Raw genomic sequence first — 60,948 nt, forward strand, 5'->3', positions numbered from 1 at the left:
TGAGCATCAGAATTGGAGCATGATGCAATGGAAGAAGGTTGCCTGACTTGTTGAATCACTTTTTTTTTTATATCATTTGGATGGCCTTGTGCATGTGCATATTTTACCTGGGGAAGAGATGGAAGCAGGTTGCACTATGGGAAGAAGGCAGGCCAGCGGAGGCATTGTTATGCACTGAGCATTGTTTTGCTGGGAAGCCTTAGGTCCTGGCATTTATGTGAATGTTACTTTGATACGTACCTACCTAGAAATTGTTGCAGACCATGTACACCACTGTATGGCAATGGTGTTCCCTGATGGCAGTGGCCTCTTTCAGCAGGATAATGCACCCTGTAACACTGCAAAAACTGATCAGGAATGATTTAGGAACATGACAAAAAGTTCAAGGTCTTTCCTTGGCCTCCTAATTCCCCAGATCGCAATCCAATTGAGCATCTGCAGGATGTGCTGGAACAGCAAATCCTATCCATGGAGGTCACACCTAACAACTTGCAAAACTTAAAGGGACACTATGGTCACCAAAACAACTACAGCTTATTGAATTTGTTCTGGTGAGTAGAATCATTCCCTTCATGCTTTTTGTAGTAAACACTGTCTTTTTAGAGAAAATGCAGTGTTTACATTACAGCCTAGGGATTAATCCACTGGCCACTCCTCATATGGCTGCTAAAGGTGCTTCCTGGGGCAGTGTTGCGCAGTGTGCATCACTGCCATTCAGTGTCTCCACCCTCTGCATGGAGACACCGAACTTTCCTTATAGAGATGCATTGATTCAATGAATCTCTATGAAGAGATGCTGATTGGCTTATGATGGCTCTGCCCCTGATCTGCCTCCTTGACAGTCTCATCCAATCCTTTGGGAAAGTATTGTGATTGGCTCAGAGACTCACTTCTGATGATGTCAGCCAAGCAGGTAGATCAGGGACATAGGCAGCAGCCGCAGACTTGAATAAAAGTAAGATTTTACTATGTTAAGGGGGGTAAGCGGAGGCAGGGGGCTAGATGGTGTTTTTAACACTATTGGGTCAGGAATATATATTTGTGTTCCAGACCCTGTAATGTTTCTTTAAAGTATTGGCTGCTGGTTTGATGCCAGATACAATAGGACATGTTCAGAGGTCTTGTGAGGTCCATCCTCGATGCATCAGATCTGTTTTGGCAGCTCAAGGTGGACATACATTATATTAGGCAGTTGGTTTTAATGTTGTGGCTGATCAATGTATTGTGGATATATTTACAGTTAAAATGACCAAAACTCCTAGCCTTCTGAGTAAAACTCTAAATTTTAACTCTAAAAACTGTTTATCCAAACCCGCATAAGCAAAATAAAAGGAAGAATTCAAAGGATGTTTAAAATATGTGTCAGTCATGTATGATTTACATGGAAGAGAAGTTGGAATTTAAATGCCAAGTAGAGCTACCTTCTACATCTAAAAACTCCAAATTGTTATATATGATAACACATTTATCATATATATCATATACATGGTCTGTAGTAATATCAAAATTGATCCCACTTCTCTTTTGTCTGCAGAAACGTGTATACATCATTTACAGATATTATACATTTATTATAGTTTTTGTTTGCGCATTTTGTCACAGGTTTTCTATGTTCACGATTCCGAGCTTTTGCACACTGGTAGCTACAAAGATGAATCATTGCATTACATTTTTAGGATTCCAGATAAACTCTTCTCTTGTAACGGCTTCTTTTTCACTTATTTATCTGAAGGTCAGGTTTATTGCGGACAGGAGACAAGGCTTTAAAAATTCAGGAGTTATAAATGCCGCAAAACTCTATTGATGTAGAATTATTTCCCAGTCTTGAAAATGGTTTAAGGCAATTCATTTCACCACTATACTCCTGGTATCTGATATGTATAATTGTATTATATTGGATACTGTTCTATTTGTGGATTGTTAGCACTGCAATTTTTGTAAAGATTTGTATTCTGTATTTGAAGAAAAGTAGATTATTTAGTTGGTTTGATGATGTATTCAACTAGAGGAGGACTGGGGACTTATAGAGGGGTGACTCCCCAAGCTAACTGATGGGTGGTGGTGAAGTGACCAGGTTCATTAAGTGGGTGGAGGTTTCCCTGGGGACAGGACGGTGTGTACTCAAGTAGATCCCGAGGTCCTTACCTACTGAGACCTCGTTGATTCAAGAGGTGACACTGATGATTACTATACTAGCTGATGTATTTCTTTGTGGGACATATCCTGAATGTGTTTAAAATGCAAACCATAGTGTATCTAAACGGGCTGGAGTAGCTATTTTATTTGTCTAGTCTCTTCCGTTTCATTGTATAGCTACACACACACAAATCCAATGGGTAGATACCTCTGCATTAAGGGCACTATAGCTGACCACGCATGCACTTTAGCTAGCATCTAATCGAAAACAACACATTTTCTTAGCTAAAACATTGTCCCTTCTGGAGGAGTTCTGGGAAGCCCTCCTAATAGTGACTGTTGACCTTAATTTGCCCCTTGATCCCAGTCAGGACTCCTCCAGAGGGGTCAGCACACTACTGTTCCACTGCATTCGCAAAGCTCAGCTGTCCTTGAGGAGACTTGCTGGAGGGTGGCACACCCCAATGATAAAGATTATTAAGCAATATTGCCATTTTGATTACATATTTATTGCTGTTATCTGTTACTCCTGCAGTTCTCCGAAATAAGGGTAAAGGGCGGATCCAACCACTTTCCAATTTCAGTTCACCTGAAATCTCAATTGTTTAAACCAAAAGACCACCAATGGAAATTAAATGAAAACATGTTATTTCGGTTAGATTATGTTGCATTGAGACCAATGACTCCCCAGATTTGCCCCCTCTAACATTATAGGAAGCGCATAAATGCGTAATAAGAGGCCATTATATTAAATTTTGCGAAAAAGAGACCAGGCTAGACACATGACTACATAAGTCCAACACATCGTTGACTTAGAGATCACACACAAACAAACATTAGCTGACGATATCTATTTACAATTGACTATAGCGAGAAAAAAGCTTAGGGACCTCCTTTCCCAAGGTCTACTCCAAACCCTTCGAAAGTCCTCCAGATTTTTCTACAATATTCTAATCGATGCAGGAGACTTTTGACACGGTTGCTGAAGGAGAAACGGAGACAGCATCACATCCACAAGATTAGGCTGCGGGGACAGGGTGAAACAAGGCTACCAGATGACATTTTACAGGCGTTTCAAACTTTTTACCTCCTACAACTTAGCTCAGTCACGACAGAGGGTAGCTTCTCAGCAGCATTGGCATAGAATATCTGAGTTCCTCAGCCAGAATGTAGCCCGGAAGCTGACAACAGCAGTAGCAGAGGATTTGGAACAACTTCTAACACTGAAGGAAATAGGCGAAGCCTTGAAACTATCCAAGTTTGTTCGAGCCCCTGAGCCCGACGGCCTACCATTAGTTTACTTACACACTTTACGTGAAATTCTGCTCCCAAAAAGGCTGAATGTCTCGCATGTTTTATCTCCTGCTCTGTTAATAGCTTGCTAGCCCTCTTAGGAGCCTCCTGTGTGTAACTAACGTTAAATTTACAGAGCAGGAGATAAAAACTTTCAAAGTCAGCTACATCTGATTGAAAGTGAAACCATTTTTTTGAGCAGGCTGTGTTAGGCATAGGCAGAGGAGGTATGGCCAGGGCTGCATGAACAAAACCAAAGGTGATTTAATTACAATGCTTTCCTATGGGGAAGTCATAATGCAAGTGTGGCGACCGCCACGCATGCACATTAGGGCCCCCCGCCTGCTGATGTCGGCGGAGGAGCAGAGGCGGAGACTGAACCAGCACAGAGGAACATAACTGGAATAGAGTAGGTGACAGAAGGGTTTTTTAACTCCTTCTGCACCACAGGGGAGGTGAGCACTATAGGGAGCCATAGTGCTAGGAAAACGACTTTATAGGGAGCTATAGTGCTAGGAAAACACAATATATTCCCTTTACCAGGGATACTAGCCTGAAATTTTGGCATGATGTAGGGGACTTTCCCGTCTTTAATAAAGTACCTACATGTGCAATTAATAATTCTGAAGGAAAGCTTGGACATAAAATATAGTTTAAACCCTTAAGCAGGGACGTATTAGCCGCGAGGCAAACAAGACATTTGCCCTGGGCTTTTGGGCGCGGCTTTTTTTGATGCCCCCAAAAGCCCAGAGCAAATGTCTTGTTAGCCTTGCGGCTAACTAAAAATCCGGGTGGGTTAATGGGCGGGCGGGCGGGCTTGTTGGCTGCTGGGCGAGCTAATGGGCGGGCGGCGCTGGCGAGGGAGCACTTTCCCCTGAGCTGTCTGCTCAGCTCCCTCGCACCAGCGATCGTGGTATGGGGACTTACCTGGGAGCCCCCCTCCATCCTCTTCAGCCCCCCTGGGCCATGTGATCCTTATTTAAAAAAATAATAAAGGTTTAAAACAGTGTAAAATTAAATAATATATACTTAGATCATATATATACTTATTATATATATGATCTGAGTATATATATACAAATACATACACATACACATAAATACACATACACTGTCTAAGTGTATTTTAATATTAATATATATTAATATCAAAATACATGTTTAATGATATTGATTAAATATATATATATAATTTTCATTATATATATTTATATATAATATACAATAAATAAATATGTAAATAAGTTAAAAAATAAAATTAAAAAATAATAATAAATAAATAAAATATATATATGTGTAAATTCGTTCTAACTGTATTTTAAAATTAATATATATATATATATATTAATATCAAAATACATGTAGAATGAAATAATATATATATCTCTATACACATAAAGGGACTCTCCAGTGCCAGGAAAAAAAAAAATTCCTGGCACTGCAGGTCCCCTCTCCCTCCCAAGTTGCTGAAGGGGTTAAAATCGCCATGCGAGACCTATTGCGCATGCGAGGCTGGTGGCGGGGGAGACCTAATGTGCATGTGCGGCAATGCCGCACACGCGCATTAGACCTCCCCATAGGAAAGCATTGAAAAATGCTTTCAATGCTTTCCTATGGGGATTTCATAGTGTGAGGACGTCCAACAACGCTATAGCACACGAAATGTGTGCTATAAACCCGGAAGAGCCCTCTAGTGCCTGTCTAGTAGACAGCCACTAGAGGACTAGTTAACCCTGCAATGTAATTATTGCAGTTTATGAAAACTGCAATATTAACAGTTGCAGGGTTAAGGGTAGTGGGAGTTGGCACCCAGACCACTCCAATGGGCAGAAGTGGTCTGGGTGCCTGGAGTGTCCCTTAAGTATATACGTATATATCACTATATATATACCTATATATAAATAAAAATAATTTTAAAAATGTATATATATATATATATATATATATATAGAAGGCTTGGCCTGTAATTGTGGGAGGCACTTAATTTCCCTATTTAAACCCAGTAAGCCCCTGCTTACCTGTCTTCGACGATCTCGGAAGTGCCCCTCCCACCGCACCCTCAATTTTATCATTTTCCTAGGTGTGCCCTCTTTTACAGGCCTAACCTTACGTCAGTTTCGGCACACCTCAACTGACTTGCTATTAAGGAACTACTTATTTTAAACCCTGTTTTCCTTACGTCCTCGGAATGTGCCGTACACAAATATATATACACATATACACACACACACATATACATATATATATATATATTATAATTCTACGTATATATTTATGTAATAATTTTACATAATTAGGCCATTTTATTAATTACAATTAGCGGGACCTGCCTGACAACCCAGGCCAAAAGTCCAGGGAATTTAATTTGCTAGCACTATATTTAACCCTGTAACTTTCCAAGACACCATGAAACCTGTACATGGTGGGGTACTGTTTTACTCGGAAGACTTCGCTGAACACAAATTTTAGTGTTTTAAAACAGGAAAATTTATTAGAACAACGATATTGTCAGTGAAAGTGACTTTTTTATAATTTTTTACACACAAATGGCACTTACACTGACGATATAATTGTTGTGATACGTTTTACTGTTTTGAAACAATAATATTTGTGTTCAGCAAAGTCTCCCGAGTATAACAGTACCCCTCATGTACAGGTTTTATGGTGTTTTCAAATGGGCTATGTTCAGTCTTTTTTAATAGCCACTTAGTCACAAACACTGGCCAAAATTGGCATTCAAATGAGTTTTTTGCTTTTTTCACACACAAACAAATATTAACACTAGCTTTGGCCAGTGTTTGTGACTAAGTGGCTACTAAAAAGACTGGATATACCCCATTTGCAATTCCTTGGGTTGTCTAATTTTGCAAATGATATGCCATCATGGGGGGAATTCTTATTCCTGGGCTACAGTACGGTCTTAAAGGCAACGTAACCAATCTGGCAAATTTCAATGTGAAAAAAATTAAACATTTTACATGCTATATTTGACCCTGTAACTTCCCTAAACACCATAAAACCTGTACATGGGGGGAAGGGGGTACTGTTTTACTTGTAAGACATTGCTGAATACAAATATGTGTATTTTATTGCAGTAAAAGCAAACAGTATTATGACACACAGTTAAAATGTCACTTTTTTTTCTAAATTCTTATTTTTTCCCATTTTTTATATTTTATTTATATTAAATTATGTTTCATACCTAAATAGTTGATGATAAATGAAAGTCATGTTTCCCCTGAATAAAATGATATATAATACGTGTGTGTGCACATAAAATGAAAGAGGCGAATTACGCAAATTCAAGTTTTTACGTTTTGTTTTGATCTCTTATAGTATGCATAGGAGAAACAACCTGAGTTCGGGACTTTATTATGGGGAAGGGAATGTTTAAGTTTAGTTAATTCCTCCATCATTAACAGTCTAGCTAAGTATTGTTTTTGTTAATTGGATATGGTAAGCAATCAAATTAAATGGCGTTCAAATATTTATAAATACCCCCCTCTGAAGGTTGGGATATGCCAGAGTCTTCCCACAGGTAATATAATTTAGCATAGCATTGGGTAAATTTGTTTCCATTGTTTCATGGCATTATCACTACACATAGGCAAAAGATTTGGTTAATTTACGTTTTGTTTCGGTAATCCCAAATTTTTTTTGGCAAAATGCGGTACTTATCATTTTAGAATAAAACGAAAATCGGACACACATTTTTTTGAAATTTGGATGTCCATTATTTCCTGATGTAGGATTGCCCTGCTAAGGATACAATCCCATATAAGGGTACCAAATTAGGGCACTACCTACTAAACAGCTGAAAGAGATATAAAAAAATTTATCTTAAATTTGCTCTTTCAGTTGCTTAGTAGATAACTCCTTAATATGGTACCCTTCATTATGGCAATCCCACGTAAGCATAGAATACCAAATCAGAGAACTAGCTACTAGACTTGAGTGGCATCAACATTTTTGCTTCATCCAAAAGAAATTTAGTTTCATCCAAACTGAATTCCGTCTATTTGTTCATTTATTTTCGGATTAAATTCATGCATTGTTTTCATCTCAGAATTTCATTTAGACAATGAAATTACAATCAATGCCGGGGCTGCAGTTTGCAGCTATTTAGTAGATAACTCCCTAAATTGGTGGGATTGCAATATTTCAGGGTACCAATTTAGGGAGCTGTTTAGTAGACAGCTCATTTTTTGGTCTCCTTTTGGTAATCCGCAAGGATTAGGGAGCTATCTACTAAGAAGCTGAAAGTTCAAAATTATGAAAAGCCCTTCCTTTTCTCATTATTGGTCTTACAGACAATAGTAAGTAAAGAATACTTAGTATTAGTAAATAAGGGAGGTTGAATCCTATTCCTACCCTCTGTGCTACGATTAGGGGCATGTCTACTAATCAGCAAGAAGACACTAGGCCCCCCTGTTAAAATTTCGTCCAACAAACAATTTGTTCTTTGTATCACTCGTAATTAGTATTCGTTCAAGATTTTTGGGGGCGAATAGTCAAAATTCAGACAAAAATGTGTTAGTTCGAAAACTAATGCCCAAGTCTACTATCTACGACACATCTGAAAAAGTAAAAACAAGAAAAGCTTTTTTTTCTTATATTTGCTTAATAGATAAATTCCTAGCTTAAAGGAACACTATAGACACAAGAATAACTTTAGCTTAATGAGACAGTTTTTGTGTAAAGACCATGCTCCTGCTGTCTCAGTGCTCAATTCTCTGCCATTTAGGAGTTCAATTATTTTTTTTTCTGTTTATGCAGCCCTAGGTACACCTCCCCCTGACTGACTCACATAGCTTGCATGGAAAAAATGGTTTTATTTTTAATAAGATGTTAACTTTCTTTAGCAGTTTTTATCTTCTGCTCTGTAAGCTGAACTTTAATCACACGCAGGAGGCTCCTGCAAGGTACAGGAGGCTTTTATCAAAGCAGGAGATAAAAAAATTCAAAATGTAAACAGTATGTGCAGTAAAGGAAGTTTAAATTTTGGACCTGTCTTTTCAGGAAGTGTTTAGGAAGGCTGTGCAAGTCACATGTAGGGAGGTGTGAATAGGGCTATTTAAACAATGTGACTTAACTTCTAAACGACAGAGAATTGAGCCGTGAGACGGCACGGGCATAATCTATTCAACAAAACTGCTTCATTAAGCTAAAGTTGTTCTGGTCCCTTTAATCATGACAATCCCATAAGATCTTGGCGAAGTAGTCTGAGTACCATGTCCCTGTAGTTTCGTAAACCCTGCAACTAAAAACACATCTGTTTTGCAGGAACTGCATGGAAAGTCACTATCTTTATTTCCCACCATCTTGGGCCTGGTCCCACCATCTTTCCTTGAAAGGGATGAGGTGTAAAAAAGCTTGTCTAATCATTTGTCTCTGCTGTCTGCCTTTATGGTGAGCCATTAGAGGGATTTCAGGGGATTTAAAATAATCAGACCTGCAATGAGCCGTTTACAAAACTAATGCAGCAGATCTATCCCTTTACATTGCCATTTAGTGCAAGGCCAATCCACGCCTCAGGTAAAAAAATAATAATTAATGGCCCACCTTTAGGGTACAGAGGGTCGACAATGATCTATCGACTCCACGTTCTTTCATTTGAAGCTTTATTTTGTTAGAGTCTCCAAAATCCACATATGAGTGGGGGCTGAGAGAGACATTATGTTCCCCCTGCATTATTTTAATAAGTCCCCACCGTTGGGAGGCTCTATATGCCCCCGCTTACTTTTTTATAATTGTCCATGTAACGGATCACCTGGCACCCTGACTGGATACCACTGTTGATGGATACTCCTAGCGCTACCTGAGGGCTCCAAGCACTCCATTTGACACCATAAGCACCGCAGACCCCACGAACCGCCGCAGTTTGGTTGAAGTCTCGCGGTCTCCTACCCATCCTTGACCTACGACAAGGCTCCAGGTTCCAGTGGGTGAACCTCTCTTTCACCAGAGAGTGAAGCAGGAACAAGCTCTTAAAAGAGCGTAGTGATTATCCAAGGGAGTATGAAGAGCATAGCAATCCCTTGTAGCTGTATCCCCCAATAAGAAACAGGACTCTAAATTGAGGGTGAAGTAGAACTGACTATTTAATGATACAGCTGCTTCTTATATACAGTTTTCCCCACAAGGTTACCACCCACGTGGACCTTGTGGAGCACAGGACACAAAGTCACAACAGCCAATCAACACGGTATTGTACAGTTAGACACTCCCAGCCAATGTACACAACCCCTCCCCTCTACCTGTGATACAATTACCAAACACAATGGACTAACTCAATTACCAAATATCCAGTTTTACCCAAAGTCCAGAAATACCCCAAAACAACAACATATCCCCACAAATTTTACATCCCTGGGTGAACAACATATCCAAAAATCACCCAGATCAGAGCAGGGGTTCAAAAGTTTTATGGAAGTCACATTTGACCGACCGCAAGCATGGCTTTCATGCCCAAAACAGTTCACAGATTTAGGCTGTGCGGCCGGTCTCTCTTCTCCTCTATCCTGGAGATAATTGGCTTAAGTGGCTGTGGTAACCTTATTATCTCCAGTAATAGGAAATCTAAGTCAAAAACTGTTACAAAAACCACATACGAATACATAACTCTTATAATACAATGTTTAACCTATATGTCCAACATATCCACAGCTTGGATCTGAGCACTTAATATGTCCAATGTTAAAAGTGCCCTATAGTACAAGGAAGGGTGAGGTCAGAAAATAGCAAGGGCTGATGGGAGATTGAGGAGGGACAAAGCAGCCAGTGTAAACTGGTCTGGCAGTGTCCCTGGGGCAACGCCCTTCTGGAGACACACTAGGACAGGAAAAAGGGGGAAGGGGAAGAGGCACATTTTCCCATGGATTTAAAGGGGCAGAAAAAGTGTTTTAAAATCCAATAAACCCAAAGTGCTTTTAAAGGGCAATACATCCCAGGGGCCATAGTCACAGGGCAAAAGGCTGGCAAGTAGTCCCCTCCAAAAACTCGTGGCAAATTCAGCTAAAAGGGGGAGTTTGCCACGGTCCACATTCTGGCCAACCCCAATTACCTAGGTTCTCACTGTATTTTAGTAGCATGACTAGACAGCAGTATTAAATACACCGGGTTCTGCACTTTATTCATTTGCCTGCTTACTTTATCTTAAGTTTTTTTTAAATAACGTGCCATGTGAGATTACTTTTTTTTTTTTACACGTTATGATTTGAGTTAGTGTATTTCAATGTGTAAACACTGACAGTTAAAACCAAGGACTTTTAATAACAATTTTTAAAGCAGGGGGTTAACCGTGGTTGATTATCGTGGGGGATTAAGGTGATAAAATCAACATTTCAAACAGTTTCACATTAAAAACAATTGTGAAATTGTCACAAACTTGATGTCCCTGGGTGTCCTACCACACATGCCCGGCCACTGGAAACTGTTTAACAAGACTTTCATCCTTAATTTCTCTCTGTTCCTCCCACCGGCCATGTTGTGGACGATCGTATAGTGTGCCACAGTCCAGCACACCTTGTCAGGTTTGTACAATGGGTCACCAACAAGGACATGAAGACACCAGAAACATCCCCTAGCATTATTTCAGAGAGTTTATCCCCAATATGTGAGCTTGTTTTATTTCTTCTGGGCATCAGTGAGCAGACTCCGTGGCCTCTAATGGACAGATGTAATATTACTTGTTCTCTTTCCACATCACAATGAGTGATGAAGAACTGAATAAATACACATTCCCCCGCACTGCTCCACTTCTCAATGTATCCTCAATTATCTCCTGATGTGTTTATTGTCTCTCCCCGTATTTTTACCCAATCTCCATGTCCTGATTGTTTCTTTCATTATAGCTTCACATTTTCTTTTGACTTCTTTCTCACCATTCTCTGCCTATCATTGCTTTGTCCATTGAAATAAAATCATAGCATCCTTTACATAAATTATGTGGACGTGGATAAACCGCACTCTGTCTCCTTCTCTTGCTCTTCCGCTCACTAAAATTTTCTCCCCCTTTCCTCCGGCACATTTCCTTCACCCTTTAAGCATGCAACTATAATGCCGATTCTGAAAAAGCCCAACCTCGACCCTAACTCCCCATCCAACTACCGCCCTATATCGCTATTGCCATTTGCCTCCAAAATCCTTGTGAGAGTTGTGTATGTGAGATTGACAGTCTTCCTCGGATCCAACTCTCTGCTTGACCCACTTCAGTCTGTATTCCGCACTCGTCACTCTGTTGAAACAGCTGTGACCAAAGTATCCAATGATTTAATCACTGATAAATCTTGCAGCCATTATTCTAACCTAATGCTCCTTGATCTTTCTGCTGCCTTTGACACTGCTGATCATCAACAGCTTCTTCTCATTCGCCATAATCTCAGTCTACGAGATACTGATCTCTCCTGGTGCTCCTCCTGCCTCTCCCAGTGCCTTTTCAGTGTATCTTTCTCTGGCTCTGCCTCTTCTCCCCGACCCATCTCTGCTGGCGTTCCCCAAGGTTCTGTCCTTGGTCCCCTGTTGTTCTTAGTCTGCACTGCCTTCCTTTGTGAACTCAGCTCCTTATATCATCTATATGCAGATGACACACAAATCTACCTGTCCTCTCCTGATCTCTGTCCGCCCATCTTGACTAGTGTCTCTGACTGCCTCTGCTATTTCTAACTGTGTTGCTACTCCTGTGTCTGTCTCCCTCCAAGTCAACGGCGCCACCATCACCTCTTTCTCGCAGGCTCGCTGCCTGGGTGTTTTCTTTGACTTCGACCTCTCCTTCACCCCTCATGTCCAGTCGATCGCCAAACCCTGCCGCTTCCATCTCAAAAACATGGCTCGCATTCGCTCCTATTTAACACCAGATGCAGCTAAGGTGCTGGTTCATGCCATTGTTCTTCTTTGCCTTGACTACTGCATTCCCCTTCTCAGTGGTCTTACATGCTCCCAACTTGCGCCGTTACAGTCTATAATGAATGCGGCAGCGAGGCTCATTTTCCTCTCCGCGTGCACCTCCGACGCCTTCCCCCTCTGTCTGTACCTACATTGGCTTCCAGTTAGATATAGGTGCTGGTTTACAAGTCCCTACATAATGCTGCTACCTAATACACAAGTATGTCCCGTCAAGGCCCCTGCAATCTGCCGAAGACCTACGTTTACCCTCTGTCCGTACTCCTACATCTGATGCTCACTTCCAAGACTTCTCCAGGCCTACACCTTTTCTGTGAAACTTCCTTCCCTTCTCTGTTAGACTTTCACCCAGTCTCCACTCCTTCAAAATATCACCCCCCCACACTTAAACCCTTTGTGTCACTCTAACCCACTCCCTCTAGCATGTAAGCTCATTGAGCAGGGCCCTCAATCCATTTGTCTGGTTACAATTACGTGTCTGTTAGTCCACCCATTGTACAGCGCTACAGAATTTGCTGGTGCTATATAAATAATAAAATAATAATAAACTCGAGCCTCAGCAGTTAGAAACAAATGGATGTAATCATAGTTATTATTATTATTTATATAGTGCCAGCTTATTCCACAGCACTTTACAATAAGAGGGGAATTTACCAAATGAGACAATAACAAAATGTAACAGGAACAATAGGTAGTTGAGGACCTTGCTCAAACCAGCTTACAGTCTAGAGGAGATGGGGTATAAAAACACAATAGGAATGGTATTGAGAGAGACAGCAAATAGACATAGTGGGAAAGTAGCAGAACTGGAGGTGAGAGTGGAGTGTGGCCGCTTAGGAGAGAGCGAGAGGAAGGATTGAGAGATAGAGGTTACTCTTGGAGGTTGTAAGCAATCCTGAAAAGATGGGTTTTGAGGGACTTCTTAAAGGACTAGGAGAGAGTCTGACAGGGGTAGGCAGGCTGTTCCAAAGGAAAGGAGCCGTCCGTGAGAAGTCTTGCAGGCGAGAATGTGCAGTAAGGGTGCAAGCAGCAGACAGAAGAAGGTCAGCAGTAGAGCGGAGAGACAGAGAGGGGGCATACCTATGAATCAGTGAAGAAATGTAAGAGGGGCTAGAGTTGGTTAGAGCTTTATAGGTAAGGGTAAGTATTTTAAATTGACACCTGTAGGGGACAGGAAGTAAGTGTAAGGATCGACAGAGGGGTGAGGTGTGAGAGGAGCGACAGGAGAGAAAGATCAGCCTGGCAGCAGCTTCATCACAGATGGTAGGGGGCAGTACGGCTTCTGGTTATCTCAGAAGGACAACGTTTCGACACACAAAGTGTTTTTCTCGATCCATAAAGAATGTTCATCATACTAAATATTATAAAGGTGGACATGAATGAAACATAAATCAAACAGTCAATCGTAATGTGACAGATTGAATGCATTTAAACAATATGGAGATAACCCAAGCTAACTCATTAGGTGCATAAAATCTCAACTTATCTTCCAGTGAGGGCAAAAATTATAAAAAAAAACCAAAAAAAATACTAATTCCTAAATAACGAACTGTGATAGGTTACATGGAAAGCTAGAGGTCTGAAAGAAACACACAAGGTGTAATATCCTGGAACATAATGTGCTAAGGGCACACCTGTCATCTGTTAGCAATATTAATCACACAAAGTGCAGGTTTTTTTTTCACTAACCTTACAATATCAACCTATTTCTCCTCTTTGTTTGCAATGTTTGCTTTTGCCTTGTCTGTACTGGATATTGATGCCATTTGCCAAAAATTAAATATAAATTTAAACGAAAACAGAGCGTCATAAAAAAACAAGAAAAAAACAAAACAATTAACGATTAAGACAAGTTTTATATGTTTCAATGGTGTAAATTCTAGAGAAGTGACAGTTCCCTTTTAAATATTTAGGCAGAAAGCTATTTTAAGGTATTGGTAAAGTCTGGGGAGGCTGCTTGGTCCTGTAGATTTTGAAACTTCGCCAGTGGTGTCATGTCTGGGTTGTGGACAGATCACTGAACTCCAATAACCAGCAGCTTACAGTATACAGCAATCATTTATTAAACTGGACATCAGCTGAGCTGCGGACTGTATGACCTGCTTTTGATTGCATTATAAACAGTGCAGGTAATATCCCTAAAAATCATGTACATGCAAAATCATTTATATAGTATGCCCAGCATCCCTGTAGGGCTGGTGCAGAGACCTCGGTCCCATCTGCACCATCCATGCCAGGGGGCTTGTCTCTGGATGACAGCCCCAACTGCTGGTGGGTGGGACCGACCGTCTCCACTCCCTGTATCTTTCCCTATAGTTGGGGAGGGGGGCCGACTGTCCCCTCCCAAGGTGTCTCTAGCTGCCGCTGGGGAGAGGGCGATATGCTCCTCTCCCTGTAATGCACACTGCCACTAGGGATTGAGACAGAGCGTCTGGACTCCATATAACTTGCCCTGCCATTGGGGAGAGAGACCGGTTGTCTCCTCCTGTAAGGTAAGCTGCCGCTGGGGAGTCGAACCGACTGTCTCGACTTCCGATAACGCTGCCTGGTGCTGGGTAGTGGGACCTACCGTCTCAACCCCCAGTGCTGCTTGCTTTTGCTGGGATGAGGGATCGACAATCTCCTCTCCCTGTGACACTGCCTGGTGCTCGGTAGTGAGACCGACTATCTCCACTCCCAGGGATGGTTGCTGCTGCTGGGATAAGGGACCGGTTGTCTCCTCTCCCTGCATGGTACACTGCCGCTGGGGAGTAGGACGGACTGTCCCTACTCCCGGTAACTCCGGCTGTAGTTGGGAATCTGGGCCAGCTGCCTGGCATCCCTGTAGGGCCGGTGGAGAGACCTCAGTCCCATCTCCACCTGCCGCCTCGGGGTCTTCCCTGGACCAGTCTATGAGGTACCTCTGGCTGTTGCTGGAGGGTGAGGCCAGCTGCCTCCGCTCCCCAGGACTCTTTCTGCTGCAGGGTAGAGGGACCGACCATCTCCCCCCCGTAACTCCAGCTGCCGCTGGGAAGAGAGACCGGTTGTCTCTTCTCCCTTTAACCCATACTGCCGCTGGGGAGTCAGACTAACTGTCTCGACTCCCAGTAACGCTGCCTGGAGCTGAACTGCTTCTCTTAGGTTCTGGTATTCCTGCTCCAGTTCACGTTCTATAGCGACCAGACGGGTGATATCTGGTCCCAGGTCTGCAGTACTGGGAAGCTCCAGCGCATCCATATGGTATTCACGAATGTCCCAATATCTAGTCTCTTCCGTGCTGCCGAAATCACTGTCCTCCTCCATAGCATCCCATAGTAGACCAGGGCCATCATAGTCATAACCCTCTGGACCATCACTCTCATCCATCATGGGGCACCTCTGCACAGAGTACCATCGTAGCACCGGGTATGCCTCATCCAGCCACAGTTCCTTCCTGATCAGCCACTGGAATTCTATGACCCACTCTTCCCTGGGCAGATCCTTCAGTAAAGGCAACCTCAGCACTGTTTGCCTCAGTCTGCGCAGATCTGAATTGGGAAGGCTCTCTCCCCCTTGAGCTTGAGACTGCTCCAATGCCTTGTGCCAAAGCTCTCGTCGTACATCTTTCCGTACCAGTTCATCCTCGGCTGAAATAGGGCCATACTCCTGGGCCAGTGCGCCTTGTAGTCTCCACTGGAACTCCTCCTCATATGGGGATGCTGCACGGGGGCTAGCTCGCTCCATCTCGCCGAGTTCCTCCGCAACCAGGGGCACTGCACGAATGCTAGCGTTGCCCTTAATTATAAATCCATACAATACCGGTGTCTCCAGGATGCTTCTACACTCCTAGGAAGCCATCCTGCCACTGCCACCAATGTGATGGACCACCTGCCACCCCAGCCAGGTACCTCCGTCAATCGCTGCTTCCTAGTACCATAAGCACTGTACTGGAACACCATAACAATCGCAAACCGACGCAGCTTGGTTGGGGTCTCGCAGTCCTCCACCCATCCTGGACCCAAGACCAGGATCCAGCTGCCAGTGGGTAGACCTCTCCTAGTCCAGAGAGCGGAGCAGGAACAGCTCTTATAAGAGCTAGTGATTATATTCAGGGGAGTATTGTGATATAGCAATCCCCAGAGTGAATATAGCTCTCCAATCCCCCAAACATGAGCCAAGACTTCATGAAGGGGTAAACAAATTTCAGTTTAATGGGAGCCACACTTGGCCTCATATGACAATCCCCATGCAAGGGGTATGCCAACATGGACATGATGGTAGACTGATTTGAAACTTCACATACCAATAACAATGAGGTTACAAGGAATGACACTCCCACACACAGCACACAATCCCTCCCCTCTGTCTGGGAGATAATTGGATCAGTGACTGTACTAATTCTAAACCAATTATCTCCAAGCACAGAAAAAAAAAACTTTTTAAAAACACCCCAAACATACCCTTGAAATACATAAAACCCCACAAATAACCCTGATCTCGGTGACCAACATATCCAAAATGTCACCCAGATCTGTTCAGGGGTTCAGGAATTTCCTGAAAGTCTTATTTTTGACCAACCGTGCACATGGTCCCATGCCCAAAATAGTTCCCGAGAATTAGGGCTAATGGTCGGTCTCTCTGTCTTTAGTACAAAAGTACATACTTCACATGAGCAGAGCCTTTTAAAGTGCGTTGGGCAAGGTATATTGCAGGGCCCATAGTCCTGAGGCAAGATGCTGGCCAGCAGGCCCCTTTAAGAACCCGTGATGAGGTTCAGTTCGTCACAGTTACAATCTAAAGATGGTAAAATACTCTCTAACTTTCCCTACACCCCAAATCGCCTTAACCCTTTGTACCTATAACCCCACTGCACAGAGTACATTGCAGAACTGTGCCATAACCGCACTGGTTAGTACAGTTATATAATCAGGCAAGTCATTATATTTTGCACTGTAAAGATTTTGGGGTCTTCTGTTTTTAGACATTTGCAAGTCAAATTTTTTAGAACGAATTAGTTTTTGCAAGTATAAAGTTATTCTGATGTAACTGGATGACTTGTTTGCTTACTGATAGATAACCCTCGTCCGATCAGGCCTGTGTTTGCAATAAACACTATATTGTGAAACATTCCGTCTGACTGTGAAACGTGCTAAAGTTTGCCAAAATGTTGAAAAGAAAAATTTTGCTGACCTAAGTGGCTGCTAATTATCATATGATTGGATGTTTCTTCAATGACCCCCAACACAGAGATACATATTTAAGTGGTTTTTTTTGTGTGCTCCAAATGCATTAGTAGAAAAACTAAACCTAGGAGTTATTCTCTACCGTAGCTAAAGGCAGCAGCAGACATGCAGGCACCACAGATCAACTGTCTGACCACAGCCATGACAGAGTACTGCAAGGCAACGAGAAGCATGGAGCAAGTGGTCATGTTTCCCAGTCTTCTAAGGGATGTCCCCATGGAGAAGCCCCTTAATCCAGGAAATGAATGCAAAGACCTGTATCATCTTTACATCAAGCTAAAGACTGTAAGGATCAACTTGGAACATGGATTGATACCAGTGGAGGACCAGGAGATAGATGCAGACATAAAGACTATGACTGATATGGACAATGAAGGCATGTTCTATCACCATTTCAAGGGCCTGTTTTGTATCCTCGGCCAGCTGGCACAGGAATCCAATATACTGACCAATAAGTACAAGGATCTCATTGGGATGGTTCATTAGTGAAGACGGACCAAGTAGAGATTTGTACCTGTAAATACAACCACAAAGTCAACTGTGAAAGCTATTCTTCAGTTCTCCTTAATAGCTACTGCCAAAAGATTCACCTTTAAGTGAAGCAAAAAGGACAAGATTTTGTAATATGCGGAGTAAGCAAGTAACTGAAAATTAATGGTTTTTCACCAGATGGCAATAAAAGAGTTTCATTGTCAATTACTTACTATTCTCATTTCTGTGAATAACCCTGATTGCTAATAGATTTTTTTTAGTTTTTTTAGTTAATTGACAAACAGTTGAGAAATGACAAGGGGATTCCCAGTTTAAGGTCTAAATAGTTTAAATTGGCAAAAGAGTTGAGTTTAACAATGTTTTTAATTCTAATTTATTCTAAAATGTGTGATTGTCTAGATAATTCTCAAATAAGTGAAGAAATCATATTGAGCTTAACGCACTGTCTGAAGATAGTCTTTCAGCAGAGGTGATCGGAACAATCCCAATTAAGATAAATACAGTAATATGAACTAACTCAGAAGCTCTGAACTTTAATCAGGTTGTGAGCAGATAAGACAGTCCGTTTTAGCTGGTTACTATTAACTATGTTTAGTGTACCTTTTACACTTACAGAATAATTCTGCACCTGGAAATATTAAAGTATCACTATAGTGTCAGGAAAAAAAAAAGTGGTTTTCCTGACACTATAGTGCCCTGAGGGTGCTGACACCCTCAGGGACCCCTTCCGTGGCGCTGAAGGGGTTAAAACACCTTCAGCAGCTTACCCTAATCCAGCACCGGGCTCCCTCGGCGCTGGTGACCTCTCCTCCCCCGCCGACGTTAGCGGAGCCGAATGCGCATGCGCGGCCACTGGATTAACCCTGCAATGTAAACATAGCCGTTTCTCTGAAACGGCTATGTTTGCATCTGAAGGGTAAAAACCTGAGGGACCTGGCACCCAGACCACTTCATTAAGCTGAAGTCGTCTGGGTGACTATAATGTTCCTTTAACTAGGCAAATGTTGGAAATTGTAATGTTTTAGAAAATGTATTTCCATTTGATATTTTTTAGGGAAATTAAATGGGCAGCCATTCTGATATGTACTGATAACAGCCCATTAAAGGTTATTTATTTATTTCAATAAACTTTTAATAGAGAAGAAATAATAGAGAGGAAACATACACTGGTAGCTGGTCAATTCCCATACGCATACATAAACAAGGAAATAATAGCATAATTATCAGTAACAATAACTGATACAGTGAATTAAAAGTTTGACTTTGGGAAATGTTTGAAAGTCAAACTTGAAGGTGTCAGTGGGAATGATCAATCTGGCTGTGAGTTTAGGGCCAGCGATAATTACCTTGGCTGTTAGCAATAGCGAGTGACAATAGCGGAGTCGAAGGAGTATAGAAAGTAGAATAGTCGGTAAATGCAAAGATCAGAACCAGAATTACAATAGGAGGAAGATAATGCGCTATTGTGATCAAAATTAGAACCACAACCTTTTTATAGCTCTTTAGTTTTATAGCCACGCCCCAAGCAAATGCAAATGTTTTGGCGGGCCATGGCATCATAGGTGTCATGACATTGGCGCACACATGCCATGTCATAAAAGGAGGCGGAGCTACAGCACCTGGCATTGGAACAGGACCATATGAAATGTTTCCCCTCCACTTGCTAGACGTCCCCAGGCTGTGTTAGAGCCTGGGCAACAAAAAGGTACCCTGACAGCCGGTAGGAGAGGGAAAAAAAAAAACCTACAGGACCTGGTAGGTCTTGGATGAGCCCCACTAGTCTATGCATAACCTTCTCCAAGCAATTGTAAGCATAACCTTTTCGCAACAGTGCTTAGCCTTCAAGAGCATGAGATCAGCAGGGAGGAGTCTGCAGGGTTCTTGGATGGGAGACAGCAAGAGATGGTTATCGTTACAATGGCTGAGAGAAGGTTACAGATGGATGAGCCCCGCTAATCTAACACTAACCAGGATCTGTAGGCTTTATTTTCTCTCCTACCAGCAGAGGGCGATCTACTTACTGCAATCTTCCATCCAGCTGAGACTTTCAGCTTTTATTCAAGGGATTGAACAAAAATAGTGTATGAAAGGTTTAGGAATTGCAACCATTTTTATACAGCCTCCTTATTTCAGGGGCTCACATGTAATTAGACAAATGAACACAGTCATAAATAAAATGTTAATTTTTAATACTTGGTCGAGAATCCTTTGCAGGCAATGACTGCTTGAAGCCTGGAATGCATGGACATCACCAAACGCTGGGTTTCCTCCTTTGTGTTGTTTTGTCAGGCCTTTATTGCAGCTGTCTTCAGTTGTTCTTTGATCAAAGTCCAGGGCAGCACTTTTCATGTACTGTTCTCCACCACTTAGAAGAAGAAATTCCCATACAGAAAAGCCTAAAAAGGTTCAAGGGACAATCTAGTCAATGAAGTGGTCTGGGTGCCAGGTCCCTCTAGGGTTAACCCTGCCTGCTGTAAGCTGCTATGTTTACATTTGGGGTTAAGCCAGCCTCTAGTGGCTGTCATATTATGCCTCCATCACACAGAGCGTCCATAGGACACTTTGAATGCGCGCGCGGCACTGCCGCTCATGAGCATTCCGCTCCGCTGACCTCAGACGGGGGAGGAGAGGTAAGGGAGCCCGGCGGTGGAATAAGGTGAGTTACTGAAGGCGTTTTTACCCCTCCAGCCACGGGAGGGAGACCCTGAGGGTGGGGGCACTATAGTGTCAGGAAAACCGCTTTGTTTTCCTGACACTATAGTGATCCTTTAAAATTCAATTAATCTGCTTGGGCCTGAAAATGTCAACACTGAAAGAGGAGTTCCCTCAAACTAAGGACACCACTGGAAAGAGTATGCCCTAAGCCATCTGTTGCCTAAGGGACAAGTATTCCGGTCAGCAGGGGTCAGAGTGCCATGCTCCAAAACTTTATTGGGAACTCTTAATATTACTGGCAGAGTTTTGTGCTTTCCACCAATACTGCATCGCTGTACAATGGGTGGACTAACAGGCAAGTATTTGTAACGAGATTAGTTGAATGCTCAGGAACAGAGAGTGTTGAGGGCCCTGCTCAAACCAGCTTACACATAATTAGTATGCAAATCAAGTGGGTATCAGAATCTTTAACCTTGGTTCCTTTGTATGGAAATCAGTCACAGACAAAGTGCTTTTTTTGTATTTGTGAAGAGCCACAATTATTTGTGACCAGGTTTTGTTTTAAAAAGATCACAAGGAAGACCATAATGACATGTTATGTGACAATGTTTATTTAACATTGTTCAAGTTCATATAGAATGAAAAAAGAAAATGTACAATACTTACAGCAGATTATTACAAATTGGTCATTAAAAGAACACCATGTAAAACAATTTGTTATACCTGGTCAAGGTCAAACAAAAGGCAGCCATATTGATTGTTCATAAATTGTAAACACATGGTGCAGCAAGTAATCGCGATTTCAGGTAGCTGTCCAACATAACATTTGAACTAGAAATCAGTATACTGTAGGCAAGAAACACTTACCTGACAACAGAAAAGAGCCTTAAGAGCAAACAAGAGGTTGGGAGGAAAAGGAACGTCTCAAAGCTTTCCAAATGGACAGCCATCTGCAAATTGCTCAATGATTGCCAGAATTATCTGTGCACTCACAAAACTGGGAATGGACAAGGAAACAGAAAATTGTAGGCCAGAACTACTACAGGTGGCAAATTCAGCAATTTAACCACATTCCAGTTGGGTTATTGTAGCTTAAAAAAAACAAAAAAAAAACTGGTCTTTTTACACTTTAATGACTCTGTATACACAAACACACAGGTAAAAGTGGTAATCCTCAAAATAATCTAAATTATTCACCAAAGTTTTCATGGCTCACCTACTTTTTCACATTTGCTGCATATTTCTAGCAAAATGTAATCATTAGTTTTAATTACTTGCCAAATGGGAATCAGAAATAATGGGTGTTCCGCAAGAACACAAATGGGGTTACACTAAAATGGCCGCGGGTGGCGAGGAAGCATTTTCCCGACTCAGCTCCCTTGCGCGCACAGCAGTAATGCCGGAGCTAGAATAGGATGTAACTCCGGCATCACTAAGAGGCGTGCGAGGGAGCTGAGCATACAGATCACTGCTCCCTTGCTGCCCGCTGCCCCACTGGACACCAGGGACTGCACGCCAGCCACTCAAGAGCCCCCACTGGACCACAGTGACAGACTCCATGCCAGCACTCCTAAAGGTAGGGAGGTTGGGTGGAGTAAAATGTTAAAATAGTAAAATTAGAGAGAGAGAGAGTCTCTCTGTGTTAGGGTGTGTGTGTGTGTGTGTGTCTCTCTCTGTGTTAGGGTGTGTGTGTGTGTGTGTGTGTGTGTGTGTGTGTGTGTGAAAATAAAAACCGCAAAGAAGGCTCTTTTAAACTACCAATTCAGAAAACAAACATATCTTCCCTTTTTTGTTTACTTTTCCCGAGGCACACTTCCAAAGGGATACGTCCAATGTGGATATTTGCCTTCTGTGCCAACAATAGCTGAGCAGGGAGCCAGAATGAAACTACCTCTAGTTTTGTCAAGAACCAGGTGACTGTGCCTGCACCCAAATGGTACATAACCACTACAAATCATGTAGGGGTTATGGGGTTATATTGCCCTGTTGTGGTTGAGGTAATTCGTGTTCAAAGGCATTTAGCACTGGAAGATAATGCGTCATTTGCAGTATGGAATTACTTTTTCAAGCACAAAGGGAAAAGAAACATAATTCAATAACCAAAAAGATATGAGAAACTAATCAACTGAAATGAAAATCGCTGTGATGAAGTTAAACTGAGATGCCATCAACATGTAAGTGGTATTATTAGCAACACTTCGTAACAGGGAAGAAAGCTACAATGAATGTAAAGAGGTTTCTTAATTGTCCTATAATTGCATCTATTTTTCCAAAGGTGAGGTCCAAAGACACCAGGTGAGCAGGAGCACATTTTACTTTATGACCATGAAAAGCAGATAAAGAGGTCTTAAAGTCCTATGATCAATTGGGCAAGATGCACACATTGTCATTTTAATATGTGAATTATATAATGAGCCTTATCCTGGTACGATTCAATATGTGTATCAAACAATCGCACGCTGAAGAGGCATTCAATTCCTTCACTATACAACTGACATACAGACCTGTCTTAGCTTAAAGAGACACTATAGTCACCTAAACAACTTTAGCTTAATGAAGCAGTTTTGGTGTATAGATCATGCCCCTGCAGTCTCACTGCTCAATCCTCTGCCATTTATGAGTTAAATCCCTTTGTTTATGAACCCTAGTCACACCTCCCTGCATGTGACTTGCACAGCCTTCCATAAACACTTCCTGTAAAGAGAACCCTATTAAGGCTTTTTTTATTGCAAGTTCTTTTTAATTAAGATTTTCTTATCCCCTGCTATGTTAATAGCTTGCTAGACCCTGCAAGAGCCTCCTGTATGTGATTAAAGTTCAATTTAGAGATTGAGATACAATTATTTAAGGTAAATTACATCTGTTTGAAAGTGAAACCAGTTTTTTTCCATGCAGGCTCTGTCAATCATAGCCAGGGGAGGTGTGGCTAGGGCTGCATAAACAGAAACAAAGTGATTTAACTCCTAAATGACAGTGAATTGAGCAGTGAAATTGCAGGGGAATGATCTATACACTAAAACGGCTTTATTTAGCTAAAGTAATTTAGGTGACTACAGTGTTCCTTTAATTGACGTCCAACACCCACATCCTGCCTCAAGGATAAAATGAATAAAATCCCAAACCCACTCTTGGTAAACACAGAAAAAAGAAAGGCTGTAATAATGCAGAAGAGATCACACCTGAGAGACAGGACAGACCGTCACATTATTTGTCAGATACTAAATCGATGCCAAAATAACTACATGTATCATTACAGAAGATGTAAACACAATGGCCGGACCAAGTAAGAGGAAATGTCACACACTGGACTGGCTGATGGCAAGCAACAAGCTCAAACTCCTGCCAATAGTCCATTGAGAAGAACCCACCAAGGATCTATTATGCCTACAGCAAATGTTCCCCTTTATCCAAACAACCCAACAGAAGTTTTCACATTGCTCTATACCTACATGTATTAAATAAATACTAAAAAAAACAAACAAAACGAGTAATAATTAAAGGTAGGCATTTACTGGTCAGAGAGCTGACGGTCCATCTATACTTGTGGCCATTTCCTTCTCATCTTTGCTCTTCCAACCAATGCCAGCCAAAAACAGAAACCTGATGTTTATATGAACGGGAAAGAAATCCGAAACCGCTTTAAAAAAACTAAAAAATAAAAAAACCTTTATGGCCGCGGAAAAACGGTGACATGATTTCATCATTTAACACAGACATATAGATTCAGACAAATAAAAAAGAAAAAAAAGAGACAAACATACAGAAATGGATGGATAGACAAATATAGATGCATGAACACACTGACTTCAGTGCTCCCAGCATGTACTGGCTGCCTTAGCGTGATAGCAGTTTGAGTGCAGTCAGCAGGTTTAGTTAATGTCAGATTTATAAATTGTGTTGCTTTCTCTAAGCTTTAAAAGGGACACTTCTGCCCATTGGAGTGGTCTGGGTGCCAACTCCCACCACCCTTAACCCTGCAACTGTAATTAATGAAGTTTTTATATAAACTGCAATAATTTCACTTGCAGGGTTAAGTCCTACTCTAGTGGCTGTCTATCAGACAGCCACTAGAGAGACTTCTCTGTTCTTAGAACACAAAAAGTGTTTCAAACGACGCTGGACGTCCTCATGCTATGCATGAGGACCTCCAGCATCGCCGGAATCCCTATAGGAAAGCATTGAAGAATGCTTTGTTATGGGTAGGTCTAATGCGTGCGCGGCCAATGCACATGAGGTCTCCCCCGCCGGCTGACGTCAGCGGGAGAGGAGGGTGGGCGGAGCCTAACCCAGTGCCGAGGGACATCGGCGTGGGATTCAGGTAAGTCACTAAAGAGGTTTTAACCCTTTCAGCAACATGGGATGGGGGTGGGAGGGATAAGGGCACTGCAGAGTCCATATGCATATGTTTTCCTGGCACTGGAGAGTCCCTTTAACTGTATAGAATATCGGCACTGGTTATCAGCAACCGTTGATCTCTATTGGCATTGGCTCTGAAAATATATCGTCCGATCCCTAGTTTATGGCATGTATCTCACATTTGTTGGCAGCTCATTGATGTACAATGCCCCAATAATCAAAGGATGATCCATGGCCAGCCCCACCAAAACCATCAGGGCCTGTTATCTGTCTTCTGGTTCTAATTTGCCAAACATGTTGAGATGCAATTGCATTACCAAAAATTTAGCAAAAGCCAAATCAAGGTCTTCATTCAAACTATTATGCTCATGGTGTGCATTGGAGGCTACAGTGGATGATTTGGTAAATATTGCCTCTTTCTTTCTCGCAGTGAGAAAGTCATAGATCCATTTATTCTACAGTACTGAGAAAGATTAATAGGAAATAATTGTAAATCACATAATTAATCACAGCACGGGAGATGTATGTTCTGTCTCATACAGTTAATTATCGAGTTGCTACGTGAACACATTATCAGGAGATTAAAACACTTATTTATGCAACAGCATGTTTTGGTTTTTTTTGCTTCCAAGATGTTCAAAATCAGTCTATGCCAAATCACAGTGAGGATATTTAACTAACGGACTTAGATCTCATATAGTATCAACACAGCTGCCTTGTGATCAGCAATAGATTAAGATGTCAGGTTCTGTAGGTTTTGTTTTTTTTCCTTTAAAGAATAGGTAAATTATCATATTTGAAAACTTGCCAGCTTGGTACAAGTTGGTCACAGTACCTACTATTTTGCAGATCCACACTCTGTGCACCAAAAATAACTTGAGTGCCTTTGAAAGGTTAGGATTTGGCCTTGTACATATGGCTAAGGGGAAAGCATACAAAATATTAAGATAGGATTGGCTATAAAGCAGAATGAGGTCAGAACCTCAGCTCACATTGATCTCTCATTGGCTTGATTGAGTACATTCTCAAAATGTATCCAATAAATACGTTCTGTTAAAGGTACAGCATTATTTATATTCCTAGGACATTTTAAAATGATTTTATATAAAGTGTTGGGATGAGCTTGTGGGAGGAAAACATTTTTTTTTTAATTTTTTTAGAAATGGAAGCTACCACTTGTAAGCAAAAGTACAATTTGGGAACACATCCTGGACAGCGACAGTTCACAAAGCATTTCTATTGAAGTGATAAAACAAATCCGGAGCTGGCCATGGTTCTGAAAAATGTAAACTATATGCAAAGTACAAAGAGCACGTACGTTAACAGTCTATTGTCAGGGAATAGTTACATTTGGATATGTACCACAGAAAAAGACATGGTCATAAGGTAATCAATGGGTAATAAGACGCAAGTGAAAGATATTATCAGAACTCTACTATTAAATGAAGACTTAAACCAAAATATTAAAGGCATGCTCATTTATAAAAACAAACAAAAAAAACTATAGGCACACAAACTACTTTATCTCAAAGACATGATCTGGGTGCTGTGTACCTCAGTGTTACCTATGTAAGGGAAACCATTGCCGAACTTCTGCAGAAAAGTAATATTTACATTGCAGGCAGACCGCCACTACAGACACTTCCCCCAAACTAGTAGTGCAAAAAATCTGTTTCTATTAGATGGCCTAACACGTTTTGTCATGCATCCGCATTAGCCTTCCAATGATTTCATTGAGGCAGAACGGCAACAGTCTTGTACTGCGAGGGAGAAAATGGAAGTACAAATGCATTTCTTTCTCCCTGCAGAATACTATAGTATTCCTTTAAATCAAAGCTATATTGGTATGAACAATCTACTCGCTGATAAACACAATGTGAGAAGATGCGCTAGTTATGGGCTAGTTTACACATTGTACAAGTTAAGCATACTTTTAGCTTAAGAATAATAATAAAAAAAAAATAATATTTTCTCAAGTATACGTTAAAAACCGTGGTTTCAAACCCAGTGAGGAATTTAGGCATTTCTCATTAAATGGTTTACCTTAAGGTTTGGATTTGGGAGCTGCTGACCGTCGGAAGTGGGAAATTTGTCCACCATTAGCATTATATAATCTTTAGGCATTTCACTCAAAAAATGTGTCATCACATTTTAACGTGTAGAGTCGTTTTAGCATTAACTCAGCAACTATCAAATATTGAGGGATAGGTGGGGGGAGAAAAACAGGTTAATTTTTGCTTTAGGCATTCTGTAGAGATTATGGTGCTCACAATTTAAGGTTTAACCCATGCCAGGACTAGTTAGCGATACCTATGAAGTTCCCTTTCCGTATTGGATGAATAAATTTTGTCCACATCTGGACAGAGTTCATTGGCTGAGGAGTGTCAGGCAAGGCTCACTCACTGAATTTCATCCATACATGGACGGAATAGATATCACTAATGGAGAAGAGAAATTTCTCCTATCGCTAGATCTGTGAAAAGTGAACAGACCAAGTGGTAAAAAAAAAAAAAAAATGTTACACGCATGGTGCCATCACTATCCACTACAATGAAATTTAGAGGGTATTGTGCTTCGAGTGTAATCACAGAATATGTTAGAGGGAGGTTCCTGCACACCTAACCTGCAACAAATTCATTAGAACATTGGGCTGAACATAATCCATTGGCCATCACCTGGATACTTAAAGGTCCGAATGACAAGTCAGAGGGGTTGACTGGATGCTGGCAATTTCTCAAAATAATAAAAAAACAAAGCAGCAAACATATAATAGGTAAGATTGCAGGAACAGATTCAGGGTATTGTAACTACAACAATAAGCTGTAGTGGTTATGGTTCTTTTAGTACCTTTATAAAAAAAATAAGAGCATAACATTTTAACAAAAGTAAAGCCAGCAAGTGGAGCAACTTCCAAGTAAGCACACTTTGCTTTGAGAGAAGAGACAAAAGAAATCCAGCACAAATTCATAAAAAAGGAGCAGATTTGGAAATAAAATAAATCTGGAATACAAAAAGCGTCTCCCTACAAAACATTTTTTCAGCAGACTTTTTCATAGAATTTTTAAATATTATAAATACGGATGTCCTTAGCATACATTTCATTCATTACAAAAATGATTTAAAAGTAACAATTCCTAGGTTTTCATAATTAGAAAGAAAAAAAAAATACTAAAACCGAAAGTCCTTACAATTTACATTAAGGTGCTGGAACAATGTCCGCAAACTGAATCAAGTCCATCTGGGTTTTGTTTAAAATTTTTCACCTGTGGCAAAAAAAGTCAATACCCATATTATTAAACAAAAATAGTATTTTAAATACTATACATGCATGTAGTATGCAAAAGGTTCCTTCCAGTGTTCATAACATGGAAATCGTCATTAGTGCCAACATTTGGAAACTGTACCGCATCCATCCGTTAAAATCCAGTGTAAAGTTCAGGTTAAATTTCTTTTTATATACTGGATCGACATATGGCTTTTGTAAACATCTTTACAAATGAAGGTGGGCAGCTCCTAAAACTTGAGGCGGACCCCAAGCTCGCTGACCACCTGTATAAGATTGGAAAACCTTCTCCCATCACAGGTCAGAATCCCCATATTAGCGAGCACGCTAGGCGTCAGGCGTGGATGCATTAATTCCCAATAAATATTGCATGACAGCAGGAAGCCAAAGATCAAGTTGTGGCACTTGTATTGCCCAATTCCGCAGAGCTTGCCACGCTCAGCATGAGGAATCCAGCAGCCTCTGTCGAACTTTCTTTTCTTCTGAGGTGTTCAAAGTGTTACTTGTGGACTGATCTGCTGGAAGCAAGCAAAAACTATGAGTTGCAGATTCACAGGAGACAGGACTATATCATTGCAATGGCTTCAATATAAAACCTGTTGCTGAGAAACTGCTCTAGCAAAGTATCATAAGCAGCATATTTCAACGAGATCTAAGAGTAAAATTCTGCAGTCTACAGGAGCCCACAAACTCATGTTGTAGTCCTGCACATAGGGGAGGAGAGAAGAGATATTTACCTGAAAGAGTGCTCGTACAATGACTGAGAATGCGGCTGCTGAAATAACAATTTACAAGTGCAGTTCCCCACAATTCTTAGTAAGTGGATAAACTCTAACGAGGGATGCCAATGTGTCACGGGAGTACTGTTTAACATACCTAACTGTAGTAATCTTTTACCTGTATGCCAATGGCATAATCATAAGAGCACAGAGAACACCATTTATCTGTATATTTGGACTAGCAAATGTATAGGTAAAAAGATAGTCTCTTCTGAAATTACCTCTCTTGAAGTGACACCAAGCCACATTTGGCATCAAAGGTGCACTTTAAAAAATAAACATGTTCTGTGTCACACAGTGTTCAACAAACATTGGATGTTTAATAAAACTGTAGGGTGCGGGTTCTGTTACGTCATCTGATTTTTCTACATTTGTATTGTTTAAGCTTACACCTTTAAAAATATTTTTAAAAAGAGCAGAACATTTTAACAAAAGTAAAGCTTGCAACAGGAGCAACTACTAAGTAGGCACATTTCGCCTATCAAGAAGACAGACAAAAAAATCCAGCGCAATTTCATAAAAAAAAACCAAAAAAAAAAAAAGATTTGTGAAGAAAAAACAAACAAACAAACCTTGAATACAGAGAGCATCTCTCCACAAAATGTTTTTCAGCAGACTTCTCCCCCACCAAAAAAAACAATTTTTAAATATTATAAATACGTTAAATGTCCTTCGTTTACATTGCTTACATTACAAAAAAATTTAAAAGTAACAATTGCTAGGTTTTAACCCCTTGAGGACACATGACATGTGTGACATATCATGATTCCCTTTTATTCCAGAAGTTTGGTCCTTAAGGGGTTAAAGAATCACTATAGTTTCAGGAAAACAAAGCGGTTTTCCTGACACTATAGTGCCCTGAGGGTGCCCCCACCTCCCGTGGCGCTGAAGGGGTTAAAACCCCTTCAGCTACTTACCTTATTCTAGTGCAGGCTTTCTCGGCGCTGGTGACCTCTCCTCCCCCCTGACGTCAGCTCCCCCGTCAGACATCAGCAGAGCAGAATGCGCGGCAAGTGCCGCGCGGGCATTCAAAGTGTCCCTAGGAAACCATTTCTCAATGCTTTCCTATGTACGCGCTGCGCGATGGAGGCATAATATGCCTCCAGCTTCGCAGATGCGCCTCTAGTGGCTGTCCGGAAGACAGCCACTAGAGGCTGGATTAAACCCAAATGTAAACATAGCAGTTTCTCTGAAGATGCTATGTTTGCATCTGAAGGGTTAAAACCTGAGGGACCTGGCACCAAGACCACTTCATTGAGCTGAAGTGGTCTGGTTGACTATAGTGTCCCTTTAATAATTAGACGGTTATGCACAATATGCAAAGCAAGCCTATGTATATATATATATCTTTACCTGGCAACACAAGTGGTATTGGACAACCCACCATGCATTACTACCAGAATCGCATATGGCATAGTGATGTACAGCTTTAACTGGCTGACGGCAAACTGTGCAAAATAGTTGAACAACACTATCTCTCTCTGCTTTAAAAGGTCACCATTAAAACCTTGATGCAATATTTACCTTTTAGCTCAAGAGAATTTTTTTCAGTTTCTGCAGAGGGTACCGTTCCAGTCTTAAAGGCAGATACTTTCCCATCTACTGTGTCAGTCTTCACAGTACCCAGGGTGGTTAGGAGTTGCATTGTGTCAAATACCTCCCCGCTGCCTTTAATGTTTTCTAGCACCTTGAGGCATTTGTAAGACTTCAGCTCGCTAATGTTCTCGTCAAGAAACAGCAGGAAGAGGCTAAGATCATCGTAGTGCTTTGAGGTTGCCTGTTGAACACTGAAGGTTGGCAAAATCTCGTAAACTTTGAGGACGTCCGCTCTTTTCCTAAAAGGGACGAACATCGTGTAGGCTACAAATGGCATCATCACCACATAGACAATCAGATTAATGTAACTCAGAAGCTGAAAAACTCCAACTGCAATGAGTTTACACTGGATCAGAGAAGGAAGGGTAGTGTCGTTTTTAAGAATTCCAGTTCGGATGTTGCAAGTGAATTCGTCCGTCAGAGAGAAAAGACTGATGTAATAGCCCAGGTAGATGCAAGCCAGCAGTATGATGATGAAGGTAAGGGAGCGGCAGATGAGGTATTTTACGATTAGATTGAGAGAGTTCTTCTTTGTTTTGAGATATTGCTCCACAAACGGGTACTTAAAGTGACTTTCAGAGATCTCCCACGCACTAAGCGGAATAAAAACAAAAATGAAAAAATAACTGCATAAATTGTACAAATTTTTTTTTTTATGAATTTTTTTTTATTGTAAAGAGATTAGGGCTCGCAGACCTTTGTGAGATACATTTGTAAAGATCGCATATAGTTACATTGCGAGACAACTTAAAGGCTGTAGATTGAACTTTGAAACAGTGCTCGAACATAGTGGAGTATCCCATAAAGATTACAGCAGTAAGACATGTTTAACCCCTTAAGGACATATGACATGTGTGACATGTCATGATTCCTTTTTATTCCAGAAGTTTGGTCCTTAAGGGGTTAACAAAATTTTGACCTCAACAAAGTTCCAAGAAAAAACACACGCTTAAAATGTATAGATAAGGTTTGCAAGGTGTAGGTTTAGTTGTATATTCGAGGGTGATTTAATTAGGGTGAACGATTTTTATAAAGCGCCAACAAATTCCGCAGAGCTGTACAATGGGTGAACCAACTCATGTATTTGTAACCAGAGGAGTTGGACACACAGGAACAGAGGGGGTTGAGGGCCCTCCTCAATTAGCTTACATGCTAGAGGTAGTGGGGTATAGTGATCCCAAAGGGTACGGGTAGGGTAGAAAAGTAGGTTAGGATAGTGTTCATTGAGGGCTTAGTGTTTTGTTTTGACGACAGTTGTAATTGATATGCTTTCCTCAAGAAGTAAGTGCTCAAAGATTTTTTTTTTTTTAAGGAGTGGAGACTGGGGAAAGTCTAAGAGGGAAGTCTTTAAGGCGAGCATCAGAGGAAGGAGTACGAACAGAAGTTAGGCGTAGGTACACTTGATAGTTTAAATTTGGACAAATCTAATTAGATCATTGTGTGTACCTCCGCTGCTAAATATCAGACAAGCATTGAATATATAACCCAGCCGGCCACTTCACTAGCACAATTCAGCATTGCTAGATTTAATACTTTCTTGATATGCACATTTTCTTTGTGACCGGCTCATGATCTTAAACAGGACATCCAATTACCTCTGTGCCAGGTTATCATTGATGGCAGGGGTACTAAGACCATCTCTTTTGTCGGCACTGTAGAAGCTGTTGGCGGCTTTGATGGCTCGGTTGTAGGATTTATCGAGCTCTTCCATGATGAATTTCAGGTCTGAGCAGAGGTGGGGGGCAGCCGTGAAACGCCAGAACAACGTTGGGAGATATAGCAGGATGGCCACAAGGAGGAGAATGTACGGGAAAAACTGAAAGGCAAAGCAAAACTCTACAGACACAGACAGCACAAGAGACCACCTCGCCAAAGTTAAAGGAGAAGCTAGCCGTTTCAAAATGAACTAATAAAACATTTTAAAAAGTAAAGAAAAATGCTTGGTTAAGTAACCACGTGGATGATTTCACTAGCTATTCTTGGTGCAATCTGTAAGCTAAAGGGCAATTATTTATGTAGCGCTAACAGTTTCCGAAGCGTTTTAAAATTATACAATGGGGATATTTAACTATAAGTCATTGACTGTCGAAAATAACGTTGAAAAGCACAAAAGGGTCTCTTAGGGTCTGTTAGCAAGACCAGTGAACCAATTTATCTGCTACAATTTTCCTTTGAAGTACAATCGGCAACCTCAATTCTATAAGGGAATTTCCACCTTGTACCTGCTGTTCATCTTGCCCTATTATAAGAATTGGATTTCTTGTAAATTGTACAGAGCTGCAGAATATGTTGGCACTGTCTAAATAAAAGAGCATGCACTAAAGTGGAGAGTGTTAGAAAAGATTTTGTGACTTCTTCCAAGTCTACATTACTAATCTTTAGAAAGTAGTCATACACTGCCCTCTGGAGTACAATGAGTGCATTTCAACAAAGGAAATATAAAATTATCTTGGAAAAACAACCTGATGTAAAATAAACTCCTGGCAGCCTTGTTTGCCGGTACTCAAATAAGAAAGATGGTAAACCCTGAAGATGAACCCCCACCCAATCACTAGACTCCAAACTTCAGATCAGAACCTCATGTACTAATTTTCTTCTTAATGAAAGTGCTTCCACAAAACTTTAATTAAACCTTTATTATAATTAAAGATCATGCCTCCCCTACCATATTAAGGTGCTGCATATCCCTTTCTCCTACATTATTAGAAAGCCAATGGAGACATTGTAGTCTACTTAACACAACATTTTGGATCAACGATAGTGCTATCAAATAACACTACAGAAGCCTATAGGCAATGATTTTTGGTTCTCTGTACATTCAGAAATACTTGTCTTGAGATTCTGGCTTCCTGAAGCAGAAAAATATAGAGCACCAAAATATTTGATACCTAAACGGAAGATGGGCAGACCAGAGCCAGCTTCTCATAATATGGGCAGAGTGATGCTCATGCTGACATAGATTGTAAGGAACACTTACTCTCGAAGCATGGAGTAGAGAGGTGTGACTACGAGATCCAACAGTAAGCTGATAAATCTTCATCGTCCTGGTCAAACTGGACCAACAGTAGATATTCACATTAAATGCTGTGCCATAAAAAGCTTGTGGAATAGAAGATCATTTTGCAGTTTGAACAATTAGATGTAAGTTCACCTTACCTTATGAAGCCATAGGGGGATATTCCCTGAGTCACTGTGTGATAAGTGTTTTTGCTGGACAGCTGCCCAGCAGAAAGAGTCCACGTAAGCAGCCTGGCGCCATGAAAAGGACGTTGGAGCAAAGCAGCTTATCTGAGCGCCTGCAAGAAAAAAAATAAAAACACAGAAATCAGAGTTGGAGACACAATGCTAGGTTTAATACAAGATTATTTCTGCTCACAATACAATTTAAAAAATAACCGCTGTATTATCTTGTGCACAGACAAAATAAAGAATTTGAAAAAAAAAAAAAAATACTAAAACATACATAAATCTAAATTCAAGACATCAGAGCACAAAATGAGAAGAAATAAAAACATTTGATGCATTTTCCCTTTGTGTACATGGTAAACTGAAACAGATTTACAACTTTACTTATGGTAGCACATTTTATATCAACTTCCCACATCAAAGGGGAATAATAATAAATAAATGTAAAAATAAAATAAGATAAAAGTAGAATTCTATTGAGTTACTTGGTACCATCCTTTAAATGTATGGGGGGTAAAAATGCATGGTAATAAAAAGGTGACCCATCTCCTCTGAAAGGGCCCATTTACCCCATTCTAGCGCTTGGTTGTAAAATCACTTTCAGGAAACATCGTATCAAGATTATGGCCATTCCTGTCACATCCCTCTGCTACCTAGAGGAGAATGACAGGAGTCATTCCAGAGGTAATAAACCCACTTAATACAAATATATTTAGTGTCGTGTATGAGCAAGGTGAATTTAGGTAACAGACTCATTTTGGATCCCTAATGCCTCCAACAAATTAGACTTATTATTTTAAATAAAAAAAAAATGCTTTGAGAAAAGAAACAAAGTCTAAAGAGCATTTTCGATTTAAGATACATTATAGTTCAAAAGATTATTCATTATGAAATTAAGATTCGTTTTTAGCTGTGTAGCACAAGACCGTATTCCGTTTACAATGTCATGTCCTCCTAGGAGTTATTGTCCAGAAAGTATTACTGATGCTTGGATTTGCGGTTTTCAAAACTGTGAATTTGTGTCTGCAGTGATAACATGGAGGAACACTCCAAACCCCAAAAGCACTTAGAGACACTATAGGCATCAAGATCACTTTAGCGCATTGAAGTGGCCAGGGTACAGTGCGCCCCTATTGCACTTAGTGCTGCAATGTAAACATTGCAGTTTCTCTAAACCTGCAATGTTTTACTTTGCAGCACTAACACAGCCTCTAGTGGCAGAGAAAAACAAGTAGCAAGAGAGGTGAGAACGGACAACAACTCAAATAGCCTGCCCTTTGATGGGCCCCCGCTCAGATCTCAAGCTGGTTTTAGCTCATCTTGTGCCATTAAGAGTCCAGCAAGAGTCCCTTTAAAGGAAAACTCCAAGCACCATAATCACTACATACCAGTGTAGTGGTTATGGTGCCATAAGTGCCCTGGCACCTCCCACTGCAAACTGTCAAATAGTACTTACCAGGCATCGGTGAAGTGCTGCTTGCGACACCGCTAGCTAAGAGTGTATAGTAGTGCAGGGGTTAGCTCTTTGACAGTGAAGTCAACTGACCCTAGCAAATTAATATAGTGCACTCTGGCACCATAACCACTGCAGTGAAGTGCCAACGCCAGATGTTTAATATTTAGAAGATTATTTGGAGTGGAATAAACCTGCACAAGTTGCGAAGTATGAGGAGGAAGGGACAAACTGTAAAAAATTAAAGTGAAACCTTCTGAGTTGATAGATTTTGGGATATTCGTGCATATAGCTTGTGGTTTATTATCCCCTTCCCTGATAAGAAGTCTTATAATGGAGACAGGTCATAAAAGACCCAGTTTGCGAAAATTTCAATTAAGTTCTTTCACCTGTAGGTGAGGAAGGCATGCATGCAAAATGCAAACTATGCAACAAAGAAATTCAAAGCCGGGTACAAAAAAAAGAAAAATTAAACCATCCCATAAAGCCTAACATTATAACAACAAGCAGAAATCTGTTTTTATGTAGAAAACCATGATTTAAGCAGAGTCTGGCTAGTGATTTAAAACGAACCTACCCTGACCTATGATAAATGTATTGCATTACAAGTCCCTTTGTCAATTCATTGAGGTCACATGGAATATCACTCTACAGAACGGGAGTGTTAGATGTATATTCGAACCACAACCCACTGTTGTGGTGTGAGGAATCCCAAGAGGGCTTTCCATGGTAAGTAGTCTGTGATCAGCTGAGCCTCTCGACCAATCAACTCTACCCAAATTGGAACAAAACGGATTGATCTATTTTGAGATGTCCCTTCATATTTCTTTGCATTTGGGAGAAAATGCATCTCTAACACACACAGTGTCTTGGCCACCTGTAGCATAATTTGCCAATGCCTTGCCACTGTTTGCCACCAATTCCACAATCAATGTAAATAGTTTCTTTGCCAATTATATTGTTACGTTCCTGAAACCAATTGTTAAAATCATTCATATAATATTGATAAAGTGTTGCATGATTGGCTGCTCAAAATGTCACAAATCTCATTAACAGTAAAACAAAAATAGATTAAATAAGAGAACTTCCTGTATCGAAACCCGTGCCTAAGGGTGTTCACCCTTTAAGTGTCAGGCGGCCATCAACGTGTCGCTGAATAATTAAACAGCTACATCATTCGGTTTTGTCAGACAAGTTCACCAATTGTAATTATACCAGTTACCACAATGAATAATTTAACGTTCCACCTACACAAGCTATTAGTTAAACAACCTGCACGTTGAGCAAATAATACATTTAAACCATCAGTACTTTCCACCCCTCCTGCTATGCATTAAAAGGCATATTTTTTATCAGTGCCCACTCCGAGCCGCATGAACACATGGTGGAATATTTCAGACCAGGACAAAAAACAACTTTAAAAATGATTAAATCTTTTCTGTCATTTACTTTGACATGACTAGAATTATTTCACTAGGACATATTAAAAGGACACTATAGACAGCAAGACCACTTCAACTCATTGAGATGGTCAGCACTATTCCTCTTTGTAAAACACTACAGTTTTAAACAAACTATGACTGCCTTTAGTGACTTTACCAGGGATAGGCAACCTTCAGCACACCAGATGTTTTGGACTACATCCCCCAATAATGCTCTTACACCTGTAATGCTGGCAAAGCATCATGGGAGGTATAGTCCAAAACATCTGGAGTGCCGAAGGTTGCCTATGCCTGCTCTATACCAAACAAACAGTAGAGAAGGCTTCCTGGAGTTTGACTCAAACAACGCTGGACATCATCACGTTCCGAATGAGGACAGCCAGCGTCAAGGAAAACCGATTAGGAAAGCATTGAGGCAATGATTTCCTATGGGGTTGGCCTAATGCACGTGTGCAGCACTTACCGTGCATGCGCAATAAGTCCCCCCGCAATAGTCTGGCGTCAGACAATGTAAAGGCCGACCCAGCACAGAGTGACATCGTGAATAAAGGGTTATCTAACCCTTTACAAAACTGGGGTGGATTGGGGGAGGGGGCGCAGAGGAACATATCTTTGTAATACTAATACTGAAAAGTTCCTTTAAGCTCATAGAATAGGGTGAAAAATAAAAAAAAAAGTCCAACAATTAAATGAATTGATTTTATTTAGATATACTAAAATGCATTCCCAGACAAGTATATTGCAACTAAAGAGCAGTTGTTTACAAATAGGATCAGAAATGCCATCTGGGGGCAGAACAGTAAATTGATAATATGTGAACACTGCCTGGTTCTTCAAGTCAGATGACTAAATTACTAAACGATTACAGCTAAATTGGATCAGGGAACACAGAATGCAGTCAATTAGATAATCAGTTCTGACTGATGCATTCATCATTTTCTTAGACAAAAACATTGTTTACAGGCATCATTGCCAGTCTATAGCACTGAGAGCCTTACAATGGATCAGTTATTGAAAACAAAGTTCATTAGCTAAAGGAAAGTTACCTTCAAGCTGGTATATATAAAAAAAAAAAAAGTCACACCAACAATGAATGTGAAGACACTGTTAGGGTTTATTCTGAATCTCTCCATTAGAAAGGGACACCATAACCACTAAATCAATCGCACTACTGGCATTTACACAGCGACAACCTATTGCGCAGAGCTTTACAAATTAAAAAAAAGGGGATTTAAAAACTAGGTGAGAGTCTGATGGAGAACGCATCAGAATAGAGCTAGCTGTGAGAAGTCCTGGAAGGGAGACTTGGTGTGTAGGCATTGCACACTAGGTTCATTTGTAGGAGCGTGGTTTTGACGCACATATGCGGTCACTTTAAGTTAGACCGTACAAAAAAAAATAAAAACACCGACAGGGTTATTCACTGAAGTGAGAATTTTGGGAAATTTAAAGTAAATTTAAAATTGAAGATAAACTGGAAGCAAAGCTGTCTTCGAGGATCGTAGTTTGGCTATGTTTTTCTTTAATTTGAATTCCCAACAATTCTCACTTTAGTGAATAACCATGTGGGTTTCTAAAAAACAACAATGTTTACATTTGGCCAAAAGCCCGCCCCTCGTGACTGTCAGGCAGACTGCATCTAGAGGCATTTCCTCCGTAAGATTTGTGATTTTCAAAGGACTTCATGTTCTGCGTCAATCTTGTTTAGGATGGGCCCAGTGAATTTTATAGATGTATCAGGGTTCATAATTTCCACTCTCTCAAAAAGGTCTCCAGTATTGTTGGGAAAATGGATAAAAAGAAATTAGACCAAGTTACTTTGATAGCTTCATAGTTGGTTTTAGAACATTCCTTTTCTGGCTTATCATCCACTACATGGGCATAAAGCACCAAATACGATACCATTATATTTATTTTATTCTGATTAAAAGTTACATTTTAAATACTTAAAGACCATCTTCATTCCTCAGAACTCTATCTTCTCAACCGAGTTTAGTCAATAGTCAGTGGTGCATAAATGATTCACCTTGCAGGGCAATTTGCTACAACAGATCTACATTGATTACCGGTATCTTTTTAGTCTATATTTGTAATAAAATACATTTGCGAGGTATAGACATAGGTATACATAGGTATAGGCAATAAAATAAGCCATGAGGTGCCCCCTTCATTTGCGACATGATGGCCTTACCCAGTTATAATCCTTCATTGTTTGCCATTTTTTTTTTTTAATTTGTTTTTTATTTGGGTGATATTAACATGCACATTTATACAGTATATGCGGTTATGTAGTTTACATCGTTATGCAATATATTCAGTAGTACATTGTATTAGTAATGCAGTATTATAGTTTGCTATTTTACATAACTTTTACTGTAATTCATTACTAGACATCAAGCCATATTACAGTAACATTAACGAGAAAGTAGCCTCTAGTAGCCGTCTGAATGATTGCCGACATTTCTCTGAAAAGGTAGTGTTTACATTAAAATGTTTGCAGGGACAGTCGGTAGACACCAGAATAATAGAATTAAGCTGTAGTTGTTCTGGTGACTATAGTGTCTCTAATATTTTGTAAGTTAATTACTTGCTGTCAGATATCCATTTTATAACTGTAAAAGTGATGCAGAAAACATAATAATTAGGGATGTCTATAAAGATTTCTGGGAATCTTTCATCCATCAGTGATGTATAGCTTTGGAAGGACAATGTGTGTATTAATAATGTACAGGCATATGTGCACGCCATCCCTCCACACATGGCTTACATCAAAGCCCACACCATCCACATCTATGTCAGTATCTCATGCACACTACCCCAATTCCCCATGTATAGTTAAATAGAGATTTTTTGTTCCACTCCAATGGCCATTAAGTGTAAGCCCACCTGCCAAATCAAGTTTAGAAAATATACCTCTCTGTCTCATTTTTTTTGCCTGAAGATGAAGCAAGCAAGCTGAATTGTTAGTGTAGGACTAACCTAAGAGGTTTGCCTTGACGTGGCAGGTGGGCTTACATCTAATGGCTATGGGAGTGGGAAAAACAAACTACTTTTGTTTAAATATGCATAGAGATTTGGGGTAGTGTGCAGGTTACCCTTTTCTTTGGTTTTTATTGTATGTATTGGGGCAGATGTGTACTATGGTCATTGCTGCCGCCCAGCAGTAGTGGGAGTCTGAGCACAGGACTTATTTTTGTGTATTTGTACTAAGCCTTGACATTTTTTTTGGTGCCTCTCCTAGGAAGAGGCTTAATCCCCGGTGTCACATCAGGAATGTGCAGGAAGCTGTCCTTCAGTTAGTTCTAAAGAGCACAGCTCATGTCGTACAGGGGTGTGGGAATGTCAATATAAGGATATATATATATACTTGTCCAAGAGACTAAAGTGATAGCCCAATCTACTTGTCCATAATGGCAATCTATATATCCTGACAATTTCAAATTGGGGAACATACCTAGAGCTTAGGACAGTCTTATTCGCTAATTTCAACATTTTTGCAAATTAAAATAGGTAAAGAAGAAAAAAAAACAAAAAAAACAACACACATTGATCTATAGTCACAACGTTTCTCTTCCCCCCCCCCTCAGTTTTGCCCACATTTAATTTGTGAAGAAACCAAAATGTCTCACAATCTGGCTCACCGCCATAGTGTGTGCATGTAGAGATATCGTGGGGCAAGAGAATAATCTCAGCCTCTCAACATCTGATTGATCAAGGTAGTAATGCACCAGGGCCTGAGCCTGTGTTGCACCTTTTAAAGTTCAAGCAGTTTAATAAACAGGGCGAGATAATGCCCAAACGGTGAAGATACATTTATAGCAAAATACCTTTATTTCTGCATTTACAAAGCGACGGCTGAAGCTCTAAAAACATGGGGAAGGCACCACTACGATGATGCAGACGTGTGCGATATTTGCGTGTCATGTTTGCCAACTAGTCTGTATGTGTGATGAGAGATAGATAGAGATATATATATATACTTCTGACTAAATACAGCACAATATAGATTTTATCCAGACACCATATAAGATGCACAAACACCGCTAAGAACCAAACGCACAATTTTTCTGGGTAAACGTTCCATTAAGAGGTGTTTTGAGAAGATTCAAGAAATTAGATCACCATTTCCTGTAGCATTTGTGAATAATAAAAAGAATGAGAACATCACAAGTACATTAAATCTAATTTACAATAACCCCTGGGTAAATATTCTACAAAATTAAAAAGGCATGACCACAAAAAGCAGTTCGCGGAAACTGGACTAAAAAGAATCCGGTGATACAAACACAAAATAAACAGCGAGTTGCACAAACAAGACAATGTCAGAGCTTAACCGGAAAGCAAACACCAATTTAAAAGGAATTTCTAACATAATTAGAAAAAAAAATTAAAATAGTACAAGCTGTACTGCATATATTTCAATAAAATCTTTATTAAACTTACAATAAACGGTAAAAAAAAAAAAGTTAACATTTGCAAACTTTAAAATCTAAGTTGGAAAAATCAAGATAACTTAAAACTCTAGTGATTTTATTTTTTTTCTTCTTTTCATCCTTTAAAGGACAATCTGAGCTGGACATGACTTCCATTATGCAAAGGCATAAAGTGGGATTGCCACTTCCCAGGAGTTTTAAAGGAACACTACAGTAACTTAAATGACTTTAGCTAAATAAAGCAGTTTTAGTATATAGATCATTCCCCTGCAATTTCACTGCTCAATTCACTGTCATTTAGGAGTTTAATCACTTTGTTTCGGTTTATGCAGCCCTAGCCACACCTCCCCTGGCTATGATTGACAGAGCCGGCATGAAAAAAAAACTGGTTTCACTTTCAAACAGATGTAATTTACCTTAAATAATTGTATCTCAATCTCTAAATTGAACTTTAATCACAGACAGGAGGCTCTTGCAGGGTCTAGCAAGCTATTAACATAGCAGGGGATAAGAAAATCTTAATTAAACAGAACTTGCGATAAAGAAAGCCTAAATAGGGCTCTCTTTACAGGAAGTGTTTATGGAAGGCTGTGCAAGTCACATGCAGGGAGGTGTGACTAGGGTTCATGAACAAAGGGATTTAACTCTAAATGGCAGAGGATTGAGCAGTGAGGCTGCTGGGGCATGTTCTATACACCAAAACTGCTTCATTAAGCTAAAGGTGTTCAGGTGGCTATAGTGTCCCTTTAAGATTATTTCCTTTATTATTATTATTTATATAGTGCCATCAGATACAGTAGCGCTGTACAAAGGGTGGACTAACAGACATGTAATTGTAACCAGACAACTGGACGTACAGGAACAGAGAGGTGGAGGGCCCTGCTCAATGAGCTTACATTCTAGAGGGAATGGGGTATAGTGACAGAGGGTAAAAGTAGGGGTACGAAGTAGGTTGTTAGAAAAGTATTCGCTGAGGGCTTAGTAGGTAATGTATGACAGTTGCAGGAGAGGAGTTATGGAGGGTGGGGGATAAATCTTGCTAACATTTTAATTGATATGCTTACTTGAAGGGAGTTTTCAATTATTTTTAGAATGAGTGGAGACTGGGTGAAATTCTTACAGAGAAGGGAAGGGAGTTCCACAGAAGAGGTGCAGCCCTGGATAAGTCTTGGAGGTGAGCGTTAGAGGTGGGAGTACGGACAGAGGATATCGTAGGTCTTTGGCAGAGCATAGGGGCCTTGACAGCACATACTTGTGTATTAGGGAGGATAGGGAGAAATTTAAAATTTTACTGAGAGGAAGAGCAAGAGAGCAAGAGAAGGAGACAAAGTGCGGATGAGATATGAAGGAATAGGATCGAGGGAACAGGTGGTGGGGCGGGAGGACCGGAGCAAAGCAGAAGCCTCTTCTGCTGTAGCAGGTGCGAATGAGTGTAGAATGGTGGAGGGAGTGGAGGTGGGTGATGTATTGGTAGGGGAAGGAGAGAAATTAGCGATCTCTTCTCCGATTGAAGAGATCTTCTCAGTGAAGTGAGATGCAAAGTTTGTGGCTGACAAGGTGGTAGAAGGAGGGCTAAGAAATCATCAAAAGTGTGAAATAGGTGTTTGGGTTGATGGGACAATGTACTTATGAGGGTGTTAAAGTTATTTACTTTTGCAGCAGAAAAAGCCAGGCTGTAGGAGTGCAGCATAAATTTATAGTGGAGGTCAGATGCAAAGTGAGACTTTCTCCAGCAGCGTTCAGCAGTTCTAGAACATAAAAAAAATAATGAAAGCTTCACCATGAAATGTATTTGTTAAAAAAGAGCAGAGCACATAAAAAGTGCATTAAACTGCTAAACGTGTTAAAATGAACTATTTTTTTTTATAATACAACATGGCCGCAGTGCAGGACGATACCAGGTACTACACTTGGGACCCTCACTATCTCCATCGTAATTGCCTTCACTGCTATGCCATCTGCCTAAAGACACACACTAGCAACCTGGCAAGTACAATGTTTGGCTGTATGCCCAACAATGGAGACATGATGTATGCATTACAAAGTTTATTGACTGAACCGTGAGTTGACTCACAAAATGTAGACAAAAACAGTGGCCGTTTCCATCTTGGCCTACGATATTTAAAGGGACATTATAGTCACTAGAACTACAGCTTAATGTAGTTTTTTTGGTGTGTACAGTCTGTCCCTGCAATGTAATGTAAACACTGCTTTGTCATAGAAGAGGCAGTGTTTACATTGTTGCCTAAGGACACCTCCAGTGGCAGTCACTCAAATGGCCACTAGAGGCATTTCCTGGTCAGTTCTGCACATTGGATTTACTGAGATCATCAAGTTTGACGATCCCGTGCCAAAAGGGCGGAGCGTGGTCAGGGCCAGTTACGACCAGAACTTGCACGCTGGAAAAACGTGGCCAAAATCACCTTTTTAACTGGAGGTAAAAGAGGGCTGGGGGCTAAACAGCTATTAGTCTAAGTCAACTGCCAAAAAAGGAAGAGATGGAGGATGGAACAGAGAACAGAAAGGAAAAAAAGGACTGGACAGAACCAGATCCTAAATACCAATTCATTCATATATATATATATATATATATATATAAAACGTATCATTTAATTAGTAAGATAAAAAGTCAATGGAATGTACTAAAAGGAACAAGACTGACCACAGACAAAATAAAAAAAAAAAAAATATGTACATAGAAAAAACAATACACAAAAGAATAGATATATTTACTAAATAGCCCAGTGAAACAGGTGTAGGCCGACATCTTCATATGCTCTTGTAAAAGCACAAAACAACCTGGGTGGAGGTGTCAGATCACAATAAATAGTTTGGTGCAGAGATTAATGCAAAAGCACACTAATAACTAGCAAATAAATGTGGACTGCTGTTTAAATAGTCCTGCAGGGAGTTAAATATAAATATGAAAAATGGCTAACAAAGCAGTATAATCGCAATGTCTCTGCCCCTATATCCAGACAGAGGTGCAGAGTTACCAGCTAATGTGCAACAGTGCCGGATGACCAACAGTAACTCTGACCAATCTGCTACAGTGCTGTGTTAAATTACATATTTCAAATGAAACAGTGTTTATGGTAAAGTAGTTGCAGAATGATGTTAATCTAGACACTGCGTTGCAATTGACACAGTCAGAATGTCAAAATCTTAACTTTACAAACCTAGGGTAATAACGAAAGAGGGGGAAAGTCCGTGGGAGCAGAGAAGGGGCATATATATGGTACCAGAAATCAACTTTGTCACCCTATATGTGCCTAGTATTCATTTTAGATAGCTAAAAGAAGCAAAGATGCCCCTAAGGTTGTTTCCTACAACACATTACTGCTAGGGGTGCAGTCACAGAAATATCTATAATTCAAATGCCTAGTATCAGTTTTAGGATAAATGGCTAGTAAGAGCCAAGCTACCCCGGACACGCGTTTCGCCTGTTTAGCTCATCAGAGGAGAAGTTAACTGCCAACTCAGCAGAAGTCTCAGCATAATGAATAACTCCCAACGGTGTGTGCATGGGCTATACTGCCAATTTACTTTCAGAAGAGCAAACCCGACCCTAAATAAATCATGCACCACAAAACAGCATAGGGTCATTTAATTAAGTATTTATGAAAGACACCATGAAAACCAAAACCCATTACATTTTAACGCATTTGTTTTGGTGAATATCTGCTATCAGTTTTCTTGGAAAACAAACCATTGATATGTCTGAGACACATTTGTCTGAAAACACCTTTTTCATCCTTAAAATACACTCCAAGCAACACAAAAATTACAGCAAGATGTACAAGATATCGTGCAAGGAGTGCCCTGCGCACCCCCATGTAAGGAATAACCCTATTAGTCAACGGCTTGACAACTTAACTGTGGTCTGCCAACCATCACCTACCTCCATGTGAGCCAGATGGTTAGTGCATTAAGTTAAGACCAACAGTGCTTGGCTTTGCTCACTGGTTGCGACTGATAAGCCGACTGTCTTGCCAAACACCTGGACCAGCACTCAGAATTAATGCTCCATGCTTCAATGGAGGAAGTGAACATATGCCTGCCAGACCCCATAAAAGTAATCAAGACATTAGCAAATGTTTAACTTACATGGTTTAGAGGCACCATGTACTCCTGGGGGCAAACTATAAGCATCGGCCTAGACCAGAAAATATCAGAATGGAGAATCTAACTGTGGGAGGGTCAGTGTGCAGAACGATTATTGTCCTAGTTGACAGGTAAGTCTAATTGCTTTTTCAGCTTTTTTTCCCCTCACAAAGGGAAAGGGATGCCCATTATTTTAAATTTAAGAAAGGAACACTCACATTGGTGTTCTTTTAAGTCAAGGTTGATGCGTTATACTACCAGTGTTGACATTAAGTATTCTATAGAGGCCAATTTGTGACATCAGAACTTTTCCCACAAGTCTGTCAGCACATCTTCCCCAAATAAGTAATTAATTGGAGGAACTAATTAAAGAGGGTGTAATTAACAGATTTAAAAATATATGTGCAAGGCAGAGTCATAGGTCATACATTACTATTAATAAATGATGCGGAAAAAAAGGGTGTGCTCCAATTATACATAACCCATACCTTGTGGTTTCCTGATTATGTAAGCAACACATTTAAATCATCGTGACTATTTATAAAATGCAAAAAATTAGCCATTAAGGTTGATTAGCAGGTATGCGAAAGGAGTTTACTAAGGCATGTAACTATATAGGACATCAGTAGAAGATTTTATCAAAACAATGATCTATACGTATGGTACTGCAAATAACCATAGACAGGATGAAAGGGAATTTTACGTACACATACAATGGCAGTGATGGAGAATTTTTAGAGCCCACAGAGCAGACTTGAAGGGTTACTCCAAGCATCATAACCACTAGAGCACACTGTAGTGGTTATGATGCCAGGTGTATCCATTCCTATTAAATGGTTCTACCCAAGAGTTTCCTCTTAAAAACACACAATGTTATGCACCCCGATCCAAGTAAGACACAAACCCCTCTCACCTGTATGCAATAAAAATTAACAGAATAAAAGTTTTAGTAATCATTTTCCATTGCCGAGGCTCCCTCTGCACTGCTAGCCTGCTTTCAGCAACATCATGGTGGATGCATGGGTTCCTTCCGTGATGGTCAAATACAAATTTAAAAAAAATAAAAAATATAGATTGCAATGTTCTGCATTGCTGGGTTTAAAGGACAGGGCCACTGCACCTAGACCGCTTCGTTGAGATGAATTGGTCTGTGTGACTTTAGTGTCCCTTTAAGATACCCATAACCAAGCTTGCCAACTCACAAATGCATACAGAACCATTTCTAGAAAATGTAAAGGTTACACTGTATATACTGCCTGATGTTTGCGGTAACTAGAAAAGTGCTTAAAAGTGCTTAAAATTTTGATGTCTTAAAAAGGCCTTTAACCCCTTAAGGACACATGACATGTGTGACATGTCATGATTCCCTTTTATTCCAGAAGTTTGGTCCTTAAGGGGTTAAAGAGTCAAGACATTACATTTATATGCACTTTTACAGTGAACTATGAATCAGATGGCAGTACTTTTAGTTTTGCACTATTGCACTTAGACTTTTCTCAGGGGATTTATTGTGTACATTGTATATTCATGACCAAGCATTCTTTTCATTAGATCATATAATTCCATGTGTATGGTTTTCACTGGTTGTTTTACATATTGCTATAGAGATGGGGTCATGTGACCATGTGATTTTGGGGATCCACCACCTATTTCCTGTTTAAAACAAACTTCTTGTATTGACTGCGTGCTATCCTTTAGCATGACAAAGTGGTCAAACAATTGTTTTGTACACTGTAGGCACTAAACAAAAACTGGATGTGGTACACTTTAAAGCCACATTTTCTCCATATGTTGTCTAAGATTAGGCAAATTGCAGCCAAAAAAATAATAATAATTTTACCTCTGCGAGCTGTCAGCAGAGTGCTACCACGCAATCACAATCACAGGAGGCCTGCACTAACTTGCCGTGATGGGTGAAGGTATGGGGAAAATGCCATAATGTGTTCATTTACTCTAAATGTGTAGCAGATAGATTTATTGGGGTTTACAACACAGGTAGTTTAACAGTGAAGTAGCGTTCATTGTGTTCCTACTCAACAGAACCACAGAAAACATACATTTGAAGAGCCTTATGCAGTTTAATCATTAAGTATTGCAGTTTAAATCATTAAGTATTGCAGTTTAAATCATTAAGTATTGCAGTTTAAATCATTAAGTATTGCAGTTTAAATCATTAAGTATTGCAGTTTAAATCATTAAGTATTGCAGATAGCATTGTATTCTCGCATGTTAAAACTAGCGTGGGGGTCGACCGATATTGGGCACTTTGGCCAAGTGATGGGTTTAACATAGTATGGCAATACAGTAACTAAATCTCAATTTTTCTCTGCGAAAATAGGAGAATTTAAGAAGCCTTCTAAGATTGTGTGCGCTGCTCCCTTAATTTGTATTTAGCACTTACAATGCTATTTAAGGTTCTATTTAGATGCTTTTGAAAGCAGGGAAGGTGTAAAATAAAACAAACAAAAAAATCATCACACACACATCAGCAGATACAGGTTACATGACTAATTCTCTGATTAGAGGAGGTCATGGTGCTTGGAGCCTGTATGTGCAGAATTTGTTTGAAACCCAGTGCTGCGGGAGGTGGAAATCCACACCTAGCAGTGCGATAAGTCAGCCAAAAATGCAAGTTCCAGGTTGGCGAATGTTAAATCAGTGCATATTTCGCGTTCGGCATCAGCACACAGAACATACTGGTGACAGACTACCAATGGCAGTACGCCCCCACCAGTACCACTCAAGTCCTCCAAGATATAACAGCCCCTCACGGCAAAAGTGCACTGGGCTTTACGTAGAACTTTATTTTATATATCTTTGGGGGGGGTGCGATAGACCATGCCAGCAAGGGCCGCTCCAAATAAAAAAAGCAGTGTTTTATTTAAAACACTTTGAGTAATCCTTTAACATACAATTTTAAACTTACAGTAAAGTACAATCTGATCTAGAAATAGAATGGTATTTTAGCCATTTCATACTTTTCACAGGCACTGTGCCTAAACATATTTGGTTAGGGTATCAAAGCACAAATCAGCCAAGTGGGGGCAAACATTTAACTTGTAGATATTCTCTCTCTGCTAGTGCCAAGATCTGCCCTGCGTTGTTTGTGGAGAAACTGCCTCAAGATTTAAATAAATGCAAAATGATTTGCATTTTTTAAAACTACGCTCGTGATGGTCACCTGCAGTCCAACACTTTGCATTCAGTCTAAAACACAGACTTGGCCATCTGGGGTTCCATACAAGCACAGAACAGATGTTGGTGGGCAAATTCTATATGTGACAAGCACTGCCGATACAGATTATCGGTTACCTTTTGGGCCAATTGCCGATAACCGGTGCCGATATTCTGCACATTTAAAGTTTTGAAAAAGTTACAACATTGCTACCCAAATCTGGCATTAACTGAATATTCCGACATCAATCACACTCCTATCACTCTCAGGCAGTGAGAATTGTTTTCCTGTATAAGATTAATTGCTGCCAATCTTACATTGGGCACAAGTCACGAGTCTCATGCTTGAAGGTCTGGCAGCATTGTAATCTGAATGAAGAAGGGAAGGAAGGTCATCTCGTAGTATGAGTCAATAGGTCCTGGAAATCTCTCGGGGATTGAGCCATTATCACAAAGCATAAACACTTCATTGAAGAAACATTGGCCTGAAGCATTGTCCTCAGCCACTGTAAGGAAGAGCAGCTCCTTCAATGTGTCTGGCCCCATCGCTACTTCGGTCGGGGTCACCAATTTAAACAATTCATCTAATTTACAGTACATTATCCCAATAATAAATTAAGTACCACATATGGAAAATACATTAACACTCCCACACTAGGGGATTCTAGGATAAGCTTATCATAGAATTTAATATTTAAATAGACTATAAAAGCTTATCCAAAAGAGTGTCACATGGGACGTTTAACAGTGTATTTCTGTATTGTCGCAACTGTAACTTTTACACAGTCCATTGCATAGCCTTATTTTACTGTACCTTTGTGCTTTTTTGATGGTATTTGACCTATATATCATTTCACTAAATAGAAAAAAAAGTGAAAAGAAAGCAAAATTGTTAAGCTAAAATATTTTGACTATAGCAGATTTGGATATTTTTTTCAGAATTTCCCTACATTTTCCAATTCTCGATTTGGCCTTCAGTGAATAGCTCCAACATTGTTTAATTTTGAACAATTTCTCTGGGGAGTTTTACCTAGTATGCTTACACTGGCTGTACCCAACTACCTGATAATTCACCACGTGTTTTTGTATCATTGCTTTTAGCAGATTTATGTAATAACATTGCCCAGTCTTATTTTCCACTTACACCTTACCAGATCGCAATGCAATTGTGTTATAGGACCTTCTTGCTTATGAGCCCACCCTACATCAAAAAATATATCACAGGGCAGACACGCAGGAATAATGTTACCTTGGACTCCTAGGCTCCTCTAATGGAGGGGGGGTACCATATCATAACATTCACATATCATTACACATATTAAACGCAGCAAGCGCCCCCAACTACAACCCTGGCACACTAAGCTGACCCGTTACCTCCAAAAATGTTCCAGAACTGCTGAACGCTGCTGGAGAAAGTCTCACTCTGCATCTGACTTTGTCCACTATAAATTTATGCTGCGCTCCTACAGCATGGCTCTTTCCTCTGCAAAAGTAAACTACTTCAAAACCCTCATAAGCACACTGTCCCATCAACCCAAACACCTGTTTCACACTTTTGATGCCCTTCTTCGCCCTGTGACTACCCCTCCTTCCACCACCTTGTCCGCCACAAACTTTGCATCTCATTTCACTGAGAAGATCTCTACAATCAGGAAAGAGATCTCTAATCTCTCTCCTTCCCCTATCATTATATCACCCAACCCCACTCCCCCTGCCATCCTATGCACATTTTGCACCTGCTACAGCACAAGAGGTTTCTGCACTGCTCCTGTCCTCCCGCCCCACCACCTGCTCTCTCGATCCTATTCCCTCGCATCTCATCCGCACTTTGTCTCCCTCTCTTGCTCTTCCTCTCGCTAGCATTTTCAATCTCTCCCTTTCCTCTGGCACATTTCCCTCACCCTTCAAACATGCAACTGTAACCCTGATTCTGAAAAAGCCCAGCCTTGACCCAAACTCCCCATCCAACTACCGCCCTATCTCGCTACTCCCATTTGCCTCCAAGATCCGAGAGAGAGTTGTGTACGCCAGATTGACAGACTTTCTCGAATCCAACTCTCTGCTTGACCCCCTTCAGTCTGGATTCCGCGCTGGTCACTCTGTCGAAACTGCTGTGACCAAAGTATCCAACGACTTAATTGCCGCTAAATCTCACGGCCAATACTCTATCCTAATACTCTATACTAATCCTCCTTGATCTTTCTGCCGCATTTGACACTGTTGATCATTCTTCACATTCTTCGTAACTTTGGTCTACGGGATACTGCTCTATCCTGGTGCTCCTCCTACCTCTCCCAGCGCTCTTTCAGTGTTTCTTTCTCTGGTTCTGCCTCTTCTCACCAACCCCTCTCTGTCGGCGTCCCCCAAGGATCTGTCCTCGGCCCCCTATTGTTCTCTATCTATACTGCCTCCCTTGGTAAACTCATCAGCTCCTTTGGTTTCCAATATCATTTATATGCAGACGACACACAAATCTACCTGTCCTCCCCTGATCTCTCTCCGCCCACCTTGACTCGTGTTTCTGACTGCCTCTCTGCTATTTCCAACTGGATGGCTGCTCACTTCCTTAAACTCAACCTGTCCAAAACAGAACTTCTAGTTTTTCCTCCCTCAAGTGCTGCTACTCCTGTTGTCTCCATCCAAGTCAACGGCGCTACTATCACCTCTACCTCGCAGGCTCGCTGCCTAGGGGTTCTTTTCGATTCTGACCTCTCTTTTACTTCCCATGTCCAATCGATAGTCAAATCCTGTCGCTTCCAACTCAAGAACATAGCGCGCATCCGCCCATATCTAACACCGGACGCGGCTAAGATATTGGTTCATGCTGTTGTTCTCTCTCGCCTCGACTACTGCAATCCCCTTCTGACCGGTCTTACATGTTCCCAGCTTGCACCGCTGCAATCTGTAATGAACGCGGCTGCGAGGCTTATTTTCCTGTCCGGTCGCACCTCCCACGCCTCCACGCTCTGTCAGTCCCTGCATTGGCTTCCAGTTAGATATAGGGCCCAATTCAAAATTCTGGCACTTGCTTACAAATCCCTACATAATTCTGCTCCAACATACCTATCCTCCCTCATACACAAGTATGTCCCGTCGAGACCCCTGCGCTCATCCCAAGACCTACGCCTATCCTCTGCCCGGATCCCCACCTCGGACGCTCGCCTTCAAGACTTCTCTAGGGCTGCACCTATTCTGTGGAACTCACTTCCCTCCTCAATCAGACTTTCACCCAGCCTCCACTCCTTCAAAAAATCTTTGAAAACTCACTTCTTCGTTAAAGCGTATCAATTAAACTGTCAGCAGGCTTCTCATCCCCCACCCCATGACTCCTTTCCTGCAACTGTCAAAAATGACCTACCAAGCACTCAATAAACCCTTCTCTAACAAACTATTTAATTCCCCTACTTTAACCCGTTTGTGTCACTATACCCCACTCCCTCTAGCATGTAAGCTCATTGAGCAGGGCCCTCAACCCCCTCTGTTCCTGTACGTCCAGTGGTCTGATCTCAATTATGTGTCTGTTAGTCCACCCATTGTACAGCGCTACGGAATTTGTTGGCGCTATATAAATAATAAAATAATAATAAAATAATAATAATAATATTGTTCCACTAGTTCAAATCACAGACAAGGCCCTAGATCCTGTAATAAGCAAGGTCCTATTGTCTGGCACCATGCGATTGCCTTCTTTTGTGTTAAAAGATATGCAGATATGACCGCATTCTCTTTGTATATTACCCCCACCCACCCAAAATACAGGACAGAGCAGGTGTGCAGACAGGCAAGACTCAGCAACCTTGGCCCCCAGCTCCTGCAATGAAGGCCCCCCAGCTCCTGCTGTTATTGATCCCCCCACTCCTGCAGTGAAGCCCCCCCAGCTCCTGCTGTTATGGACCCCCCACCCAGCAGCCAAGGGCCACATGCAATGTTACCCTTATGTCTGATCCATGTGACAGACCTCTCTTACATGACAGCCCCTGGTATTAATGACAGGGCAGGTGTGCAGACAGGGGAATCACCCCCCCCCCCCAGCTCCTGCAATGTTACCCCCATGTGACAGCCCCCCCCAGCTCCTGCAATGTTACCCCTATGTGACAGCCCCCCCAGCTCCTGCAATGTTATCCCCATGTGCCAGCCATTTCTCTCCCCCCCCCCCCCCCCCCCTCTGTAAGTGACAGGCCAGGTGTGCTGACAGGGAGGAGCCAGTCCAGCCCCCGGCCCGCAGGCTCTGCCCCCCCTTCCACTCACCCATGGTGATCTCCTGGGCGAAGGCCAGTGATATGAGGAGCAGGGGCAGCCCCACCGCGATGCAGGACACGATCTTATCCACGGCCAGCTCCAGCCGCAGCCCCTTGTACTTGGACTCGGGCGGGTCCTTGAGCAGGAAGTCGGAGAACACATACTCGGTGGCGATGTGAGCGATGGCCATGGCTGGCGCGGCCGGGTGCGGTAAGTAGCGAGCGACGGAGACTGCCCTGTCAGCCGGCGACTCCTCCCGAGTCCCGCATACTGAGCCGACCCGCGTGTGGCGCTGGGTTTACACACTGAGCGCGTCACCCGAGGGGGCGGGGCCCTGTGCGCGTCACCGGCCCCGCCCATGGGCACGCGCGGCCGCTGTCCAGTCAGTCAATCACTGCAGACAGCCCCTTATTATTATTATAGTTATTATTATTATTATTATTATTACAGTATTATTATTATAGTGTTATTATTATTGTTACAGTATTATTATTACAGTATTATTATTATTATAGTGTTATTATTAGTATTATTATTATTACAGTATTATTATTATTATTAGTAGTATTATTATTATTATTACAGTATTATAGTGTTCTTATCACTGGAACCCAACAATCCATCTCTTACTTTATTATTATTAGTATTATTATAGTGTTGTTATCACTGGAACCCAACACACCAGCCATTCTTATTATTATTATTATTATTATTATTGTGTTTTTTTTTTTTTTAATTCTTATTTTTCAGTGCAGGTAGTTTAGTACATACACGCCGGTAAAGCCACAACAGCAATATCCGGCCATTCTTGGTTAACAGAAAGATGACACTAAATAATACTGCACAGTTTTGTATTAAATGAGCTTAAACTTTAAGTATGAACATTATTAAAAGAGAAAAGATAAATGCAGAAAGCAAGAAGAGATTGTTACCATAAATGTCAGTCCCACAGTTCTAAGGATAGAGACAAGTTTAGGTGGCTGTGGCGGGGGCTTACCCCTTTGGGTATGTGGCGTAACCGTCCTGCCAGGCCCTTGCAGGTAAATTGGAGCATGCGCGCCAGCAATGCCGCAACAGCATTTACCGGTCCTTCTTGATTAACGCTGGGGAGGGGTTAAGTGACCGTGCTTGACTTGAGTGAGCTTAACCTTCAGTGAAAACAATATATAAATAAATAAAACATCGATGGAAATAGCAGAGTGAGGACGTCACCTCATTACAGCATCTGCCCCACAAGTCTAAGGAGGATAATAAGTGTAGGGGTCCGTAGCAGGGGTGTTCACCTTTGAGTATGCGGACGTAACTGACCTGTGGAGGTGTTGCAACTCATGAGGGGAGTTTAGTGTTTGTCGTGGCGATGAACACCGCATATCAACTGATGCCACATCAGCGTTATTCGGGCTTCCTAAAAGTTAGGTGGTGGCATATTAGTCCTCCCATTTTGTTTAGTTGTACATGTTTAACTAAGCGGGATGTTGGCGAGGTGGGATTCGATATATTAGAATAAGATAATGGTGGTCGTTGCTTGCCAGTGCTAAAACACCTATGCCATGGGAGGTAGTGTGTGAACATGCATCGAAGCAAAGCAGTATCTGGCTACAGACAATATGGCTAAACAGTGCTTAGGTTTTTCATATTAGTTGCAAAAATATACGAAAAGCAATGTAACACAATCAGAAGCATGGTGTGAGTGAACTCTTTAAGAATTCCTGGCATATAGGCTTTAAATGTCTAGTATTTTCTGTTGTGCCACTGGACCTAATAAGTTATCGGCTGTAGTGCTATTGCTCAAAATGCTTGTAACATAATGTTGCTTCACTTATTTTCACAGCCCCTTCGTAACCTACAATATGTATTTGCCAGAGCTCAATAAAATAAAAATAAAAATAATAAGGTACTTTTTAAAATCTACCTGTCACAGCACACAATACTACCTATTAGCTAGACAGCATGATAGATATACTTAAGATGCGGAATTACGGGCACAGACAATATGTGAAGAACAATATAGCATAATAGCTTGACCTTAGAGTCTCTAGAGAGTCCCCCTTCCTCTGTCATGCCAGAGGTGAAATTAAGCATTTTAAGTGAGTGTTCGTGACCTGGGTCTCGATGTGCGTCGTCTTTGCTTGTGTCCGAGGTTACCTTTCCCAGTGGTCGGGGTTGTCCTCCTTGGGTGACTGCGGGTTGTGGGTATGTTGTGGTCTAAGCGAAAGTCTAATGATAAGTCATAAGTTTTTAAAACAATAGAAATAGAAATAGAAATGTGGAACCTTGTAGCGGGGGATCAAAGGTGGGATCCTCAAACTTGGCGGTGTAGTATGGTTATGCTTGGTATCCCCGAGTCTCCGTCTGGGCCTCAGGTACCCAGCGTGTTGCGGGCGGCCCTCTGTGCTTTAAAGGCCATAGAGGACGAGGTGGTGGCCCCGGAGGGTCGGAATGCTTGGATTTTGGTAATGTCCCAGGTATGAGGGTGTTGCTGTCTTGGAGCTTGATCAGTGCTAACTGGTTCCGTCGATAGTCCCAGCGCAAGCATCACTGAGTCCATTTCTGACGCCTCCGTTAGGCGGGTTGTTGCTCCCCCATGGGAGATGATCAGGCTTCTAGGGTATGCCCAGCGATATGGGATGGAGTGTTGACGGAGCTTGACCGTTAGTGGTTTGAGCCTGCTTCTCCACAGCACTGTGGGCCTGGACAGGTCCTGATAGAAGGATAGGGTAGCGTTTTCAAATGAGTGGTTTGCCTTGTTTCTCACGGCAGCCATGAGGGTTAACTGGGCTGCCCTTGTACGAAGCTGCAAGATGACATCCCTTGGGGTGTCTGCTGGCGCTGTAGCGGCCCTCGGGATGCGATAGGCCCCTTCTATCTCAGTTAACTTTGGTTGCTGCGGTGGGAGCAGGGAAGCGAGCAGTCTCCCGGCGTAGTGTGTCAATTCGCCTGGGGCTACAGTTTCCGGGATGCCCCGGATTTTTACATTTCTGCTCCTGTTCTGATCTTCAATGGCGTCTAGGCGGCCGGTGAGTTGGGCCTGAGCGCGCCGCATCTCCGTATTTTGGGCTTCTAATTGTGTGCACCGGGCAGAGAGATCTTTCGTCTCCCCTTCTGTTGTTTTAACGCGCCCCTCCACCGTTTGTATCTCTTCCCGCAGGGTGGCCACATCTGCGGCAAACATTTCGCGGAGGTGTCGTAGCAAGGCCTTGATGTCCCCCTTCGTGGAGGGCAGCTCATTATCCTCGTCGGATGACGGGAGGTGTAGGCCCCCTGAGCTCGGGAGTACATCCAGTTCGTCCATCGCTTGATCCTCGGAGGAGGCCGAGGCCGTGTCGCCATGTTTTGTAGTAGGTGCAGCGCGGTTTGGGGCCTGTGTAGGTCGGAGGAGAAGATCCCCAATATCTCGTGCCCCTGTCGGTCTCGGGGCCCCCTGGTGCTTTGATTTCTTCCCCATCACGTAATGGCCCGGTAAAGGCTTAGGTAGGAGATTTTCGGGTGGGTAAATTGCTATTTTCAGGCTGTTTTCTGCGGAGCTCTGCTTGCACACGTCTGCTCGTTATGGCTGCTGGCTCCGCCCCCCCATTATTATTGTGTTTTAATCACTGCAACCCAACAATCCATCTGTTATTATTATTATAGTGTTGTTATCACTGGAACCCAACACACCATCCCTTATTATTATTAGTATTATTATAGTGTTCTAGCCACTGGAACCTAATACACCAACCCTTATTATTATTATTATTATTATTATTATTGTGTTTGTTTGTTTTTAAATTCTTTATTTTTCAGTGCAGGTAGTTTAGTACATACACGCCGGTAAAGCCACAACAGCAATATCCGGCCATTCTTGGTTAACAGAAAAATGACACTAAATAATACTGCACAGTTTTGTATTAAATGAGCTTAAACTTTAAGTATGAACATTATTAAAAGAGAAAAGATAAATGCAGAAAGCAAGAAGAGATTGTTACCATAAATGTCAGTCCCACAGTTCTAAGGATAGAGACAAGTTTAGGTGGCTGTGGCGGGGGCTTACCCCTTTGGGTATGTGGCGTAACCGTCCTGCCAGGCCCTTGCAGGTAAATTGGAGCATGCGCGCCAGCAATGCCGCAACAGCATTTACTGGTCCTTCTTGATTAACGCTGGGGAGGGGTTAAGTGACCGTGCTTAACTTGAGTGAGCTTAACCTTAAGTGAAAACAATATATAAATAAATAAAACATCGATGGAAATAGCAGAGTGAGGATGTCACCTCATTACAGCATCTGCCCCACAAGTCTAAGGAGGATAGTAAGTGTAGGGGTCCGTGGCAGGGGTGTTCACCTTTGAGTATGCGGACGTAACTGACCTGTGGAGGTGTTGCAACTCATGAGGGGAGTTTAGTGTTTGTCGTGGCGATGAACACCGCATATCAACTGATGCCACATCAGCGTTATTCGGGCTTCCTAAAAGTTAGGTGGTGGCATATTAGTCCTCCCATTTTGTTTAGTTGTACATGTTTAACTAAGCGGGATGTTGGCGAGGTGGGATTCGATATATTAGAATAAGATAATGGTGGTCGTTGCTTGCCAGTGCTAAAACACCTATGCCATGGGAGGTAGTGTGTGAACATGCATCGAAGCAAAGCAGTATCTGGCTACAGACAATATGGCTAAACAGTGCTTAGGTTTTTCATATTAGTTGCAAAAATATACGAAAAGCAATGTAACACAATCAAAAGCATGGTGTGAGTGAACTCTTTAAGAATTCCTGGCATATAGGCTTTAAATGTCTAGTATTTTCTGTTGTGCCACTGGACCTAATAAGTTATCGGCTGTAGTGCTATTGCTCAAAATGCTTGTAACATAATGTTGCTTCACTTATTTTCACAGCCCCTTCGTAACCTACAATATGTATTTGCCAGAGCTCAATAAAATAAAAATAAAAATAATAAGGTACTTTTTAAAATCTACCTGTCACAGCACACAATACTACCTATTAGCTAGACAGCATGATAGATATACTTAAGATGCGGAATTACGGGCACAGACAATATGTGAAGAACAATATAGCATAATAGCTTGACCTTAGAGTCTCTAGAGAGTCCCCCTTCCTCTGTCATGCCAGAGGTGAAATTAAGCATTTTAAGTGAGTGTTCGTGACCTGGGTCTCGATGTGCGTCGTCTTTGCTTGTGTCCGAGGTTACCTTTCCCAGTGGTCGGGGTTGTCCTCCTTGGGTGACTGCGGGTTGTGGGTATGTTGTGGTCTAAGCGAAAGTCTAATGATAAGTCATAAGTTTTTAAAACAATAGAAATAGAAATAGAAATGTGGAACCTTGTAGCGGGGGATCAAAGGTGGGATCCTCAAACTTGGCGGTGTAGTATGGTTATGCTTGGTATCCCCGAGTCTCCGTCTGGGCCTCAGGTACCCAGCGTGTTGCGGGCGGCCCTCTGTGCTTTAAAGGCCATAGAGGACGAGGTGGTGGCCCCGGAGGGTCGGAATGCTTGGATTTTGGTAATGTCCCAGGTATGAGGGTGTTGCTGTCTTGGAGCTTGATCAGTGCTAACTGGATCCGTCGATAGTCCCAGCGCAAGCATCACTGAGTCCATTTCTGACGCCTCCGTTAGGCGGGTTGTTGCTCCCCCATGGGAGATGATCAGGCTTCTAGGGTATGCCCAGCGATATGGGATGGAGTGTTGACGGAGTTTGACCGTTAGTGGTTTGAGCCTGCTTCTCCACAGCACTGTGGGCCTGGACAGGTCCTGATAGAAGGATAGGGTAGCGTTTTCAAATGAGTGGTTTGCCTTGTTTCTCACGGCAGCCATGAGGGTTAACTGGGCTGCCCTTGTACGAAGCTGCAAGATGACATCCCTTGGGGTGTCTGCTGGCGCTGTAGCGGCCCTCGGGATGCGATAGGCCCCTTCTATCTCAGTTAACTTTGGTTGCTGCGGTGGGAGCAGGGAAGCGAGCAGTCTCCCGGCGTAGTGTGTCAATTCGCCTGGGGCTACAGTTTCCGGGATGCCCCGGATTTTTACATTTCTGCTCCTGTTCTGATCTTCAATGGCGTCTAGGCGGCCGGTGAGTTGGGCCTGAGCGCGCCGCATCTCCGTATTTTGGGCTTCTAATTGTGTGCACCGGGCAGAGAGATCTTTCGTCTCCCCTTCTGTTGTTTTAACGCGCCCCTCCACCGTTTGTATCTCTTCCCGCAGGGTGGCCACATCTGCGGCAAACATTTCGCGGAGGTGTCGTAGCAAGGCCTTGATGTCCCCCTTCGTGGAGGGCAGCTCATTATCCTCGTCGGATGACGGGAGGTGTAGGCCCCCTGAGCTCGGGAGTACATCCAGTTCGTCCATCGCTTGATCCTCGGAGGAGGCCGAGGCCGTGTCGCCATGTTTTGTAGTAGGTGCAGCGCGGTTTGGGGCCTGTGTAGGTCGGAGGAGAAGATCCCCAATATCTCGTGCCCCTGTCGGTCTCGGGGCCCCCTGGTGCTTTGATTTCTTCCCCATCACGTAATGGCCCGGTAAAGGCTTAGGTAGGAGATTTTCGGGTGGGTAAATTGCTATTTTCAGGCTGTTTTCTGCGGAGCTGTCAGGATCGGGACAGGGATCCAACACGCAGAGTACAAAGAGTGGAAAGGTACGTATACCGGACCTTAGAATGGCCGGACTAACGTACCGAGAATAATATAGAATGGTCAGAGACAAGCCGAGGTCAAGGGATAACAGAAGACAGATAAGCGAGAGACAAGCCGGGGTCAAGGGATAACAGAGATAAGCAGGGTAGTACAACAAGCCGAGTCAAAACCAAAGCGAAAACTAGAATACCAGAGCACTGAGTGACTAGACAGGCTAGAACCACGACAGGGCAATGAGCTGAAGGTAGAAGTAAGCTTAAATACCCTGGCTCTGGATAGCAGACACGCCTCCAACCAGTACCGATAGGATATCGGACACTTGAGTGACAGGTCGCTCGTGATTAGCGTCATGACGTCACGTGCCGAGCGTCCCGTTAGAAAAGGACGTGGATTCCTCGCGGCCGGTGTTTAAGTGACTGGATGGACCGCGAGGAACGGAGGAAACTGTTCGTCTGGACGGATAAACTTCTAAGTCTCTACCTCTTTTAGAGGTAGAGACCTCAGGTACCCTGACAGTACCCCCCCTCTCAGATACGCCCACCGGGCGGAAGGAACCGGGGCGAGAAGGGAAGCGGAAGTGAAACGCCCTGCGGAGGCAAGAAGCATGAACATCCTCCTGAGGTACCCAACTCCTCTCCTCAGGACCATATCCCTTCCAGTTAACCAGATATTGCAGCTTTCCCCTTGAGAGTCTCGAATCAATGATGGAACTGACCTCGTACTCTTCCCGACCCTCCACCTGAACAGGACGAGGTGAGGAAACCTTAGAGGAGAATCTGTTGCAAATAAGGGGTTTCAACAAGGACACATGAAAGGAGTTAGGGATGCGTAAAGCAGATGGCAGAGCTAGGCGATACGCAACCGGGTTGATACGAGTGAGAATCCTGTAAGGACCTATGTAGCGAGGAGCAAATTTCATAGAAGGAACTTTTAAGCGAATATTCTTAGTGCTCAACCACACCCTATCCCCAGGAACAAAAACAGGAGCCGCTCTTCTATGTTTATCAGCGTGTTTCTTAACTAACGAGGAATTATGTAAAAGAATTTGTCGAGTCTGATCCCACAATTTCTTCAGGTTGGCGACATGATCATCAACCGACGGTATCCCCTGAGAAGAGGAAACCGAAGGAAAAATTGAAGGATGAAAGCCATAGTTTATGAAGAAAGGGCTAGAACGAGTAGAATCACAAACAAGGTTATTGTGTGCGAACTCCGCCCAAGGAATCAAACCGACCCAATCGTCCTGGTGTTCGGAAACAAAGCAGCGTAAATATTGTTCGATTTTTTGATTGGTACGTTCAGCAGCTCCGTTAGACTGAGGGTGATAGGCAGAGGAGAAGTTCAACTTGATTCCCATTTGCGAACAGAAGGATCTCCAGAATCGTGAGACAAATTGAGAACCTCTATCAGAAACAATTTCCGAAGGAATCCCATGTAGACGAAAAACCTCTCTTGCAAAAATCTCTGCCAATTCAGGAGAAGTCGGGAGTTTGGGTAATGGCACGAAATGGGCCATCTTAGTAAATCTATCCACCACCGTGAGAATAACAGTCTGTTTCTTGGAAGCAGGTAAATCTACGATAAAGTCTATGGACAAACAAGACCACGGTTTCTCAGGA

General features: G+C 41.7%; 2 protein-coding genes across 3 annotated transcripts; one reads left to right on the forward strand and one right to left on the reverse strand.

Annotated features, from left to right (window-relative positions):
* Positions 1 to 17,557: 17,557 nt before the first annotated feature.
* On the forward strand, positions 17,558 to 18,037 carry LOC134599181 (mid1-interacting protein 1A-like). Its single transcript, XM_063444945.1, has one exon. The coding sequence runs from the start codon at positions 17,637 to 17,639 to the stop codon at positions 18,015 to 18,017; it is 381 nt and encodes a 126-aa protein (XP_063301015.1). The 5' UTR covers positions 17,558 to 17,636; the 3' UTR covers positions 18,018 to 18,037.
* A 10,351-nt stretch (positions 18,038 to 28,388) lies between these two features.
* PANX1 (pannexin 1) lies at positions 28,389 to 53,055 on the reverse strand. Of its 2 annotated transcripts, none has more exons than XM_063444946.1 (5): positions 52,733 to 53,055; positions 33,849 to 33,988; positions 32,288 to 32,508; positions 30,621 to 31,285; positions 28,389 to 28,835 (listed from the first exon to the last, which is right to left on the reverse strand). In XM_063444946.1, the coding sequence occupies exons 1-5, from the start codon at positions 52,911 to 52,913 to the stop codon at positions 28,756 to 28,758; spliced, it is 1,287 nt and encodes a 428-aa protein (XP_063301016.1). In that variant the 5' UTR covers positions 52,914 to 53,055; the 3' UTR covers positions 28,389 to 28,755. The 2 variants fall into 2 exon arrangements, with proteins under 2 accessions (XP_063301016.1, XP_063301017.1); XM_063444947.1 differs by having other exon boundaries at positions 28,389 to 28,832; positions 52,733 to 53,054.
* Positions 53,056 to 60,948: the final 7,893 nt, after the last annotated feature.

Source organism: Pelobates fuscus, chromosome 1, assembly GCF_036172605.1.
Source record: "Pelobates fuscus isolate aPelFus1 chromosome 1, aPelFus1.pri, whole genome shotgun sequence".
Taxonomy (NCBI): domain Eukaryota; kingdom Metazoa; phylum Chordata; class Amphibia; order Anura; family Pelobatidae; genus Pelobates; species Pelobates fuscus.

Bases quoted from the DNA above. Each gene is read 5' to 3' on its own strand.
- LOC134599181 (XM_063444945.1), top strand. From the start codon at position 17,637: ATGCAGGCACCACAGATCAACTGTCTGACCACAGCCATGACAGAGTAC.
- PANX1 (XM_063444946.1), bottom strand. From the start codon at position 52,913: ATGGCCATCGCTCACATCGCCACCGAGTATGTGTTCTCCGACTTCCTG. The intron at 33,989-52,732 runs GTGAGTGGAAGG...TTTTTCTTGCAG, and splicing joins CGCCCAGGAGATCACCATGG to GCGCTCAGATAAGCTGCTTT. The intron at 32,509-33,848 runs GTAAGGTGAACT...TTTGCCTTTCAG, and splicing joins TCCCCCTATGGCTTCATAAG to TTTTTCCCGTACATTCTCCT.